The sequence below is a fragment of the Typha angustifolia genome, chromosome 13 (genome assembly GCF_048772165.1).
Source record: "Typha angustifolia cultivar Huaian chromosome 13, ASM4877216v1, whole genome shotgun sequence".
In the NCBI taxonomy this organism is placed as follows: domain Eukaryota; kingdom Viridiplantae; phylum Streptophyta; class Magnoliopsida; order Poales; family Typhaceae; genus Typha; species Typha angustifolia.
Genome location: NC_133251.1, coordinates 6,606,381 through 6,678,469, shown reverse-complemented (window position 1 = coordinate 6,678,469; position 72,089 = coordinate 6,606,381). Strand labels below are relative to the sequence as shown.

Sequence of the window (72,089 nt, the reverse complement as noted above, 5' to 3'; positions counted from 1 at the left end):
AGAGAGCTCAGGTTGTTTAGATAAGCTGCAATTTCTTTAAATCGGCCAAGTTTTCAGATTCGACCCTTAAAATTGGAACGGTTCTACAATGGCTTTGTGCCCAAGAAGGAAATCTCTGCTTAGTCCTAGTCTGAGTCGTAATCCGCATCAAATTAGGAATCCGTATTGTATTTGGAGTCGGATTAATTAGTCATTTACTATTTCTTGCGTCCGAAGGGTATATATATATGTAGCTTTGCAACTGACACTAGTCCCGTTTTGATCCTAGCTAATTTCTTCTCATTCTCTTCCTAACTCTCACACTCTCGAGCAAAGAAGAACGAAGAAGGTTGAGAGCAATGGAGCAAGACATCTCTCCTCTAGCTGAGCGCATCGAACTCTCTCTCAACTGTTCCTCGGAAACCTCTTCGCGTTTCTCGGAGCTACGAATAATCGCCTCAATCGTTTGGACTGCAAACCCCCCAATCGATTACCTCGCCGGGGCCTTCCTCGTCCTCACACACGTTGAGTGTCTTTATAACCTTCAAAACGTCAGCGATATCATCTTTCAAATGCTCTCTAACATCAGTGATTCAGCCCGCATCAATCTGGTGCCTTACTGTGAATATATCAGCAATTCGACCTGGCAATTTATTCGGCGTTCAACTGGCGGCCAGGTCAAGATGGTCGCCAAAATAAAGATCTACATGAACGCCCAGCCCTGGTGGGTCATGGATTCCCCGTTCATCCGGATCCAATTACCACACCGACTGTCGCAGGAATCAGAGGAGGTCGATCGGGCGTTGGCGGTTTCGTTCACAGAATCCGGTTTCCGAGGAATGCCGGCGACGAGTTCGCTCTCCCATGCCTTCCATCAGATTTGCCTGTCCAAGTGGTTGGAGCAGAGCCATCAGTGCCCGCTTTGCCGGTTCGCTCTCCCGGCGCTGATGGAAGAATAGACGTACTACATCGGCTGCAATGTCACCTACCAAATTTTATATTTTGTTGTTGTTCGACGTGAGAACGTATATGTATGGCTAGCAATTGCACCAATAGAACAATTCAATGCTTTAACTCAAATGTGTATATATTCATAGCTACAGGATGTTCAGAAATACAAGTTGCATTAATTTTGGGATGTGTTTTGTCAGATACATGGTGAATTCTAGAGAAACCCAGTATATATATTCATAGTTATAGCATGTTCAGATATATGACTCGCACAAAATTTTAGGAGATTATTTCAACTATATATCATTTGACTAGTAATTTTATTGATTTTTGGGTCTGTATACTCTGCATGTCTAATGGCTCCTTAGGCCCACCTGCCATCTTCCTACCTCTCTATGCTAAAATACGATTTTATTAGTGTTTTATATGCAGCAACAAACTGTTTAAATATTATGTAATAATTCTACTTAGTGTATACGCAAACGCCATAACCATAGTCTGCAAAGGTTTTGGCTTGCATTTAATTATAAACGCTAGCCAAAAACTCAGTTCCAGCGTTTATACACGCTGACGATAAATCATTTTCTAGCGGTTTAAATGGCATAAATAATTAGCAGCACAAATACTTCAGCCAACGATTATAAATGTCAGTTACTGTCGATTAGTTAAATTAGTTTAAGTTGGATGGATAATATTTATAGATGCTAGAAAACATAAATATGTCGGCGTTGAGATACATGCCAGGTAAAATATATATACCAGTATTTACTAAACGTCGAAAGCATTACTTCAATCAATAAATTTATATGCTGCAAAAGGTTAATATTTTGACATTTAGATATGCATAAATTTATATGCTGCAAAAGGTTAATATTTTGACATTTAGATATGCTGGCAAATTTTATCATCCGATGTATTAAACATCGGTGAATGAACTTTTCACGTCATGTTTATATGCTGTAGAAGGTCTATGTGACGACACATAGAAATGTACCCATATCATTATTTGGCTAGCATATAGATAAACTAGAAAATTATTTTGAGGCCTCTTTAAACAATAAAAATAAAAATATGAGTAGGATAAACAACTAATACTTCAAATAACTTACTAGATCAACAATATATCAAAAATAATGCAAAATAACTAGTCAATTATTACGAATAAGATCTAGACTAATGTAGACATAAGAAAATTATGAAAATTTAGATGGTGGTAACCTCATGAGTATTCTAATAGCTCTAGTTTCACTTAAATCGGAGGTCTAGATGAAAAAAATATAATTAAAATAGTGGAGTAAGGCCAGAACGGGGCAGAACGGTAAATGTCCGACGTTGCAGCGGTTGTCGGAGGGTGGCAGATGACCAAGGGTGGTGGTGGACAGCCGAAAGATAGGTTGGCTGTTGGAAGTGATGGTAGTTATGGGTTGGAGATAGAATTATGATTTCTAACTTAGATATACTTGTAGAAAAATAAATAGTTGTGATTAAACGGCTAGAATGCCACTCCCGCAACCACATGCCGTAGTTTTGCTACAGCGAGAAAGGTCGTCGACGGTGCTCTTCCAGCCTTCTACTGTGGTTGCCGCTGGCCTAGCGTCGGTGCAGTGTCCCGCGGAAGGGATCGAATGCGGACGTAGGGTCCAATAGTGGCCCTACCTCCCAACGTGGATGGGGAAGACACCTCAAGGACCGTCTTTCTCGGCTGCTTTGCCATTGCTATGACAGCAGGCTCAGCCTGTTGGGATGGAAGGCGTTCCTCCTCGACTGAAGAAGGGGTTTTGCCCGACGGTTGGATCTCCTCTCCACCTCCCTTATAGATTGAAGTTGATGGCCGTAGTTGAGCTATTTCCACCATGGCTAGTGGCGCTAGCTATGCGAGGTTGTCGTAACGGGCTAGGATAGTTGCCATCAAGGCTTGGATCGCCTTCTCGATCCTTTTGGAGCTCTCTTTCGACTATATTGAAAATTCATTAAAAAATATTTTTGCCCACACTAGTGACTCGTCGTTGACAATTGCTAGTGGTGGACGGACACCAGATAAACTCCCATAGGAAAGAAGATGTGTTCCTAGTCCTCCATAGTTGCTCCTTCCTCGTTCGTCTTGGATAGCATAATAACCATTATCCGAGAAACGTCGACTCTAATACCAATTTAATGCGAACCGGATTGACCTAATTTAAATCAGTTCTAGATAGAAATTTATACGGAATTCTGAAAGAGTTTTTGATAGATTTGGTCGTTGGATTGATATGAAATTTTGACGGATTGTATCTTTAGAAAAAAAACTTTCTAATGAATCTAATTTCGTATAGATTAGATGGCTACATTAGAAGATATCTTTAAAGAAGTGGATGAAGGTTGGAGGGTCAGCTCTAATATCAATGTTACGAACCAGATTTGGGGAATGATTCCGACATAAGAAAATTAGAAAAATTAAGTGGTGGTAGCCTCGCGAGTAAGGGTTCTAATGACTCTAGTTTCAACTAAATGGGATATCTAGATGAAAAGATATAATCAAAATAGTGGAGCAAAGCCATAAACGGGCAAAACAATAAATATCCGACATTGCGACAATCGTCGAATGGTGGTGGTGGACGGCCGTAAGGTAGGGTGGCTATTGGAGATGATGATGGCTATGAGTTGGAGTTATAATTACGGTTTCTAACTTAGATATATTCGTAGGAAAATAAACGACTATGATTAACTTCTACTCTTAAATTATCTTACTCTTATTCCTAAAATAAACTCAAGACTAAAATAATTTCTCAATGCTTGAATACTTGGATGCTTAGATGAATAAAGTCTAGCTCCTCTATATATAGAGGTAGGGTACAATGAGTCATATTTGGACTTAGCCCTAAAGACTTATACGACTCCAATTAGTACTTGTCTTAGAATCTTACATGACTTAATTGCCTTAGTGGCTTACATGACTTAAGTAAACTTGATTATTAGCTTACATAATTTAACTAAATTTTTTTTAAGGGCTTACATAAGTATGAATTAAGTAAAAGATAAATAGAATTTATCCATCGAGCACAATATTCTCATAATGTGATCTAATCTGACCCGATTCGCATCATCAATCTCTTGAATATAATTTTGATAATTCAATATAGAATAACAAAGTTTGTATTATATAGTATTATATAGAGTGAGTAGAGTGTATTATATAGTATTGTTATATTAGCTATCAACACCTCCAATTGTTAGCCTATGTAGTATTCAGGTGATCACACTATCTTATTTAAAAAATAGACTATGATGATAGTTGAAAGATGATTGTAATATAAGATTTAGCTCTAGCAATACCTAATAATGTAGGGTCTGAGTGTTCACTAAGGTATATGCTCTTTTACTGTTGTATAAGATGATTCTACAGTATGTGATAATTTACTAAAGCAGTGATGATGATGGAGATAAGTTATGGGCTTATAATTATGGTCTTTAATTTGATGACCACAGACAACAGTTCATATGCAGCATCATCAAGTCTGTATAAATGATATTACCGCTAAATGACTATTCCTCCTCGTTTATATATTTGCTATGTAAATTATGGCTTTATATGAGTATGTTGAGATATAATCATTTATGACTCTATATGAGCTTATCTTAGTAAAATGAAAAGTTGATTTAAGTGATGATACTATTATGCATTTTATGATTATATTAAAGTTCATTGCAAATTATCTTTGGACATGTTTATCTTAATATGTTGATAGTTATTATAAGTATGCATTAGTATATTTATCATCAATTTATATTGTTCCTAAACTACTATTGGATTATACTTATTGAGCTACGTGCTCACCATCTCTTGATGATAATATTTCTGAGTTAGAAGAAAATACCGAATTTGTTCTATTTTTTTTAGTTGAACTTATCCCGTACGAAAAATTCTATGCTTTGAGTTTTGTATATAGATATATATCTCTGGAGATTTGTTAGGGCCTATAATATTAATGACTAATTGGGCACAGTAAATATTAATGACATTTAGGTATAATTTTGAATTATTATGAACTTAATACAAGCAACAACAACAAATTAAAACACTTAATTAGGTAATTATTTAATTTTCTTTACAGTGTTAATGTTTCTATTTAATTACTGTTATTGTCGTCAAAAAAACTTGAGGCTCCTAACTTATGTTACGAATAATAGAACAATAAAAAATTAGAAAATCATATTATCATACCATTATATGAGATAAAAAAAATAAAACAAAATAGAAGAATTCGTTAATCATAATTTTCTTCGAAAAGAAATACTCTACATTATATATAATATGATTAATATATTTATTTAGGTAACCTGTAATACCTATTTTGCTTAGAGTTATTATGTGATTTCTTGATCCCACAAGAAGATATAAAGAGAAGCGATGAGAGAGAACACAGGCTGTTTAGATAAGCTGCAATTTCTTTCAATCGGCCAAGTTTTCAGATTCGACCCTTAAAATCGGAACGGTTCTACAATGGCTTTGTGCCCAAGAAGGAAATCTCTGCTTAGTCCTAGCCAGAATCGTAATCCGCATCAAATTAGGAACCCGTATTGTATTAGGAGTCAGATTAATTAGTCATTTACTATTTCTTGCGTCTGAAGGGTATATGTGTGTAGCTTTGCAACTGACAATAGTATCGTTTGATCCTAGCTAATTTCTTCCCCTTCTCTTCCTAACTCTCATACTCTCGAGCAAAGAAGAACGAAGGTTGAGAGCAATGGAGCAAGACATCTCTCCTCCAGGTGAGCGCATCGAACTCTCTCTCAACTCTTCCTCGGAAACCTGGCCGCGTTTCTCGGAGCTACGACTAATCGTCTCAATGGTTTGGACTGCAAACCCCTCAATCGATTACCTCGTCGGGGGCTTCCTCGTCCTCACACACGTTGAGTGTCTTTACAACCGTCAAAACGTCAGCGAAATCATCTTTCAAATGCTCTCTAACATCAGTGATTCAACCCGCATCAATCTGGAGCCTTACTGTGAATATATCAGCAATTCGATCTGGCAATATATTCGGCGTTCTCCTGGCGGCCAGGTCAAGGTGGTTGCCAACATAAAGATCTACATGAACAACCAGCCCTGGTGGGTCTTGGATTCCCAGCTCCTCGGGATCCAATTACCACAACGACTGTCGCAGGAATCAGAGGAGGCCAATCGGGCGTTGGCTGTTTCGTTCACAGAATCCGGTTTCCGAGGAATGCCGGCGACGAGTTCGGCAATCAGTAAGCTGGAGAAAGTGATATATGGGAGTACCGGAGAGGGGTGTCGCGAGACAGAGTGCATTATCTGCTTGGAGGATTTTGAGACCGGAGTGGAGCTCAGCAAGATGCCCTGTTCCCATGCCTTCCATCAGATTTGCCTGTCCAAGTGGTTGGAGCAGAGCCATCAGTGCCCGCTTTGCCGGTTCGCTCTCCCGGCGCAGATGGAAGAATAGACGTACTACATCGGCTGCAATGTCACCTACCAAATTTTATATTTTATTGTTGTTCGACGTGAGAACGTATATGCGTGGCAAGCAATTGCATTAATAGAACAATTCAATGCTTTAACTCAAATGTGTATATATTCATTGCTACAGGATGTTCAGAAATACAAGTTGCATTAATTTTGGGATGTGTTTTGTCAGATACATGGTGAATTCTAGAGAAACCCAGTATATATATTCATAGTTATAGCATGTTCAGATATATGACATGCACAAAATTTTAGGAGATTATTTCAACTATATATCATTTGACTAGTAAGGTTTGGATATTTCTGCCTCTGCGGTTTGCTTCTCCTTCCTTCTCAGGTTTGAGTTTGTCACATGCGGCGCCGCTCCCAATTTCCTCGCCAAAGAGACTAAAATGTTATAGTGATTTCATGAAGTTAAATAATTTAATGATAGGCATGAGCTTATTGGCAAGCTAATTAGATCGATTCGCATTATAAATATATTAGATTTGATAGATCGGGTCTATTCATTTTTTAATTAATTTATATTTATCTCTTATGTAAACTCTTAATAGTTATGTCATATAAACCCACAAGAAAAGTCTACTTAAGCCATGTAAGCTATTAATATAAGTACAATTAAGTCACATAAGTAAGTATAATTAACTTTTGTAAGCCTCTAAGGCAGGCAAGTCCTAATTTAAGTCGTATAAGCCTTTAGTACCCAATCTCTATATATAGAGCGGGATAGCTTCTTTATTTATTCATCCAAGCATCTAATGAATAATTAAAAATTATATTTTAGTCTTATACTATCTTTGGAGTAAGATAATCTAAGAGTAGTAAATTAATCATAGTCGTTTAATTTTCTAAGAGTAGATTTAAGTTTGAAGTTCTAATTCTACCTCTAATTCATAATCATCATCACCTCTATGAGCCACCCTACCTTATATGAATCAGAGGTTGAGATGAAAACATATAAATAAAATAGTAGAAAAAGGTCAGAATCGGATACATTGATAAATATCTGACATTGCAATGATTGCTGGAGAGTGGTGGACAACAGTATAGTAGGGAGGCTACTAGAGGTTATGGTGGTTATGAGTCGGAGATAGAATTAAGATTTCTAACCTAGATCTACTCCTAGGAAAATAAATAGTATAATTAACTTACTTCTTCTCCTAGATTATCTTACTCTTACTCCTAAGATAGTCAAGATAACCTCTAAAGTAAATTCTAGTTCGAGTTATATAAGCCTATAAAGTTAGTCTAAAGCAAGTCCTAATTTGAGTCGTATAAGTATTTAGACGTTCGAGTATGACTCATTGTACTCGACTTCTATATATAGAGGGATTGGATTTCTTAATTAAGCATCCAAACATCGAAGCATTGAGAATTAATTTAGTTTAGTTATTTTTTTATTATTGCATTTACCGTTTTTATTATAGCCGTTAGATCTTTTTATCTTCATAAAATTAGATTAGATCATAACCGTAGAATCCTTCCATGCACCTAAACCTAAGCTACCACCATCTTCTAGTAGCCACCTTACTATACGGCCATCCAACACTACCCCTAGCCGTCTACCACCATCCGACGATTGCCACGACATTAGATAATTACCATTTTGCCCTATTTCTACCACCCTCTACTATTTTATTTATATCTTTTTATCTAAACCTCGGATTTAGGTAAAACTAGAGCTATTAGAATTTCAACTCACAAGGCTACCACCACCTAAATTTTCATAACTTTTTTACATTCAGATCAATCCAGATCTCATTCTTAACACCGATCCAACCCCGTTCGTATAAAAACCATAGCCGTTAGAACCCTAATTGACAAGACTACCACTACCTAAATTTTCAAAATTTTCTTACTTCTCCAGATCTGGTCCGTAACAATCCTTCTTCTTTTAATCCCTTTATTACTTCCTACTCGATTGATCTGAATTGTTAATCTATAAGCAATGCTAGATAATTAGGCAAAATATATTAAACCATAGTTGGGGACATATTGCCATAGGAGGATGAGAAGAAACAAGAGAGATTCTTATTTTCCTTGTATAAGAAGTTTGTATAACATTATTTTTACGAAATTCCCAGTTAATTTACAAAATTTGTTACTCTAATTACTTCTTTTATCACTCATTCCACCATTTTCTTTTCCTACTAAAAATAATTCCACATAATCCTTTTATACAATGAAAATAAGGTGGTAGAGGAGTGAGATATAAAAAGAGTAGAAAAAAAAAAAGCATAGCAACAAATTTTTGTAAATTAACTATAAATTTCGTAAAGAACTACAAATTATAGTAAAAAGGAGGTGCACATATTTGGTGCTAGCTGATTCAATTCACCTGTTTCCTCTATCAATAATGAAAAAAAGTAAAAGAGATATTATTATATTCAAATTTTTAGAGGTATTTCATAAACGCTAATACATTGTTAATATACCAAGTAGTAGAGTACAATTTTTTATAATTTAATTATAGATTTTCTAAATAAACTATGAATTAAAATCATAAAAAGGAGGACCAGAGGAGCAAGAGAAATACTACCCTATTTAAATTTTTGGAGACATTTCATAACTAATACCTTTCTAATGTACATGGGTACTTTCATTTATCTAACGCAATTTTTAGGGCCTTGTTCACATCTGGAATAGGGTTAATATAAGAATAGCAATTCCTATTTTTTATTACCAAAATGAGGGATTTATTCTATGAATAATTCTATTTTTACCCAATAAACTATCATTCATTTTCACAATTACCTCCTGAATATTTTTTTTACATAATGACCCCTTGAATTATCATTAATATCTAATGCGCTTGCTCTACTCTAAGCTGATGCTGACTTCTTCTTCGCTATCTTCCTAGTTATCAAGGTCGAGAAATAGAAAGGCTGTCGCAGTGACTCCTCTCACTCGGCATTACTTAACATTCTCTCTCTAGCCCTAGAGAGGCCAGACCAGATGAGGTTGCTATCGATGTCAATGATGAGGTGGAGGAGTTGAGAAAGGTTGCCAAGGTTAACGAAGACGATGCAGTGGCCGGCACTGGATGAGGCGATGGAGATAATAGGTGTTGGGGGAGGAGGAGGAGGAAGGCTTCAATGGCAGAGAGGAAATGAGTGTTGGCAATTTGGGGTAGTTTAAAGTAGAGTTAGGAGTAGAAGGGAAAGGAGGAAAGCGAAGAGATTAGGAGCCATCGATAGGAGAGTGAAAGTGAGAACTAAGTGTTACGAACTAGATATGGAAAGATATGGACATTATAATATCTTTATAATTTGTAACCTCATGAGTTAGTGTAACACCCAAACTCTAAACACGTGCATGGCATGAGCCCACACGGCACGTGCATATCATCTGACTATTCGGTTAGATACTGACAATCAAATAAACCTATAGCAATATCATGATTTTATCTACAACATCTAAACTAAGAATAACTCAAGTCTAACTATCAACCACATACAAATAACCCTACATGGGCCCCACACAGGCCACAACACCTCATCAAGAGCTTTTCACAACTACATATACACAACGGTGGTATATACATAATTATACAAGTATAATGTCACCTGCTAAAATATAAGACAATTATACAGATACACTTTGGAGGATGATAAGCTGTACTAAACTGTAGTTTTGTTCCAAAAGACTGATGAAACTGCTTCCAAAATCTAGACACAAAACGAGGATCTCTATCTGAAGTGATACTAACAGGAATCCCATGGTGAGCAAAAATTTCATCTCTAAACAAGATAGCTAACTTTTCCATTGAATCAGTAGTACTAACTGGTAAAAAGTGTGCTGATTTGGTTAGTCTATCAATAATCACCCAAATTGCATTCTTCCCTTTCTGTGTCTTTAGTAATCCTATCACAAAATCCATATTAATGTGTTCCCATTTCCACTCAGGAATCTGCAAAGGTTGTAGAGCGCCTGCAGGCCTTTGGTGCTCAATCTTGACTTGCTGACAAGTCAAACACTTAGCCACAAATTCCCCAATATTTCTTTTCATTCCTTCCCACTAGAATTTCTTCTTCAACTCATGATACATTTTTCTTCCCCTCGGGTGCATAGCATAAGCAGAAGTATGAGCTTCATTTAAAATTTCATTTCTAAGTCTTTCACAATTAGGAACATATAATCTGCCTCTAAAACGCAGTATCCCGATAGAGTCTATAGAGAAATCTAGTTTATAGGAATTCTGTACTTGTTTCACAATTTGCATAGCCTTAATATCAGTTTTCTGAGATGCACTAATTCTATCTATCAATGTAGGTTTGACAGTAAATTGTGCAAGTAAACCAACTCCACCACCCTTGGCCACAATTGGAACTTCTAGCCTTTGTAGATCCTTAAGTATCATAGTTTGTTGGGTAATTAAAAATGCTAGACTCCTAGCTGACTTCCTACTTAAGGCATCTGCAACAACAGATCATATGCATATATCCAATACGATAGCAAGTCAATACATAACAGGAATTTAGGTAGAATAGGAATTAAAAGAAAAATGCTGTAATGCAAACTCCAACCATATATCTAACACATGTATACTTCTGCTAGTCTATCACATGCACACTCATGCTAGAGATCATCTTGGTATAAAATCAGAACAGTATAATCATCTCCAATCATCTCTAGATATCACAAATATATTCATATCCCAGATCAGCCTAATCATATGCATGATAAATATATGCTCGACTGAAATCATCCCTATATAAAGTCATATAATCATGCTGGAGGCCAAAACATGTATTTACATAATATATAATATAACCTAATTTGAGAAAGAAATCTAGACGATAAGACTACTCACTCCACTGCAAATACCAAACCACCACTCGTTCACGCTGCTACGATAACGATCACGCCTCGATAGCTAAGTCCACGGGATCTTGAACAGGGGGTCGAGATCTGAAATTATTTATAACAAATATGTCAGTCTTTCTATTAATTAAAATTAACTTGACAAAAGGATCGTTTCTTGTTGTAATTATGTACTCTTCATTTCTATATTTGTTTTTGTTATTTATTAATCATAATTATATTATTTAATAGTGTATTTAAAATAAATTTTATCTATCTATTATTCTCTTTGATAATATTAAGAAAATAAGAATTAAGTTACTTTAATTAATTACGTAAGAATATACGTACATTACCTATTTAGGATTAAAATAGTAATTTATATTGCAGGTATTTTACTAAACATGATATAATTAGAACTATATACTAACTATGATATAATTATATTTAATTTGTATAACCTAAATACATTAAATTAACTAAGCTAAACTAATTGTGCATATATATATATATAATTATATATAGTGCTGGGCCGAGCCCAGCGCTTGGCGCTGGACCGAGCCCAGCACCCCTTGCAGGGTGCAGTCAGAGAAGAGAAGGGAAGAAGGAGGAGAGGAAGAAGAAGAAGAAGAAGAAGAAGAAGAAGAAGAAGAACGAAGAAGAGGGTTTGGCCATGGGGGACGGGTGCGGCCGCTGGTGGCCACTCAGCGGCTGGCCTCTCACTGACGGCTCAATCCTCTAGCGGTCCCGAGAGGAAGCCGACAAAGAGAGAAAGAGAGATAAAGAGAGAGGTAGAAAGAGAGAGAGAGAGATAGAGAGAGATAGAGAGAGAGAGGGAAAGAGAAGGAGGGAAGCTCACCGGCGCTAGTGGAGGTGGCGGCGGTAGTGGGTAGAGAGAGAGTGTGTTTGAGAGAAAGAGAGAGAAAGAGAGAAAGGTGAGAAAGAACCCGAAAGAAAAGAGAGAGAGAGAGAGGAAGAAAAGGGAGATAGGCGGTAGGGAGGGAGGCGACGAAATTGCATACCATTAGCTGATATACGTATGGCAAAAGCTGTGGTATCTTATGGACCTAACATAGGTCACATCCCTCACGACATAAGATTGAAAGATCCAAACCTTCCTCTTCTCTGCGGAAACGGCGGGGGTCCACCGCGCTAGCTGGCTCGGCCAGGTTGGACGAGCCAGCGCTTGGGGCGCATGGCGCCCATCTCCGCTGCCACTACATGGCACGAGCTGTCGTGCCATGCAGTGCAGGAATTTTTTTTTTTTAACCTTGGATTATTACAGTTAGGGTTTTAATAGCTTTAGTTCACGTTAATTGGAGATCGGTGTGAAAAGTTAAAATTAAACAATGAGTCCTACAAGGACTAGTCTTAAAGGCTAATATAACTCAAATTAGAGTTTATCTTATAGACTTACATGACTTAATTAGACATACCTTAATAGCTTACATAACTTAATAGACTTGTCCTAAGGTCTTATATGATATAACTAGACTTGCCTCAATGGCTTATGTTATTAATTAATTAAAAAATAAATAGACTCGATTTGTCAAACCTAATATGCTTATGATGTGATTTTACCTGACCCAATTCATATCAACCTATCACAGTTTCGAACACCTTGTCAGCAAGGTATCCATGGTGGTTTCCATACCTTTCATTGCTCTTGAACTGCATGTCCTCGATCTTCATGTGGGTCTCATCTGCCATGTGGAGGATGGCCCCATAGTGGGTTTTGCTTGAGGGTCTACTAGTTTGAGTCATAGTTTTCCCTAGTCGCAAGTGACTCGGGCCAAATCCTAGCCTTGGGTGGTTGGAGCAAGGGTTTTAGTGCATGCGGTTTAGGCCATGGTTTGTGTGTAGGTGGTCTATATTACAGACCATATATGGAAAGATCCGTACATAAGATGATTATAAAAATTTAGATGGCAGTAGCCTCATGAGATAGAGTTCTAATGGCTTTGATTTCATGTTAGTCGGATGTCTAGATGGAAAGATATAAATAAAATAGTGAAGCAAGGTCAGAACGGGCCAGGTTAGTAAATATCCGACGTTGCGGCGATCGTTGGAGAGTGGCGAACGGCCAAGGGTGGTGGTAGATGGCCGTAGGGTAGGGTGGGTGCTGGAGGTGATGGTGCCTATAGGTTGGAGGTAGAATTAGGGTTTCTAACTTAGATCTACTCATAGAAAGATAACGACGATCTAATAGTTACGTTAAAAAATAAGAGCAATAAGTAATGCAAGGTAGATAAACTTAACTTAACTTAACTCAATATTCCATCCAATCAATTCTATGCCTAAACAAAGAAGCTCAGCCCCTTTATATATAAAGGTTGGGTACAATAAGTCTTACTCAGACTAGCCCTAAAGGCTGACATGACTCGAATTAAAACTTACCTTAAAGGCTTACATAACTTAATTAGACTTACCTTAAAAGTTTACTTGACGTAATTAGACTTGCCATAAGGGCTGTCGTGACTTATTTGGACTTGCCTTAACTAGACTTGCCTTAAAAGACTTACATCATGAAATAACTAAAAGATAAATAGACTCAACTCAATTTGACTCGACTTAATTCACATGGTTGGATCGTAATAGTCTAAGTAAAATGTTGACAATGGTGGCTTAGACTAATTGATCGCAGTTGATGGAAAGCTAGGTTATAGCAGGATAGGTCTGTAGGGGTGGAGAGAGATCCATCGTAGCCAGAGGAGTAGTTGTCGCGGTTTCAATGGTCTCCATGGTTTCACCATTGTTGGTGCTTGAAGGTGGAGAAGGTGGCTATGCCGCGGTGGTGGCAACATAGGTGGGTGGTTGTGGGTCAGGAGGGCTACCGCCAAGGCTTAAATAGCCTTTTCCATCCTCTTGATGCTCTCCACGACGGATCTGGCAACCTTCTCAGAAAATTCTTTAAAAAAAACATCTTTACCCTCACAAGCGGATCATTGTTGACGGTTGCTAATGGTGGAGGTGGCACCAAAAAAACTTCCACAAGAACGGAGATGAGTTCCTAATCCTCCATGGTCGCTCTTTCCATGTTCGTTTTAGATCACATGAAGACCATTATCTGAGGAACCTCACTTGGATACCATTGTTACAAACCAAATCTATAATGATGTGGAAATAAGAAAATTATAATATTTTAATAGGAGCAAGCCTCGAAAGTCATAGATCTAATGGCCTTCGTTTGACATGATTCTGAGATCAAAATGAAAAGATAAAACTAAAATATTAGAGAAAGACCAAACTTAGATAGATTGGTAATTATCTGATACGATTCGAACTTCACTAAGGACGTCTCGAGCATGGATACACTTTAGGGGTGTCTTTTATTCTTGTTTTAGTATTTATTTTATAGAAAAATAAGTTTTTTGTATGTCACGTTCGAACACAGATGGAGTGCGTTCGAATGCGCTTGTGAACGCCTGCATCAGGTTCGCAAAAACAGAGAACGTCAAATGTACGTTCGAACACGATAGGGCGCATTCAAATGCAAATGGAGTGCGTTCGAACGTGCTTGTGAACGCCTGTATCGGGTTCACAAATACAAAGAACGTATAATGTGCGTTTGAATGCGATCGGGATCAGCGAAAATCTACTATTTTAGAGTTAATAATTATCATTTTTGAATTATTTGGTTAGCCTCTGAAGGTGTGGATGGCAACTATGGAGTCATTATTGAATGAATTGAGTTTTGCCCTGTCTCCTTCGTCTTCTTCTCTCCCATTCTCTTGTTCTCCGGCGTCGCCGTTTCTAGCCTCCCTCGACCAGCCAATCACCCTAGTCCCTTAGGGCAGCCCACTCCTCCCCCTTCTTCCAATCTATCTTTCACTTTGCCCTAACCTTTCCACCACCACTTATTCACCGGGGCCACCCATTAACGCCGGTGCACCAACCTCTACTATCACCAAGGATTTCTGCCTCAATCTACGAATCCTAAGACAGACTCTCCGACATTTGTCCACTAATCGGACGATATCTCAAGATCCCAACATCGAATTCTCCTGAAACTTAATTTGTTGGAAAGCTTTTTTCCGAAGCTACAACATATAAAAATATAATGTCAATTTGATGGCAGCATCATTTGGGATCTATTTCTAAAGTTCCGTGTCAAATCCTGCCCAGATTAGAAAATAAGAATAGGTCGAGCTTTGGCCAAAAGGGAAGATCGTATCATTATCTGATGTTGCAGTTGTCCTCGGAGGATAAACAACGGCCAATGATGGTAGTGGTCGGCCGTAAGATAGCGTGGCTTATGAGATGATAGTGGCTATCGGTTAGAGGTAGAATTAGAGTTCTAATTTAGATCTACTACTAGAAAAATAAATGGCTATAATTAATTTACTTATATTTCTAGATTATCTTACCCTTACTCCTAAGATAAAATGATATAATAATTTCTCAATGGTTGGATGATTAAACAAAGTAGCCCAACCCCTCTACTTATAGAGGTCGGGTATAATGAGTTACTAGGACTAGCAATAAAGGCTTACATGACTCGAACTAAGGTTTGCCTTATATGCTTATATGACTTAATTAGATCTGTCTTAATAGCTTACATGATTTAACTAGACTTGTCTTAAGAGCTTTAATGACATAACTTGACTTACCTTATGGGCTTACATTAAGAATTAATTAAAAGATAAACGACTTGATTCATCGAGCCCAATATTCTCATGATATGATCCAACCTGACCCGGTTCGCACACTAAGACTGTATGTAAGGATGGGAACTAAAGCTTAAAAGAAAAAATGTTGGGAATAAGGGTATTTTGGTCATCATAAAAGCTTATTTTAAGTTGTCACATGCATATAAGGATATTCTGACTATATTGTTGTTAGGTGACCCTCACATAACAACTTTTTAAAGGAAATAGGTAATAGAAGCCTAAAGAAAGGGTCAAATGAGGTATTTCTAATAATTTAGAAGGTTAATGTATACCAAAAAAGTTCAGGGGGTCATTGTGAAAATGGATAATAGTTTAAGCGATCAAGATAGAATTTTTCTTTTATTCTAGGAATAATTATTTCTTATATTAACTAGTATTCTGGAATAAAAATGTAATAATTATTTTTGATGTAATATAATATTCTTTGATTTGATACGGATTAGATTGACGAGATAAATATTAATGGTTAATTGGATTACTGTGTAGTATAAAATATAATTTTAATGAATGATATTTGTATTATTGAATATGATTATAATGATATTTAGCTATTATTCTAGAATAAGAGATTGTATTTCAGAATTAAAAGTGAACGAGTTAAGTACATATGAGATTTTTTTTCCTATTAAAAGAATTAAACAATTAAATGCTATAATCAATTTCAAAAGGAGATAATATTGGAGGTATGAGTAGGGAAAAATGAAATGACAAATATTTATCTTACTATATGATTTCATAGAGGTACAACGTTAATTTAAAATTTTTGCGGTAATATTACAAAATTTGTAGTTATATTAACTTACTTTTTTGTCATCTTCTTCTTTTCCACTAGAAATAATTTAATAAAGCCTCTCATAAAAGAAATAGGATGATGGAGAATAGATTTTTTTTTTCTCAATTAAAAGAACCAAATGTTATAATAAACTTTTTAAAAAGAGAGAATATTGGTGTTAAAAGAAATAAACAAACATTTTTTTTACTATATAGTTAATTTATAAATTTGATAGTTATATTGTGAATTTCATAGTTATTTGATATAAACCTCTCATGCAAGAGAAATAAGATGGTAGAGGAGTGAGATATAAAAAAAATAAGTATAAAAAGAGTAGAGTCACATTTTGTAAATAGAATACGAATTACAGTTATAAAAGTAATGATGTTGAATAAGAAGAAGTAAAAGAGATACTTACCATATTTAAATATTTAGAGATATTTCATAATTATTAATATCTTGTTAAGAAAAATACATCATATGCTGATAAAACCGAAAATGAAATTCAGTGACAATTAATCAAAAATCTACTGTGTTTTGGTGTAAATTTCCCTTTTACAAAATATGCATGCAATTAGTTGGAATTTCTAATCCAATCAAGCACTATGTAGTGATGTTATATTCAGAAGAATATCCACATTAAATTTGTAATGTAGCTCAATTTGATTATTTTTCAACCCTCATATATAATTTTACAATATATGTAAGCAATTAGGAGGCATGCGTTCCGGCAGGGTCGTGGTACGGAATTATATTGGTGATGACATGGGGCAGTGTCCTAACGAAAGTTTTTTCTGACGTTGAGGAAATATTAATCAATTGTATTTTCATAACTATCAGTAAAGGAAAGCACGCTGAATTCCAATCATTAATTAGGAACTACGACGAATGACAACCCTTTCTCTAGCTGCTTAGTCCTAGTCAGAGTCGTAAATCCGGATCAAATTAGGAACCCGTATTGTATTAGGAGTCAGATTAATTAGTCATTGCTGCGTCCGAAGTGTGTATTTATTCTCGATCGTTCTCTTCCTAGCTTTGTCTCACCCTAGAGCGAAGAGAAGGAAGAAGGTTGCGAGCAATGGAGCAAGATAACTCCGAGTACATCCATCTCTCTCTCTCCTGTTACCCGGAGAACTCTTTGCAATTCTCGGAGCTACAACTCTTCGTTTCAACGGTTTGGACTGTGAACCCCCGAATCTGTGAAGTCCTCGGGAACGTCAACGCCCTAACAGTACCTCACCATCTTTGCCACATTCAAAACGTCAGGGAAGTCATCGATGAAATGCTCACTGGCGCCGTTCCTTTAGTCCGAATCCTTTTGGAGCCTTGCATTGAAGAGATCGTTGCTTTTACCTATGGAAATTCCTGGCTTTCTCCTAGCGGCCTGATCTACGTCGTTGCCGAAATAATGGTGTACACCGACGAACAGCCCCGGTGGGTCTTCGATCCCGAATTGCCCTGGATCGAAGCAGCTGCACGGTTGTCGGAGGAAGTAGATGAGGTCGAGCAGGCGTTGATGATGTCATTCACCGAAGCCGATTTCAATGGCGTGCCGGCGACGATGTCGGCAATCAAGGATCTGGATGCATTGATATACGAGGGTAATGGAGAGGGGTGTCGCGAGACAGAATGCGCTATCTGCTTGGAGGATTTCGAGACCGGAGCGGAGCTTAACAAGATGCCGTGCTCCCATGCCTTCCATCAGATATGCCTGTCCAATTGGCTGGAGCAGAATCATAAATGCCCGCTTTGCCGGTTCGCTCTCTCATCGGAGCAGACCGAAGAAACATAGATTCTCAACCCATTCCTTAGGGCTTCGAGTTTTAGGGTTTTTACTCCATACTCCATGTATACACCTTTAAAGTTTCTTATTTGTGTGTGCTTTTCTAATTGTCATATGAATATATATCTATATATCTATCTATATATATTGAAAAATTAAATATCTCTAGCGTCCAACTCTATTGTAATTCTTCCTCGACCCTCTCGCTTCCGCTTCCCGCAAGAACTGTAGGATAGCTCTTAGTTCTGCTTCAAAAACCGAACAGATAGATGATCATAGTTTATGTACCTATTCCTGTAGCTTCGTCGTCAACTCGTTATGAGAGAAAAGGTTGCATCTACTTGAACAAACACCTGATCATCAGGCTTTCCCACCTGTTTAGATAAGCTGCAATTTCTTTAAATCGACCAAGTTTTCAGATTCGACCCTTAAAATCGTAACGGTTCTACAATGGCTTTGTGCCGAAGAAGGAAATCTCTGCTTAGTCCTAGTCTGAGTCGTAATCCGCATTAAATTAGGAACCCGTATTGTATTTGGAGTCGGATTAATTAGTCATTTACTATTTCTTGCGTCCGAAGGGTATATATATGTAGCGTTGCAACTGACACTAGTCCCGTTTTGATCCTAGCTAATTTCTTCTCCTTCTCTTCCTAACTCTCACACTCTCGAGCAAAGAAGAACGAAGAAGGTTGAGAGCAATGGAGCAAGACATCTCTCCTCTAGCTGAGCGCATCGAACTCTCTCTCAACTGTTCCTCGGAAACCTCTTCACGTTTCTCGGAGCTACGAATAATCGCCTCAATCGTTTGGACTGCAAACCCCCCAATCGATTACCTCGCCGGGGCCTTCCTCGTCCTCACACACGTTGAATGTCTTTACAACCTTCAAAACGTCAGCGATATCATCTTTCAAATGCTCTCTAACATCAGTGATTCAGCCCGCATCAATCTGGTGCCTTACTGTGAATATATCAGCAATTCGACCTGGCAATTTATTCGGCGTTCAACTGGCGGCCAGGTCAAGATGGTCGCCAAAATAAAGATCTACATGAACGCCCAGCCCTGGTGGGTCTTGGATTCCCCGTTCATCCGGATCCAATTACCACACCGACTGTCGCAGGAATCAGAGGAGGTCGATCGGGCGTTGGCGGTTTCGTTCACAGAATCCGGTTTCCGAGGAATGCCGGCGACGAGTTCGGCAATCAGTAAGCTGGAGAAAGTGATATATGGGAGTACCGGAGAGGGGTGTCGCGAGACAGAGTGCATTATCTGCTTGGAGGATTTCGAGACCGGAGTGGAGCTCAGCAAGATGCCCTGTTCCCATGCCTTCCATCAGATTTGCCTGTCCAAGTGGTTGGAGCAGAGCCATCAGTGCCCGCTTTGCCGGTTCGCTCTCCCGGCGCAGATGGAAGAATAGGCGTACTACATCGGCTGCAATGTCACCTACCAAATTTTATATTTTGTTGTTGTTCGACGTGAGAACGTATATGTATGGCTAGCAATTGCACCAATAGAACAATTCAATGCTTTAACTCAAATGTGTATATATTCATAGCTACAGGATGTTCAGAAATACAAGTTGCATTAATTTTGGGATGTGTTTTGTCAGATACATGGTGAATTCTAGAGAAACCCAGTATATATATTCATAGTTATAGCATGTTCAGATATATGACACGCACAAAATTTTTGGAGATTATTTCAACTATATATCATTTGACTAGTAATTTTATTGATTTTTGGGTCTGTATACTCTACATGACCATACATTATAATGCCATCAATTCCGTGTAGAGGACATGGCCGGAGCCCAGCTTATCCAAATCGAATTTCCGATGCCGGAGATCGACACTGGCTTTTGTGCCGTCAAGTCTCCCGAGCTCAACTGTGTATCGTGGACCGCTGGTCTGCATCAACCGTAAGTATGTCAATGACGAATCCAAAGGTTATAAAGTGTCTTTAACGTTCTTCAAATCTTGAAGAATGTGAACAACTTAATGTTTCACTCTTTAGCTTATACTGACTTAGTTAACAACATCTTTAGTGGCAATGGCCAGTATATCGTCGCAAACACCTTGTCAGTGCACTGCGGATCAATATCAACGACGATCATCGCCCTCATGATGGTATTGAGACCCTCACAATTGTGAGCGACCTGTCGTCAGGGTGGTGCCATCCGTCATCTTAATTTGGCGATTTGATCATAATCGATGTATCGCACCCCTGCATGCATAAAACGATCGAATAAGAAGAAGAAGAAAAAGGTCAAAAAGTAGGTAGCTGTAAGGACTGCACTATAGTATATGTTAAAGTTTAATTTTAACAGTATATATATATATTAATCACAAGACTCAGATTAACGAAGCAACCACGGAAGAAGACGCCTGAGGCGACGATGACACTGTCGTTGGCCATTTGGGTGACGACGGTCTGCACGATTTTCTCGAGATTGGGACAGATATTGGCATAGTAATCCGGACTCGGTTGCGCACTCGCTGTGGGTGATAAAATGAGGAAAGAAAGAAGGAAAGAGAGAAGAAAAGATTTGGAAACCCTCCCTGGCAGCCTAATCTTTTGATTCGCTACAAAGTTTGCTTCAATTTGTTTCTTGTTGCCTGATGACCAAAGCTGTTTCTATATATAAAGCTGGAAAAAGATTGAGGTGTGTGGTTTCAAGGTATTTTTCATTTTTATTTTTTGATTGAAAGGGCTGAAAAATCAGCTAGATATTACACTATGCCTAACTAAGTGCTTGTATATCAGATGCAAGAATGTCTAATGGCTCCTTAGGCCCTCCCGCCATCTTCCTACCTCTCTAAGCTAAAATACGATTTTATTAGTGTTTTATATGCTGCAACAAACTGTTTAAATACTAGGTAATAATTCTACTTAGTGTATACGCAAACGCCATAACCATAGTCGGCAAAGGTTTTGGCTTGCATTTAATTATAAACGCTAGCGAAAAACTCAGTTCCAGCGTTTATACACGCCGACGATAAATCATTTTCCAGCGGTTTAAATGGAATAAATAATTAGCGGCACAAATACTTTAGCCAACGATTATAAATGTGAGTTACTGTCGATTAGTTAAATTAGTTTAAGTTTGATGGATAATATTTATAGATGCTAGAAAACATAAATATGTCGGCGTTGAGATACACGCCAGGTAAAATATATATACCAGTGTTTACTAAACGTCGAAAGCATTACTTCAATCGATAAATTTTTATGCTGCAAAAGGTTAATATTTTGACATTTAGATATGCTGGCAAATTTTATCATCCGATATATTAAACATCGGTGAACGAGCTTTTCACGTCATGTTTATATGCTGTAGAAGGTTTATATGACGACACATAGAAATGTACCCATATCATTATTTGGCTAGCATATAGATAAACTAGAAAATTATTTTGAGGCCTCCTTAAACAGTAAAAATAAAAATATGAGTAGGATAAACAACTAATACTTCAAATAACTTACTAGATCAACAATATATCAAAAATAATGCAAAATAACTAGTCAATTATTACGAATGAGATCTAGACTAATATAGACATTAAAAAATTATGAAAATTTAGATGGTGGTATCCTCATGAGTATTCTACTCTAGTTTCACTTAAATCGGATGTATAGATGAAAAAATATAATTAAAATAGTGGAGTAAGGCCAGAACGGGGCAAAACGGTAAATGTCCAACGTTGCAGCGGTTGTCGGAGGGTGGTGGATGACCAAATGTGGTGGTGGACAGTTGAAAGATAGGATGGCTGCTGGAAGTGATGGTGGTTATGGGTTGGAGATAGAATTAGGGTTTCTAACTTAGATATACTCGTAGAAAAATAAATAGTTGTGATTAAATGGCTGGAATGCCACTCCCGCAACCACATGCCGTAGTTTTGCTACAGCGAGAAGGGCCGTCGACGGTGCTCTTCCAGCCTTCTACTATGGTTGCCGTTGGCCTAGCTTAGGTGTAGGGTCTCGCGGAAGGGATCGAATGCGGACGTAGGGTCTGAGAGTGGTTGGATGGCCATCAGTGGGAAGCTAAGGATTTTGGCCCTAGCTCCCAACGTGGATGGGGAAGACACCTCAAGGTCCGTCTTTCTCAGCTGCTTTGCCATTGCTATGACAGTAGGCTCAGCCTGCTGGGATGGAAGGCGCTCCTCCTCGACTGAAGAAGGGGTTTTGCCCGACGGTTGGATCTCCTCTCCACCTCCTTATAGATTGAAGGATGGCCGTGGTTGAGCATTTCCACCATGGCTGGTGGCGCTAGCTATGCGAGGTGGTTGTAACGAGCTAGGATAGCTGCCATCGAGGTTTGGATCGCCTTCTCGATCCTTTTGGAGCTCTCTTTCGACTATACTGAAAATTCATTAAAAAATATTTTTGCCCACACTAGTGACTCGTCGTTGACAGTTGCTAGTGGTGGAGGGGCACCGGAGAAACTCCCATAGGAAAGGAGATGTGTTCCTAGTCCTCCATGGTTGCTCCTTCCTCGTTCGTCTTGGATAGCATGATAACCATTATCCGAGGAACATCGACTCTAATACCAATTTAATGCGAACCGGCTTGACCTAATTTAAATCAGTTCTAAATAGAACTTTATACGGAATTCTAAAAGAGTTTTTGATAGATTTGGTCGTTGGATTGATATGAAATTTTGACGGATTATATCTTTAGAAAAAAACTTTCTAATGAATCCAATTTCGTATAGATTAGAAGGCTACATTAGAAGATATCTTTAAAGAAGTGGATGAAGGTTGGAGGGTTAGCTCTAATATCAATGTTACGAACTATTCCGACAAAAGAAAATTAGAAAAATTAAGTGGTGGTAGCCTCGTGAGTAAGGGTTCTAATGGCTCTAGTTTCAACTAAATGAGATATCTAGATGAAAAGATATAATCAAGATAGTGGAGCAAAGCCATAACGAGGCAAAACGATAAATATCCGACATTGCGACAATTGTCGAAGGGTGGTGGTAGACAGCTGTAGGGTAGGGTGGCTATTGGAGATAATGGTGGCTATGAGTTGGAGTTATAATTAGGGTTTCTAACTTAGATATATTCATAGAAAAATAAATGACTATGATTAACTTCTACTCTTAAATTATCTTATTCTTATTTCTAAGATAAACTCAAGACTAAAATAATTTCTCAATGCTTGAATACTTAGATGCTTAGATGAATAAAGTCCAGCTCCTCTATATATAGAGGTAGGGTACAATGAGTCATATTTGAACTTAGCCCTAAAGGCTTATACGACTCAAATTAGTACTTGTCTTAGAATCTTATATGACTTAATTGCCTTAGTGGCTTACATGACTTAATTAAACTTGATTATTAGCTTACATAATTTAACTAAATTTTTTTAAGGGCTTACATAAGTATGAATTAAGTAAAAGATAAATAAAATTTATCCATCAAGCACAATATTCTCATAATGCGATCTAATCTAACCCGATTCGCAACATCAATCTCTTGAATAAAATTTTGATAATTCAATATAGAATAACAAAGTTTGTATTATATAGTATTATATAGAGTGAGTAGAGTGTATTATATAGTGTTGTTATATTAGCAATCAACACCTCGAATTGTTAGCCTATGTAGTATTCAGGTGATCACACTGTCTTATTTAAAAAAATAGACTATGATGATAGTTGAAAGATGATTGTAATATAAAATATAGCTCTAGCGGTACCTAATGATGTAGGGTCTGAGTGTTCACTAAGGTATATGCTCTTTTATTGTTGTATAAGATGATTCTACAGTATGTGATAATTTACTAAAGCAGTGATGATGATGGAGATAAGTTATGGGCTTATAATTATGATCTTAAATTTGATGACCATAAACAACAGTTCATATGCAGATATAATCATTTATGACTCTATGTGAGCTTATCTTAGTAAAATGAAAAGTTGATTTAAGTGATGATACTATTATGCATTTTATGATTATATGAAAGTTCATTGCAAATTATCTTTGGATATATTTATCTTAATATGTTGATAGTTATTATAAGTATGCATTAGTATATTTATCATCAATTTATATTGTTCCTAAAATATAATTGGATTATAATTATTAGGCTATGTGCCCACCACCTTTTGGTGAAAATATTTCAGAGTTAGAAGAAAATAATATAGATATCAATGAGACTTAGCCCATACGAAAAATTTTATGCTTTAAATTTTGTATATAGACATGTATCTCTAGAGACTTGTTAGGGCCTTTAATATTAATGACTAATTGGGCATACCAGATATTAATGACATTTAGGTATAATTTGAATTCTTATTTACTTAATACAAGCAACAACAACAACAAATTAAAACACTTAATCAGGTAATTATTTAATTCTCTTCACAGAGATAATGTTTCTATTTAATTATTGTTATTGTTGTTAAAAAACCTTTAGGCTACAAATTATAATTAGGAATAATAGAGTGATAAAAAATTAGAGAACCGTATTATTATCCCATTATATGAGATAAAAAAAATCAAATCAAATCAAAGAATTCGTTAATCATAATTTTCTTCCAAAAAAATACTCTACACTTTATTTAATATGATTAATATATTTCTATAGGTAACCTGTAATACCTATTTTGCTTAGAGTTATTATGTGATTTTTTGATCCCGCAAGAAAGAATGAGAAGCGATGAGAGAGAGCACAGGCTGTTTAGATAAGCTGCAATTTCTTTCAATCGGCCAAGTTTTCAGATTCAACCCTTAAAATCGTAACGGTTCTACAATGGCTTTGTGCCCAAGAAGGAAATCTCTGCTTAGTCCTAGTCTGAGTCGTAATCCGCATCAAATTAGGAACCCGTATTGTATTTGGAGTCGGATTAATTAGTCATTTACTATTTTTTGCGTCCGAAGGGTATATATATGTAGCTTTGCAACTGAGACTAGTCCCGTTTTGATCCTAGCTAATTTCTTCTCATTCTCTTCCTAACTCTCACACTCTCGAGCAAAGAAGAACGAACAAGGTTGAGAGCAATGGAACAAGACATCTCTACTCTAGCTGAGCGCATCGAACTCTCTCTCAACTGTTCCTCCGAAACCTCTTCGCGTTTCTCGGAGCTACGAATAATCGCCTCAATCGTTTGGACTGCAAACCCCCCAATCGATTACCTCGCCGGGGCCTTCCTCGTCCTCACACACGTTGAGTGTCTTTACAACCTTCAAAACGTCAGCGATATCATCTTTCAAATGCTCTCTAACATCAGTGATTCAGCCCGCATCAATCTGGTGCCTTACTGTGAATATATCAGCAATTCGACCTGGCAATTTATTCGGCGTTCAACTGGCGCCCAGGTCAAGATGGTCGCCAAAATAAAGATCTACATGAACGCCCAGCCCTGGTGGGTCTTGGATTCCCCGTTCATCCGGATCCAATTACCACACCGACTGTCGCAGGAATCAGAGGAGGTCGATCGGGCGTTGGCGGTTTCGTTCACAGAATCCGGTTTCCGAGGAATGCCGGCGACGAGTTCGGCAATCAGTAAGCTGGAGAAAGTGATATATGGGAGTACCGGAGAGGGGTGTCGCGAGACAGAGTGCATTATTTGCTTGGAGGATTTCGAGACCGGAGTGGAGCTCAGCAAGATGCCCTGTTCCCATGCCTTCCATCAGATTTGCCTGTCCAAGTGGTTGGAGCAGAGCCATCAGTGCCCGCTTTGCCGGTTCGCTCTCCCGGCGCAGATGGAAGAATAGACGTACTACATCGGCTGCAATGTCACCTACCAAATTTTATATTTTATTGTTGTTCGACGTGAGAACGTATATGCATGGCAAGCAATTGCATTAATAGAACAATTCAATGCTTTAACTCAAATGTGTATATATTCATTGCTACAGGATGTTCAGAAATACAAGTTGCATTAATTTTGGGATGTGTTTTGTCAGATACATGGTGAATTCTAGAGAAACCCAGTATATATATTCATAGTTATAGCATGTTCAGATATATGACATGCACAAAATTTTAGGAGATTATTTCAACTATATATCATTTGACTAGTAAGGTTTCGATATTTCTGCCTCTGCGGTTTGCTTCTCCTTCCTTCTCAGGTTTGAGTTTGTCAGATGCGGCGCCGCTCCCAATTTCCTGGCCAAAGAGACTAAAATGTTATAGTGATTTCATGAAGTTAAATAATTTAATGATAGGCATGAGCTTATTGGCAAGCTAATTAGATCGATTCGCATCATAAAAGTTAGGTTTTTATTTGTTGGCAATTGTGTACAAAATATTCTAAGTGTATTTTTTCATGTATATGAGCTTTACACAAGTCTAGAATATCTCTGATCTGAAGAATTGCAAGGTTATTGGAGAAAAGCTGTTGAGTTCACACCGCGTTCACAAACGCGTTCGAACGCGGTGCGTTCACAAACGAGTTCGAACGCGGTGCGTTCACAAACGAGTTCGAACGCGAAATCTGCATTCACACAGACAGAGAGCCGCGTTCACAAACGCGTTCGAATGCGGGCACTGCGTTCACACAGACAGGGAGCCGCGTTCACAAACGCGTTCGAACGCAATCTGAAGAATTCAAGCTGTCGCGTTCGAACGCACTCGAGCCCGTTCGAACGCACCAACAAAGTTGAAAAATATTGGACTTTCATAAGTACGGATAAGATTCGGATTTGGCTCTATCTTGAAGATCATGAATACGGATAAGACTTGGATTTGTCTCTATCTTGAAGATCATATATAAGGATTGTGAAACCCTATCTCAAGGGAGTTGAAGAAATATTATTGAAGGAGACTTCTTGAGGCTACATCAATTCTTCAACTAACAATGTTCCACTCATCTACAAGAATTTAATCTTTCGTCTTAAGGGTGATCTAGACGAAAGATCAATCTCGAGGGCTATTGAGATTGGACTTCAATCACAAGAAGCAGTGAATCGTGGGTTCTAGCGATCAAGACTGAGAGAAACAAAGTCGTTTGGATCGACGGGGTGTTTTGTGAGTCAGTCTTGTAACTGCGACTATTATAGTGATTGGTTTTGATCCGAGTTTGGATCCGTGGTTTTTTTTTCCCGTTTTGGGTTTTTCCACGTTAAAATCTTGGCGTTCATCTCTACTTTCGTTTTTAATATTTCTTCCGACTTTTACTTAAGCGAACGAGAAATATCATTGCCTAGAGGTTAGATACATACGTGTGTCTAGGGATTTATTTTTTTCAATAAATATATTAGATTCGATAGATCGGGTCTATTCATTTTTTAATTAATTCATATTTATCTCTTATGTAAGCCCTTAATAGTTATGTCATATAAACCCATAAGAAAAGTCTACTTAAGCCATGTAAGCTATTAATATAAGTTCAATTAAGTCACATAAGTAAGTTTAATTAACTTATGTAAGCCTCTAAGGCAGGCACGTCCTTATTTAAGTCGTATAAGCCTTTAGTACCCAACCTCTATATATAGAGCGGGATTGCTTCTTTATTTATTCATCCAAGCATCTAATGAATAATTAAAAATTATATTTTAGCCTTATACTATCTTTGGAGTAAGATAATCTAAGAGTAGTAAATTAATCATAGTTGTTTAATTTTCTAAGAGTAGATTTAAGTTAGAAGTTCTAATTCTACCTCCAATCCATAACTATCATCACCTCTATGAGCCACCCTACCTTATATGAATCGAAGGTTGAAATGAAAACATATAAATAAAATAGTAGAAAAATGTCAAAATCGGATACATTGATAAATATCTGACATTGCAATGATTGCTGAAGAGTGGTGGACAACCAAGGGTGGTGGTGGACAGTCGTATAGTAGGGAGGCTGCTAGAGGTTATGGTGGTTATGAGTTGGAGATAGAATTAAGATTTCTAACCTATATCTACTCCTAGGAAAATAAATAGTATAATTAACTTATTTCTTCTCCTAGATTATCTTACTTTTACTCCTAAGATAGTCAAGATAACCTCTAAAGTAAATTCTAGTTCGAGTCATATAAGCCTATAAAGTTAGTCTAAAGCAAGTCCTAATTTGAGTCGTATAAGTATTTAGACGTTCGAGTATGACTCATTGTACTCGACTTCTATATATAGAGGGATTGGATTTCTTAATTAAGCATCCAAACATCGAAGCATTGAGAATTAATTTAGTTTAATTATTTTTTTATTATTGCATTTACCGTTTTTATTATAGTCGTTAGATCTTCTTTATCTTCATAAAATTAGATTAGATCGTAACCGTAAAATCCTTCCATGCACCTAAACCTAAGCTACCACCTTCCTCCAATAGCCACCTTACTATACGGCTATCCAACACTACCCGTAGCCGTCTGCCACCATCCAACGATTGCCATGACATTAGATAATTACCATTTTGCCCTATTTCTACCATGCTCCACTATTTTATTTATATCTTTTTATTTAAACCTCGGATTTAGGTAAAACTAGAGCCATTAGAATACCAACTCACAAGGCTACCACCACCTAAAATTTCATAACTTTTTTACATTCAGATCAATCCAGATCTCATATTTAACACCAATCCAACCCCGTTCGTATAAAAACCATAGCCATTACAACCCTGATTGACAAGGCTACCACTACCTAAATTTTCATAATTTTCTTACTTCTCCAGATCTGGTCCATAACAATCCTTCTTCTTTTAATCCCTTTATTACTTCCTACTCGATTGATTTGAATTGTTAATCTATAAGCAATGCTAGATAATTAGGCAAAATATATTAAACCATAGTTGGGGACATATTGCCATAGGAGGATGAGAAGAAACAAGAGAGATTCTTATTTTCCTTCTATAAGAAGTTTACTCTAATTACTTCTTTTATCACTCATTCCACCATTTTCTTTTCCTACTGAAAATAATTCTATATAATCCTTTTATACAATGAAAATAAGGTGGTAGAGGAGTGAGATATAAAACAAGTAGAAAAAAAAGCATAGCAACAAATTTTTGTAAATTAACTATAAATTTCGTAAAGAACTACAAATTATAGTAAAAAGGAGGTGCACATCTTTGGTGCTAGCTGATTCAATTCGCCTGTTTCCTCTATCAATAATGAAAAAAAGTAAAAGAGATATTATTATATTCAAAGTTTTAGAGGTATTTCATATACGCTAATACATTGTTAATATACCAAGTAGTAGAGTACAATTTTTTATAATTTAATTATAGATTTTCTAAATAAACTATGAATTAAAATCATAAAAAGGAGGACAAGAGGAGCAAGAGAAATACTACCCTATTTAAATTTTTGGAGACATTTCATAACTAATACCTTTCTAATGTACATGGGTACTTTCATTTATCTAACGCAATTTTTAGGGCCTTGTTCACATCTGGAATAGGGTTAATATAAGAATAGCAATTCCTATTTTTTATTACCAAAATGAGGGATTTATTCTATGAATAATTCCATTTTTACCCAATAAACTATCATTCATTTTCACAATTACCTCCTGAATATTTTTTTTTACATAATGACCCCTTGAATTATCATTAATATCTAATGCGCTTGCTCTACTCTAAGCTGATGCTGACTTCTTCTTCGTTATCTTCCTAGTTATCAAGGTCGAGAAATAGAAAGGCTATCGCAGTGACTCCTCTCACTCGGCATTACTTAACATTCTCTCTCTAGCCCTAGAGAGGCCAGACCAGATGAGGTTGCTATCGACGTCAATGATGAGGTGGAGGAGTTGAGAAAGGTTGCCAAGGTTAACAGAGACGATTCAGTGGCCGGCGCTGGATGAGGCGATGGAGATGATAGGTGTTGGGGGAGGAGGAGGAGGAGGAAGGCTTCAATGGCAGAGAGGATATGAGTGTTGGCAATTTGGGGTAGTTTAAAGTAGAGTTAGGAAGAAGGGAAAGGAGGAAAATGAAGAGATTAGGAGCCATCGATAGGAGAGTGAAAGTGAGAACTAAGTGTTACGAACTAAATATGGAAAGATATGGACATTATAACATCTTTATAAGTTGTAACCTCATGAGTTAGTGTAACACCCAAACTCTAAACATGTGCATGGCACGAGCCCATACGGCACGTGCATAGCACCTGACTATTCGGTTAGATACTGACAATCAAATAAACCTGTAGCAATATCATGATTTTATCTACAATATCTAAACTAAGAATAACTCAAGTCTAACTGTCAACCACATACAAATAACCCTACATAGGCCCCACACAGGCCACAACACATCATCAAGTCTAACTGTCAACCACATACAAATAACCCTACATAGGCCCTACATAGGTTTGATAGTAAATTGTGCAAGTAAACCAACTCCAGCACCCTTGGCCACAATTGGAACTTCTAGCCTTTGTAGATCCTTAAGTATCATAGTTTGTTGGGTAATTAAAAATGCTAGACTCCCAGCTGACTTCCGACTTAAGGCATCTACAACAACAGATCATATGCATATATCTAGTACGATAGCAAGTCAATGCATAACAGGAATTTAGGTGGAATAGGAATTAAGAGAAAAATGATGTAATGCAAACTCCAACCATATATCTAACACATGCATACTCATGCTAGTCTAGCACATGCACACTCATGCTAGAGATCATCTTGGTATAAAATCAGAATAGTATAATCATCTCCAATCATCTCTAGATATCACCAATGTATTCATATCCCAGATCAGCCTAATCATATGCATGATAAATATATGCTCGACTAAAATCATCTCTATATAAAGTCATATAATCATGCTGGAGGCCAAAACATGCATGTACATAATATATAATATAACCTAATTTGAGAAGACTACTTACTCCACTACAAATACCAAACCACCACTCGTTCACGCTGCTACGATAACGATCACATCTCGATAGCTAAGTCCATGGGATCTTGAACGGGGGGGTCGGGATCTAAAATTATTTATAACAAATATGTTAGTCTTTCTATTAATTAAAATTAACCCGACAAACGGATAGTTTCTTGTTGTAATTATATACTCTTCATTTCTATATTTGTTTTTGTTATTTATTAATCATAATTATATTATTTAATAGTGTATTTAAAATATATTTTATCTGTTTATTATTCTCTTTGATAATATTAAGAAAATAAGAATTAAGTTACTTTAATTAATTACGTAAGAATATATGTACATTACCTATTTAGGATTAAAATAGTAATTTATATTGCAGGTATTTTACTAAACATGATATAATTAGAACTATATACTAACTATGATATAATTATATTTAATTTGTATAACCTAAATACATTAAATTAACTAAGCTAAACTAATTGTGCATATATATATATAATTATATATAGTGCTGGACTCAGCCCAACACCATGCACAGCAAGGCGCTGGACCGAGCCCAGCACCCCTTGTAGGGTGAAGTCAGAGAAGAGAAGGGAAGAAGGAGGAGGAGGAGGAGAGGAAGAAGAAAGAGAAGAAGAAGAAGAAGAAGAAGAAGAAGAAGAAGAAGAAGAAGAAGAAGAAGAAGAAGAAGAAGAAGAAAGAAGAAGAGGGTTTGGCCATGGGGGAGGGGTGCGGCCGCTGGTGGCCACTCAGCGGCCGGCCTCTCGCCGACGGCTCAATCCTCCGGCGGTCCCGAGAGGAAGCCGACAATTTTTTGTAAATTAACTATAAATTTCGTAAAGAACTACAAATTATAGTAAAATGGAGGTGCACATCTTTGGTGCTAGCTGATTCAATTCACCTGTTTCCTCTATCAATAATGAAAAAAAGTAAAAGAGATATTATTATATTCAAATTTTTAGAGGTATTTCATAAACGCTAATACATTGTTAATATACCTAGTAGAGTACAATTTTTTATAATTTAATTATAGATTTTCTAAATAAACTATGAATTAAAATCATAAAAAGGAGGACAAGAGGAGCAAGAGAAATACTACCCTATTTAAATATTTGGAGACATTTCATAACTAATACCTTTCTAGTGTACATGGGTACTTTCATTTATCTAACGCAATTTATAGGGCCTTGTTCACGTCTGGAATAGGGTTAATATAAGAATAGCAATTCCTATTTTTTATTACCAAAATGAGGGATTTATTCTATGAATAATTCCATTTTCACCCAATAAACTATCATTCATTTTCACAATTACCTCCTGAATATTTTTTTGTACATAATGACCCCTTGAATTATCATAAATATCTAGTGTGCTTGCTCTACTCTAAGCTGATGCTGACTTCTTCTTCGCTATCTTCCTAGTTATCAAGGTCGAGAAATAGAAAGGCTGTCGCGGTGACTCCTCTCACTCGACATTACTTGACATTCTCTCTCTAGCCCTAGAGAGGTTAGACTAGATGAGGTTGCTATCGTTGTCAATGATGAGGTGGAGGAGTTGAGAAAGGTTTCCAAGGTTAACGGAGATGATGCAGTGGCCGGCGCTGGATGAGGCGACAGAGAAGATAGGTGTTGGAGGAGGGGGAGGAGGAGGAGGAGGAAGGCTTCAATGGCAGAGAGGAAATGAGTGTTGGCAATTTGGGGTAGTTTAAAGTAGAGTTAGGGGTAGAAGGGAAAGGAGGAAAACGAAGAGATTAGGAGCCATCGATAGGAGAGTGAAAGTGATAACTAAGTGTTACGAACTAGATATGGAAAGATATGGACATTATAATATCTTTATAAGTTGTAACCTCATGAGTTAGGGTTCTAATAGCTTTAGTTCACGTTAATTGGAAGTCGGTGTGAAAAGTTAAAATTAAACAATGAGTCCTACAAGAATTAGTCTTAAAGGCTAATACAACTCAAATTAGAATTTATCTTATAGACTTACATGACTTAATTAGATATACCTTAATAGCTAGCATAACTTAATAGACTTGTCCTAAGGTCTTATATGATGTAACTAGACTTGCCTTAATGGCTTATGTTATTAATTAATTAAAAAATAAATAGACTCGATTTGTCGAACCTAATATGCTTATGATGTGATTTGACCTGACCCAATTCATATCAACCTATCACAGTTTCGAACACCTTGTCAGCAAGGTATCCATGGTGGTTTCCATACCTTCCATTGCTCTTGAACTGCATGTCCTCGATCTTCATGTGGGTCTCATCTACCATGTGGAGGATGGCCCCATAGTGGGTTTTGCTTGAGGGTCTACTAGTTTGAGTCATAGTTTTCCCTAGTCGCAAGTGACTCAGGCCAAATCCTAGCCTTGAGTGGTTGGAGCAAGGGTTTTAGTGCATGCGGTTTAGGCCATAGTTTGTGTGTAGGTGGTCTATGTTACAGACCATATATGAAAAGATCCGTCCATAAGATGATTATGAAAATTTAGATGGCAGTAGCCTCACGAGATAGAGTTCTAATGGTTTTGATTTCACGTTAGTCGGATGTCTAGATGGAAAGATATAAATAAAATAGTGAAGCAAGGTCAGAACGGGGCAGAATAGTAAATATCCGACGTTGCAGCGATCGTTGGAGGGTGGCGAACGACCAAGGGTGGTGGTAGATGGCCGTAGGGTAGGGTGGCTGCTGGAGGTAATGGTGCCTATAGGTTGGAGGTAGAATTAGGGTTTCTAACTTAGATCTACTCATAGAAAGATAACGACGATCTAACAGCTACATTAAAAAATAAGAGCAATAAGTAATGCAAGGTAGATAAACTTAACTTAACTTAACTCAATATTCCATCCATTCAATTCTATGCCTAAACAAAGAAGCCCAGCCCCTTTATATATAAAGGCTGGATACAATAAGTCTTACTCAAACTAGCCCTAAAAGCTGACATGACTCGAATTAAGACTTACCTTAAAGGTTTACATGACTTAATTGGACTTATCTTAAAAGTTTACTTGACTTAATTAAACTTGCCATAAGGGATGTCGTGACTTATTTGGACTTGCCTTAACTAGACTTGCCTTAAAAGACTTACATCATGAAATAACTAAAAAATAAATAGACTCAACTCAATTTGACTTGACTTAATTCACATGGTTAGATCGTAATAGTCTAAGTAAGATGTTGACAATGGTGGCTTATACTAATTGATCGCAGTTGATGGAAAGTTAGGTTATAGCAGGATAGGTCTGTAGGGGTGGAGAGAGATCCATCGTAGCCAGAGTAGTTGTCGCGGTTTCAATGGTCTCCATGGTTTCACCATTGTTCGTGCTTGAAAGTGGAGGAGATGGCTATGCCGTGGTGGTGGCAACATAGGTGGGTGGTGGTGGGTCAGGAGGGCTGCCGCCAAGGCTTAAATAGCCTTTTCCATCCTCTTGATGCTCTCCACGGCGGATCTGGCAACCTTCTCAGAAAATTCTTTAAAAAAAACATCTTTACCCACACAAGCGGATCATTGTTGACAGTTGCTAACGGTGGAGGAGGCACCAAAGAAACTCCCATAAGAACGGAGATGAGTTCCTAATCCTCCATGGTCGCTCTTTCCATATTCGTTTTAGATCGCATGATAACCATTATCTGAGGAACCTCACTCGGATACTATTGTTACAAACCAGATCTATAATGATGTAGAAATAAGAAAATTATAATATTTTAATAGGAGCAAGCCTCGGAAGTCATAGATCTAATGGCCTTCGTTTGACATGATTCTGAGATCAAAGTGAAAAGAGAAAACTAAAATATTAGAGAAAGACCAAACTTAGATAGATTGGTAATTATCTGAGACGATTCGGACTTCACTGAGGACGTCTCGAGCATGGATACATTTTACGGGTGTCTTTTGTTCTTGTTTTAATATTTATTTCATAGAAAAATAAGTTTCTGTATGTCGCGTTCGAACGCGGATGGAGTGTGTTTGAATGCGCTTGTAAACGCCTGCATCAGGTTCGCAAAAACAGAGAACGCCAAATGTGCATTCGAACATGATAGGGCGCATTCAAACGTGAATGGAGTGCGTTCGAACACGTTTGTGAACGCCTGCATCGGATTCACAAATACAGAGAACGCATAATGTGCGTTCGAATGCGATCGGGATCAGCGAAAATCTACTATTTTAGGGTTAATAATTATCATTTTGAATTATTTGGTTAGCCTCTAAAGGTGTGGATGGCAACTATGGAGTCATTATTGAATGAATTGAGTTTTGCCTTGTCTCCTTCGTCTTCTTCTCTCCCATTAGCCTCCCTCGACCAGCCAATCACCCTAGTCCCTCGGCCTACTCATCCCCCTTCTTCCAATCTATCTTTTACTTTGCCCTAACCCTTCCACCACCTATAACCCTTCCACCACCACTTATTCACCGGGGCCACCCATTAACGCCGGTGCACCAACCTCTACCATCACCAAGGATTTCTGCCTCAATCTACGAATCCTAAGACAGACTCCCCGACATTTGTCTACTAATCGGACGATATCTCAAGATCACAACATCCAATTCGCTTGAAACTTAATTTGTTGGAAAGCTCTTTTCCGGAGCTATAATATATAAAAATATCACGTCAATCTAATGACGGCATCTTTTGGGATCTATTTCTAAAGTTTCGTCTCAGATCTTGCCCAGATCTAAAAATCAGAATAGATCGAGCCTTGGCCAAAAGGGAAGATCGTATCATTATCTGATGTTGTAGTTGTCATCGGAGGATAACCAACGGCTAATGATGGTAGTGGTCGGCCGTAAGATAGGGTAGGTCGTGGAGATGATAGTGGCTATAGGTTAGAGGTAGAATTAGAGTTCTAATTTAGATCTACTACTAGGAAAATAAATGGCTATAATTAATTTACTTATATTTCTAGATTATCTTACCCTACTCCTAAGATAAAATAATAAAATAATTTCTCAATGGTTCAATGATTAAACAAAGTGGCCCAACCCCTATACATATAGAGGTCGGGTATAATAAGTCTTACTAGGACTAGCATTAAAGGCTTACATGACTCGAACTAGGGTTTGCCTTATATGCTTATATGACTTAATTAGATCTGTCTTAATGGCTTACATGATTTAATTAGACTTGTCTTAAGAGCTTTAATGATATGACTTACCTTATGGGTTTACATTATGAATTAATTAAAAGATAAACGACTTGATTCATGGAGCCCAATATTCTCATGATGTAATCCGACCTGACCCGATTCGCACATTGAGGCTGTAAGAATGTGAGGATGGGAACTAAAGCTTAAAAGAAAAAAAGTTGGGAAATAAGGTATTTTGGTCATCATAAAAGCCTATTTTAAATTGTCATATGCATATAAGGATATTCTGGCTATATTGTTGTTAGGTGACCCTCACATAACAACTTATTGAAAGAAATAGGTAATAGAAGTCTAAAGAAAGGGTCAAATGAGGTATTTCTAATAATTTAGAAGATTAATGTATACCAAAAAAATTCAGGGGGTCATTGTGAAAATAGATGATAGTTTAGACGATCAAGATAGAATTTTTCTTTTATTCTAGGAATAATTATTCCTATATTCACTAGTATTCTGGAATAAAGGTGTAATAATTATTTTTGATGTAATATAATATCCTTTGATTTGATACGGATTAGATTGACGAGATAAATATTAATGGTAAATTGGATTAGTGTGTAGTATAAAATATAATTTTAATGAATGATATTTGTATTATTGAATATGATTATAATGATATTTAGCTATTATTCTAGAATAAGAGATTGTATTCCAAAATTAAAAAAAAAAAAGTTATTTCAAAAGTGAACGAGGGCTAAGTATATATGAGATTTTTTTCCTATTAAAAGAATTAAAAAATTAAATGCTATAATCAATTTCAAAAAGAGATAATATTGGAGGTATGAGTAGGGAAAAATGAAATGACAAATATTTATATTACTATATGATTTCATATAGGTACAACGTTAATTTAAAATTTTTGCAGTAATATTACAAAATTTGTAGTTATATTAACTTACTTTTTTGTCATCTTCTTCTTTTCCACTAGAATTAATTTATATTTCCAGTGGAACGTCGTAACATCGATACTTCTATTTCTGTCTTATTTTGACATTTGGAAATCAAGCAAAGTTTCTTACGCAATTCGTCATCATATGAGATGAAGCCAACGGACTCGCAATGAAACACATGTTAATGATGAAAGTTTTATATTTTAAGTAAAGACATAATAGAATTTAGATTCTCTTTAAGCTTTACAAAACCATAACTTTTATATATTATATTCTAAGAAAAATATCCCTATAAGAAAAATATCCCACAATCTTAAAAAAAAGGAAGAAGAAGAAGAAGAAGAAGACTTGGTTGAGAACCTGCTGACTACGCCGAGTGGTGTAATATCTACATATGTTAGAAGAAATTCTACATAACAATCAACAAACGGATCTTGAATCTAGGATCATGTAGTGGACCCAATGGGTTTCAATCGAGTAAGTTAGTGCATTTTCATAACTTTGTACATATAATTAATTGAACACCCCTTAATTTTTTATTTTTTTTTGTACGGATAACACTCAAAATAACCAACTGTTAAAATTCCATTTAGTTAATATAAAAAGACAATAATACCCTTATTATTACTTACATTTCTTTCAGTTAAGTTTATATATATCTTTCTATGTGCTAAATTATTAAGGTTTTCATTTGGAGGTGTAAAAAGTAATCTCAAATGTGTCAACACAAAAATCATAGTTTTTGAAAAGCATACAAGTAAATATAAAATTTTAGAAGGTACTTATACACAAATACTAAACTTTAGAGGAGTATACATGCATGAATTTTTTATTTTTTTTTTTCAAAATATGGTTTACCAAAGGCCCCATTTATATTCCTGTTAAGGAAGAAAATCTAGATTATATATTATTATTTCTTTCTCTTAAAACTGCATCTCTAATTTAGAGTAGGGAAATATGGTCTTTATTTATAAACTATATAATAGTATAATAATTATTTTTGATGTGATATAAAGTTAAGATAAAAGTATAAATAAGAAGCAAAAATTGACTCAAAAATATTTAATAAATATATAAATATAAATTAAAGTGTTTTAATGTCTTGTAGGTATGTAAGGCATAGTTATAGATATGTAATGCATACTTGAGTTAAAAATGAGATAAGTAAAAAAATTGAGCATAAACCCTTAATTTGTGAAATGAGATAACCTGAGTGATACGAGAGAAAAAAAAAAGATTTTTAAATTATTTTAGTGAAATCAGACATAAAATTATAATTTGGCTTATGTGTAGAATAATTTGAATAATTTTTTTGGATTTTTTTTGCAGACATACCCCTTTAAATTTAATATTTGCATATAGATGCTTCAAAACACTTAGTTTTTGCATGTATGCCCTTTTAAAAAATTATTTAATAGATACACTACCATTAAAATTTTAACAATTTAGATACGAAAAGATGAAATTATAATTATTTAGCGGTATACATAGAATATTAACTTTAGAAGAGTATATAAGTAAATAAGAGATTTTTAAAGGATATACATGCAAAAATATCATATAATTTAATATTTAGTTATATATCTCGAATAGTGTTCCTTAGTATAGAATAGGAAAGAAGATAATCTAAAACCAAGAAGATAATCAACAATGAAGAGTCCATGGTTCGGAATGTGTTCCGTCGAATAAAATATCTAGATCTACTGTGTCCTTTTATGTTGCATCCATGAAACATATAATTTTCTATCAAAATTTTTCTTACTCATAGTATGTCTTGCATTACAATCAAAGATATGTCTCCCAAATAAAGAAATAGAATACACGTTAAATCGCTCTTTTGCTGTAAATGTTGTATATGTGGATGTATGTCTTGCATTACAAATCATATCTGGAACGATTCGTCCGTAGGATGATCTTGAGATTTTGAGGGATCGTAATCTTAGAAGATCAGATCTAATGGCTTTGGAATGAAATCAATCGGAGATTCGGATGGAAAGTTATGATTAAAATAGTGGAGCAAGGTCAAAGTAGGGCAGAATAGTAATTAATTGACATTGCGGCGATCGTTGGAGGGTGGTGGACGGTCATATAGTAGGGTGGCTGCTAGTGGTGGAAGGTGGCTAGAGTTTGGAAGATCGAGATGTTTCTACAGCTATGATCTACTTCTAGATAAAGGCGATCTAACAACTAGGGTAAAAGATAAGGACGAAAATAATAACTTGGCTAAACTCATATTTCTTCAATGATAATTATCAACACATGTCTATCTCTATTTATATGAGTAAATCTTTAGCGAAATGGATTCATATACGGATTACTCGATTTACTTGAAATTCAAAATAATAAAATAAAGCTAAGTAACTAACTTGACTCGACTTAATCTATGTAGTCAGATCGTAATAATCCACCACGCTTCCAACACCTTGTCCTCAAGGTGACTAGCCACTAATGAAGGTACTCTTCAGCGTTGAGTCTAACCAGTTAGTGACTCAATTGCATATCCTCTCGACCTTCTCCCGATAAGCTCGAACTGTTATTGACTGAGTCAGCTTAGTCAACATGGCCTAAAAGTCCTCGTACTAGGTCGGACTGAACCGAGCACAAATCGTATCTATAAAGTCCTACCAAGACTCGACTAGTCGAGTCCGCTTAGCCAACTAATACCACATAATCGCCACACCCTCCAAGTGTAATGAGGTTAGCTAGACCTTTTGGTGGTCAAGCATGCCATGGTACGTTAAAAACTGCCACGCTAGATAGGTCCAATCTAGCGGGTCTCCTCTAGAGAATTTTGGGAAATCAAGTTTGACCGTCTGAGCTTGAATCCCAAAATATGGTCTATTATCGCCAGCGAAGTGACCTCATGGTCGAGGCTAGTCACGTGGGTCATAGGCCCACGGGTTCGGCTTATGATGCACCCAAGCTGCACACGAGTTTAGCTCAGTCTGATAACCTAACCTTAACTCTGTTCATGGTTATAAACTGATCTGCACGAGGTGGTCGAGCCTGTTCGCAAAAATTTGGCTTACCTCAAAATTGTGCACTTCATCACCTTCATTCAAATAACCTAACCTTAACTCTAAGGCTGAATTTGGAATTCGGCATAGGAGCGCTGCCATAGGTTGCATGGGGGACAGCGGCGGTTGGGTTCGGTTGTGGGTCGCCGGTACTCGACCCCTAGCTGGTCCTCATGACGGTGGAACAACGACGAGCGGTAGTGGAAGGCCGAACTCAAGCTCATGCTCGAGCTGGTGCAGCGGCGGCCATGGTGCATCACCAGCAAGTCCACCAGCCCCCGACGGCTGCGGAAGGGACCATTGGCCCCATTGTAGGGGAGCGACAGTGGTGGGAAACCATAGCCACCCCGACATAGATATAGCTTCCCACGGTGGTGGCTGTCGGGTTTAGCTACCCGACGATTGTGGCGGCCACCACTGGCTGGCAGTTGGTCTGAGGAAACCAGTCGTGGTAGCCGGTGGTCATGGGAGCACCGGACTTGTGGCCACCAGCCGTGGGTTTGCTGCAGCAATAATCACTATCGTCGACAGTCTACCAGTAGTTGTTGGCATGAACATAGGCCATGTTCCATGTGTGAGTGGATGTGGCGGTTGGGGCCAGTGGGGTCTAGATCTCCGCTGGTGGGAAGCTAAGGTTTTCGGCCCTAGCTTCCACTACATGCGAGGAATATGACTGCAACCCTTGCACTAGAGGCATCTCCAACACAACAGCAGCGGCAGTGGGTACCTGCAATGGTGGAGGGGCCTCCACCGCGGTCGGAGGAGTCGTGGTTGCCTTGGTTTGAGGCTCCTATCCACCACCCTCATAGGTGGAGATTTCAAGCTGCGGTTGGTTGGATTCCGTCATGGCTAGCGGCGTTGGCGGCACAGAGTGGCTACGTTGGGCTAGAAGAACGGCCATCAAGGTTCGGATCGCCTTCTTGACTTCTCAGAACTCTCCGTCAATTCGGCCAAATATTCTTTAAAAAATCTTTTGCCCATGCCGATAGCTCATCGTCAACAGTTGCTCATGGTGGAGGGGACGTCGGAGATATTCCTACAGGAACGAAGATGAGCTCTTGACCCTCCATGGTCGCTCCTTCCTTGTTCATCTTGGATAGCATGCTAACCATCATCCGAGAAACATCGGCTTTGATACCAATATTACAAATTAGATTTAGAACGATTCGTCCGTAGGATGATCTTGATATTTTGAGGGGTAATAACTTTGGAAGTTCTAGATCTAATGGCTTGGAATGAAGTCAATCGGAGATTCGGATAGAAAATTATGATTAAAATAGTATAGTAAGGTCAAAGTAGGGTAGAATAGTAATTAACCAACGTTGCAATGATCGTCAGAGGGTGGTGGACGGCCAAGGGTTGGGGTGGACACCGACGACCACCGCAACATCGGATATTTACCATTCTGACCTATCTCCACTTTTTTATTTTTAGCTTTTTATTCCGACCTCCGATTTAGGTGAAACTAGAGTCATTAGAACCTTAACTCATGAGACTATTACCACCTAAATTTTTATAATTTTCTTATGTTCGGATTAGTCCAAATCTGATTCATAATAATGTATTTTCTTCTAGTCCATTCTTTGTGTTGCATTCTTTTTTAGCTTTACAAAATTTTATTTGTCACTTGGAATATATTTTTCTTGTTGAAGAAAGGAAAGTGGATGTCTCACTTTGATATTTTGATATTTTCTCCTTCTTTGCATTCACAATGAATATTTCAAGAGCTTCATTAGCCTTCAATTAATAAATTCTAATTTCCTTATTCTCATATCTAGGCTTTTCTTAGATTCTACTTGCTCATGCACATGAACTTCGAAAAATTAAATTTTATCAAGGTTTCAGAAATTAAATCATGACAGATGAGAACTTTGGAATCTCGTAGAATTTTCTTTTTTCTTCATAAGTTGCTCTTCCTCATTAATCAACTTGGCTTCTAGTTCATTTATCTTCAAGCTCTTCACCTTTCCTACGAGTTTTAGGTTTGACTTTGCAATTTATAACTCTCTAACAAAGCATGATTGTTGACTCCATTTCGACATCCTCATTATCCTCACTTTCAGCTTGAATATTAAAAAGGGCATCTCGTATGAATAGTTAGTAGATAACAAAAAAGTAGTAAAATTAAGTAATATAATTGCCCGATTCGGAGTAGGATTTATTTTTTGACCAAATTATTAAAATAATCTAATTATCCAAGTCATCCATTAACATAAATTGAATTCATAAATCTCGTGTTATGCGTTAGTACAAATTGAAATTTTGAGTGTTTGAGAGATTCACACCTATTGGGTCTTAATAGATATAGAAAATAGAAAACTAAGACCAAATAGATAAACACACAAAAACACAACCACAAGAGTTTTTTAACGTGGAAAAGTCTCTCCCATCAAAAAGAGGATGAAAACATTCAAATTGGATCAATCTATTTCACTAAGAATTAAAAATAAGATTTAGTTATGAACCCTCTAGACACTCGAATTCATAAGTATTCAGATATATTCTAGCCTACGTCTCTTGCGTACTCCTGCGACAATAAAAATCCTTAGCGTCTAGTTCGAACCGACATAGCATATGCAGACTTTAATGTAGCAGATGCTGAATTTTATTTTATTCTCACTTCAATCTTTGATTTCTTCGCGTGTACTACTTTTTCATTAATAATATCTCTTGTCCATACGTAAAAGTAATTGCACACCATAAATAAATATTTAGTACTCTACTCCATGAATTTATCATTATCGTCAGCTCAGTTGCATCGTTCATTCTGGATTTGGAGAGGTTAGTGATAATATATGCAACCTTTCATTTATTACTAGAGATGGACTTTGAATGGGAAGGTATAGGTTACAAGGCAAGCAGACCTTCAAACCAAACTTAATGACCAGTATTGCAAAAGACGAAGCACAAAGTTTTCTTTCTGTCTATGAGAACCTTTTTCTATCATAATAGCAGAAGTTTATTTGCAATCCACAAGAATCATGACAAATAAGAACCAAGAAAATCCCAAGGATGCCAACTTATTCATTGGTTGCGACAAATTAATCATCTTTAGCTCATCCAGATCTAGTTCACCTTGCTGCAATCTAGTCGAATTTCTCCGTCCGTGGTATTCTTTATCCCGATCCTGCCGAGCTTCGTTATGGCAGTGACAAATGCGTCGTAGAAGGTCGCCTGATTGGAAGCGAACAAGTCGACTGTACCTTTCGACCTTGAGTCGGTGTAGAGGACTTCGTCGGAACCCAGAAGTCCCCTTCCTTGTTGTAGAGCCACGTAGTAACCATTGTCGAAGTTTAGCGGATTTACCGCGTCCAAGAAGACGAAGGAGATCGGGTTGTACTGCTGTGGGCATTGCTGCATCAAGAATGCAGCGAATCCTGGGTCCAGTGAGGGGTCTGTCTTTACAGTTGATGAATAGTTGTAGAGACGGTACCAGAACTTCTCACAATGGGCAACACCAAAGGTATGAGCACCTAAACCAAATATCTCACAAAATAAGTATTCCTTTTTAATTAGATCGATATATATATATATGTTTAGTCATGGATTACTCTATAAGTTTCATATTTTGAATGTATTATGTATGCCTTGTAAAAACCCATGCATGGTTTTTGCGTGCATGGATACCTTCGAAGTTATTTATTTATTGAAGTTAAAACCTTAGTAATTTAATAGGCAAAGAGACATAGATTATTACCTTAATTAAAATAGAATATATGCATATATGCACACACACAAAAAAGAAACTGTATTTCCATCATTTTATAATTAACATGATGGAATATTTATATACAACTGTAAACTAATCATGTTAATTTGAAGGTTATCTATGTACGATCAAATAAAGTTAAAAATTGATGGTGGGTGTACGTACGTGTTTGTCATAGTTGACATAGCATAAATTAATAATTAATAACTAATAACCGACCTGATAGAGCAACCATGTCAGTCTGGGTGAGGTTAAATTTCGCAAACATTGCGTTAAGCTGATCCAAATCGAAGTTGGGATGGGGGAGAACGACACTATCCTTCGTCGAAATCTTGCCGTCAAGTCTCCCGAGCTCGACGGTGTACAGTGGTCCTCCTTTCTGCAGAAACCCATACATATATTATAAGATCATTTGTCTATATTATGATGGATGACGGCGGAGATGAAGTAGTTGGTTCATTAAATTAATGTTTCATTTCGTCGACCTCCTGATGCTATATATATATATATATATATATATATATATACTTACCAAGCTTACAACATCTCTCGCAGCAATGGCCAAAATATCGGCGCAAGAAACCTTGCTATTGCACTGAGGATCACTATCCACAGCGACCTTGGCACTCACGATGGCATTGAAACCCTCCGCTGTAAGCGACATATCGTCGGGGCTGTGCCATTCGTCATCTTGGGTTGGCGATATGAGCATTATGGACGCATCGCAGCCCTGCATATAATTGCACAGAACGATCCATGTAAATAATCATGATAAAAAGAAGCCTACCAAGATACAAAGGATTGCACCATACATATGTATTTATAATGTATGGTGATTAAGAGAGATCACATTAAGCCTCACATTAACGAAGCAATCATGGAAGTAAAGCCGGAGGACGCCAGGGGCGACGATGACACTTTCGCCTGACTTTTGCTTGATGACGTCGTGCACGATTGTCTCGAGATTGGGGCAGATGTTGGCATAGTAACTCGGACTCAGCTGAGCAGTAGCCATAGGTGATATGAAGAGGAAAGTCAGAAGGCAGGAGAGTAGAATGACTTGGAGACCTTCCATGGCTAGCTTCTTCTTCTTCTTCTTCTTCTTCTTATTGTTGATGTGGTTCTGGTGACGAAATTTAATTGCGTTTATATAGAGCTTGGAGAAACAGCTTGCGATTATTTAGTTCAAATGGTTTTACATATTAATTAAAGTTTATCTTACCGTTAGATATGGTCTCAAACATGGAGCTGAGACATTGGTTTTCGGTAATAATTAATACGTTATAGAGAGGCAAAGAATGCGAGGAGTGATCTAAAGAATTAATTATAGGGAAGAACCAGGGTATTTCTGATATGTTAGTATAAACAACCAAAAGTTTGACTTCTTTAAAGAAAGTACATAAATATCATCAATCGATCTAGTCAATGTTTCGCCGTCCTTATGAGATTTACGCTAATATTAGATAATTCCAAAAAATATAAAATATAAAATATAAAAATTAGTATTTTTTAATAGTTAAAAATTTTAGAGCAAGTTAATATTTTTATTAAAATAAGGGTCCTGCTTTTGTATCCTACCAAACTTATCTATCGATCATCTAATAATACAATATTTATCCCTTTAAGTCAGCTTTTTGGACTCATTATGATATTGCAAGCTCAAAATTATACCGTAAGTGATCTGATTAAATAAATAAGTTTAGAACTAAATAGACCTACTTAGGTATATTTTCCAGTGTTTAAACCTATCTAGCTCAAAAACACATATATATTTTGCATCCTTTGCTTTCGCCCACTGAATACGGCAGATGAAAATGAAATAAATATAGAATTTTGACCACTAGCAAATAAATTTTCGGGCATATATTTTACCAGTTTAATTTTATTTCACCTCATATAATTTATTTGTGTTCATTTACCTTTTTATAATTTAGATTAAAATATAACTATTACTCTTTTCATTGTATTTGATTAAATCATAGATCGAATTTAAAAATTCTTATTAGATTCAAAGTTGTAAAGAGTTGAATAAATTTTCTAACACGTTTAAACTAATACTAAGCATATTTCATATAACAAACATATGATAATATTATATATCTTTTATCATCTAAATTTGATTTGTATTGTTCTAGATGTATTCGAAAAATTTAATCTAATTCTCTACAACTTGATTTTTAATAATTATTTTCAAAGTTGATCTATAATTTAATTAAATATGATAAAATAATAACTACTGCACGGTAAAATATAATTCTCCTAATTCGTTTTATAGGGTCGTCCTCTATACAAAATTGGATAAATAAACCATGAACTGCCAACTTAAGCCATTAAGTCAACTCATGCACGGAGAGTTGCGTACTATGGTGTTCTACAGGCTTAGTTGATATGAGATTAAATTAATAAAGAAAGCTTGTGCTCCTCCATATATATATAGTCCATATATTGCAGTAGCTTACAAGGGAAGCTTTGGAGCACATTTTAAAAGGGAGGCACCTTGAGAAGATTGATATGCCTTAGTTAAATGCTTTCTTTCCTGTTGCTTGATCATAACCATTTGAAACGTAAGAGAGCTTTTATTACTAGTTAAATATATGGGGACAATTTTATCTGAACTATCTGAATTATTACTATTTTTTATATATACTCTCTGAATTTTTTTTTCTAAATATCATCATTTTTTTATATACCCTCTGACTTTTTTTTTGAATTACATATACTCTTTGAATTTAAATTTTGGGGGATATCCTGGGAAGGGGAAGGAGAGTAGAAAGACCCGGAGACATTCCATGACATATTCTTATGGTTGAATTGCTTCATGTGTTTATTTGATGTGGTTTCCGTGACGAAACATAGTTTCTTTTATATAGAGCTTGGAGAATCTGACGACAACTTAGCATTAGTTTTAGTATTATTCAAATGGTTTAGAGAGAGAGAGAGAGAGAGAGAGAGGATCCATGGTTTTAGATATTATTGTTTGTCTTACAGTTGGATATGGTCTCAAACATGGAGCTGAGACATTGATTTTCCGTAGTAATTAATATGTTATAGAGAGGCAGAGAATTGTTAGTGTGGTTTCAACACTCCTAAGAATTGATTATAGGGAATAATTAACCAGGGTAATGAACTAATGATATATTACTACTAACAACACTCCTTCGTGTGTCATGGTCGTACCTTTGTATAAATATATTAACGTGTTACGATTTTTTTTTTGGTACTGTTTTTTGAAGTAGTCGATCACTATTCGTAGCTATTATCTTGTCACAAAACACATAGAATATTTGACTCAATGCTTAATCTCTGTATTATAAGTATATTAATTGTTCCCAATAATCAAATATTATATCTGTTTTATATCCAGGGATACTTATGGGTTTGTCGAGGCATCGTTCATATATAAAATTGGGTTGAAACAAAGGAGCAATCTATTACGAAGTGAGAGATTTATTTTATACATAATTATTTTATGTTCACTGGTATTCTAAACTAAGTATGTAATAATTATATTTGATATAATATAAAGTGAAAAAAAAAGATAGGAAAAAATAATTTATCTTTTATGAAATTATGATAAATACACTTTGATTTGATATTAAGCAAATTGATGGGATAGATATTGAGAGTAAATTATTATTTGGGTTAGTGTGTTATATAAAATATAATTTTGGTTTCCATTCACTTCAAGAATAACTTCTTTCTATTCTAAAATCGAACTATTTATTCTAACAACTAATATCATAAAAGCTCTATTTTATAATATAAATATTATTCATCAAAATTATATTTTATGCCAAAAACTAATGTAATTATCGATTTATCCTTAGTATCTATGTTATCAATAGGTATTATATCAAATCACTAATGACTAGCTTCAAAGAGGAGAGAGAATTAATTGTGAAAGAATGACATGTGATTGCGTGTTGTCCAATTAAGGGATAAAATAGTAATCTATTATTATTATTAAATTAAACTAATTTGGTGTAGTGGAGAGAGAGAAATAGGAATTACAGTATCAATATAAGCTTCAGTGGTTATTTAGTTGCTATACTAGTATAATGAGACTTAATCCAAAAAAAGATAATTCTTATTCTGCAAGTGAATAGATATCAGAAAGACAACCATTAAAGTAAAGAGGGCCCCCTTCCCTACCAAGTGAGTGTCCAGCCTTGCAGATTCAGTCCGTGGCCATGCAAAGATCGTCATAGAGAGCTAATAAATCTTTAAGCAAGAATGCAAAACCAAGAGGCTAAGCAAAGTACTAGGGTTAGCCCTCACACTTTGTTCCAAAAGTGGGCGATCCCCATCACTTTGAAGATTAAACAGGAGATAAAGTGATTGAGGCCTGATGAATACTATTTGTATTCAGAATATGACTATTATTTACTATTTGAGAACAATAAAAAAGTTATTCTTGAAATGAATAAGGGTTAAAAATTCTTTTTATTATTGTCACATACATGATCTACTGCGCTATAGAATTAGTCAATTCATCCATTTTAATAAGCGAGAAGTACCAACTAAATTCATATCGTTTGACCCATCTATAATGCTTTAATAGAATTACTATTTCTCACATCTTCCGAGAAGCAAATAAAGTGGGGTTTAGTCTCACTGAGTCCATCTTTGAGATGCCTCAAAGAGTTTTATACCCTTTTGCTTTTCAATAATACTTGCCTTTCGCACAAGGGGAATGTAATCAACTAGTTTAATTTATGTTAATAAAAAAGGGATAATTTCACTTGGACCCTCTTAATTATCACCATTTATACATAAACTTTTTGATTTTACTGCATACACCCCTTAATCCAAAAAGTTATTTGGTTTAGAGGTCCATATAATTACTTTTTTTCTTAGTTCAAGGAGGTATATAGATATTTTTCTTAATTTAGGGGGGTGTGTATGGGTAATAAGAAAGTTTAGAAAATATATGTGTAAAACAGTGAAAGTTTAAGTGGGAGTCTAAGTGGAATTATCTCTAAAAAATTCATGTTGTTTAAGACGTTTTAAGGATTGAATAGAATTTTGTAACCACAAGTTGTGAGGGAATTTTGCGAGGGAATTTTATGTCAATGCTACCTTCTTCTCTTTTTTAGAGAGAAAGACCGTAGTCATCAGTTTTATTCATTTAATCATCAGTACATCCGACACCTGAAGGCGAAGTTAGCTCAACTATAGATCTCTACGAAGTAAGAGCTACATAGGCAAGATTATGAGCTACAAAATTGTTCGCCAAGCTAGTATACAAGACAGTAATAGAAGGAAGTGCTATATGAAGACTATGGCACTCTCTAATCCAAGGCCAAATAATTTATGGTATATCATCCAGTGGAGTAGAGTTGAAAGCATCCACTACTGTTTTGCAATCCTAGAATAATAGAACGCACCCGTTTTGTACATGTTCATGGATGAGGCGGAGACCAGCTAGGAGGGCCTGAGCCTCCCCCTCTAAGGCAAATGCATAAGCTGACAAATAAGTAGTCGTGCCAAGGTAAGCGAGGTTCTAAATTGAAGGTAAATACCTGTTGGCGGTAACAATCTGATTCCAAAGAGTCACAATAAATTCGATCAAAATAATATAAATAACTTACAGATTACAGAATATAAAATTCTGAATAGTCGAGTCTAGTGTTGGACACTATCTCCTTAAGACCAATTCGCCCTCCACCGATTGCTTCTGGAACAGTGGACGTCGGTCTCCCAGGATACAACGACTGTCTTGCACAAGAAAGGAAGCAGCTTTCTAATGCCTTGATTGAACCTGAACTGTGCTGTACTCTCTTTCGGATGCAGACTCGACTCTAGAAGGAATGAACCAAGTTTTCTTCTCTAATGTTATATTTAATTTTGCAGACTAACAGCCTATTTATAGAGGTAAACAGGCTTGACGAAAAGATGCAAAATCACCGAATGGATGCACCAATTCGGGTCAGAAACTAATTTATAGTTACACTGTGAAGGGATGCACCATTTGGGTCGAGTTCAACTAACTAACTGAATTGATTAACTGTTTATCGAAGGGACACACCACTTCGACCCCGAACCAAACCAGATTTGAACCCGTATCAGACAAAAAATTAAAATTGGACTTGACCCGTACGTGCGAACCGAACCCGGCTCAGCCGGGCCGGGCGACGCGCGTGTGTGTGAGTTAAGTTGCATAGTAACCTTTACCCACAAAATAGGTACCCCTTTTAGAGCCCAAAGCCCATAAGAAGTTTGTTACTTATATACCATACTAACATTTCTCAAATATCCAATATGGTACTAAACTTCATTTTCTTTATTTTCTATTGCCATGATACCCACTTTAGAGCCAATTTTCATTCACTTCTCTTCATGGATTTGACTAAGTGAATATTTGACAATAAAGTACACTTTGAGCTAAATTAATTCCACCATTAAACCATCATTAATAATGTGTGGGCCCAACTTAAAACTTAGCTCAAAGTTAATAAAAATTCATGTCAAAAACATGAAATTACTAACAATACCAAGGCTAGTATTTACCCTTTGTTGCCAACTTGTATCCACCCAGCCAAGAGAAGAGAAGTTAACCTTATCGTGCCAGTCATTTTCAAGAACTGTGAGAAGTGTCAGATCCAAACAAAGAGATAGATCTAACAGGAAGAAAATACTGCACAAAATGGATCTGATTAGAAGCTCCACAGGTGTAGCAGATTTGTTAAATAACTCTTCATTTCATTCTTTCCAAAGAGACCACATGATAATGAAAATGGAAGAAAGGACTTTGGGTTCACAATCGAAAGAAAGAGCTATCAACCAATCCGAAAGTGATGAGATGCTTTACCAATGATTTGGCCAAAATTTAAAATATCTTCCTGAATTCTAGTTTTATATTATTTAACCGCTTTATATATCTAACATATATGAAATTACCGGACAAACTATAATTTCGATATAAAAAGACCAACACACCCTTTTTATTCTACTACTAATCAGAAAATTACTTTTAAAATATTTTTTTCTTATACTTGTCTTCTATCTCAATCTTTCTCACTACTACATTTAGAACATTTATAAAATGAGGTAATATAAAGTGCAAAGTGGTTGAAAGTTTTTACGGTTTTGATAGAAAAATATCTTTAGTTTTGGACGGAAAAACCTAATGATCATGCATATAGGTTAGAAATATAAATAGCCTGAGTGGCATAAATGGAAGAGTTTAGGAAGATACTTCTTGAATTTAGCCTAACTATAAAGATTATAGGGGTAAAATATGTTCGCAAACATCTTTGCACACACACATATAAAAACGAGAAATATCCTATTTTAAGGTACTGATTAATACAAGTGAGTGGCTCAGCTCTGCTCATCCCTATTCACTGGTCAAGTTCCAACTCTTTTAAGACTGAGCACAGGTTTGTACAAAATTATCAACTTTGAACCTGTTTGCCCTTTAATTTCTCTCTTTGAAATAGATAATCGTAAAGTGCTCCGATTGTTAGAAATGTATTGTACACGTTCACTTTTATCCGTGCCAGACATTTATTCTCACAGAATCAAAAAGAAATAAATATCTAAGGTTGATTAGTGTATAGATTGAAAAGGTATACTATGCGAGAAACTATTCATCTTAGCAGTAAGTTTTATGGTTCCTTGAATAAAAAGATATAGTTTGTAAAATTATGAATTAAATCCTAAAAGCAATACAAGAATTTTCGAGGTATAAACTATAAGACTTACATAGCATTGCGGTTACTCTCATAAAAACTGGAAATTGTTCATGGGAAAAGCCCAAAGAACCAATTCAGGCTCTGTCAACAAGTTACCAAGTGTCCCACTAAGCTAAAAGTTTGAATTAGCAACCAAGGGTAAGATATTAATCGGTAAAACAGCAATTAGACTTGTCCTTGAGTACCATGGGGGTGGACTGATCAACACCCGTATATTTTGACAAGTCATTTCAAAAATAAGTTCCCTATCGAATCAAAAAAGTCTTACATAGAACACACATAACACTAGTAACAATTAGCCAGTAAAAAGAACACCTCCATCTTATAGGAGAGATGATGCATATAGTTGGAATATTTGTTGCAATAAAATTAGGATGATGTTCTCGAAGCACTTCCCAGACGAGGGAACACTTGTTGCAGCACATGGGGCAGGTTCAACACAATCTCCGCATATGCTGAAAAGATTTAAAAATAAAAAATTTAAAAAAAAAATAAAAAGAGAAAAGCAGAGAAATTGAGAAGGTCAATAACACAAGGCAATCTACTTTCTTGCATAAAAGAAATTAATCTTGAAATCAAACCTTCTGGCAAACTCATTGTTCTCAGTGCATCCTCTGCATATGGAAGACGAGATGGAATAGACTGAGCTACTGCTGTTTCGCTTCCTTTGGCCTCCACTAAAATTTTCTTCGAGGGGTGAATGGGCCATGCCAAAACCCTGATTCGACTTGGAAGAGTTGAAACAAGATCAGCATATCTGAGACTGACAGTCACCTTGCTGCAGCAGAAGGAAAGAGAAAAATCAAATTCAATAAAGCCTAGAAAATCATTTTACTGAGTATAAAACTGTTCATAGTAAAACAGAGCAAGACGATGAAAAGTAAGCACAATATAATTCAGCATGGAATGCTTTCATCTCACATTCAAGATATCTAACAAAACTGAAGTACGAGAAAATGACAAGTTGTCTTCTAAAATAGCAAAGCCATTTCTACAGAACATAGGTGGCTGCTTAAGAATGGCGGCACACCCTTATGGTATATGGGACAAAGGACTGACGGATATACTCTGTCATGGAACCTGAAACAGTAACATAGGAGTATCGCTGATAGTAAAAAATGTGTATTTGGGAAGTAATAATGAATAAGCATCGCCACAAAAATTCATATCCTCATAACTTGATCATGATTCATATAATATGTATTATACGCCATAAAGGTCCCTATTTTTCAAGAAAAAAGTTTCTTTAATACTCTTTTTTGTTCTTTGATGTACTTGATCGCATCCAATCAAGGAACAGTGTCTTCTTGATAAGGAGGAACTTAGCAGCTTTTTTCATTTTTTTTCATTTTTTTCATTTTTTATTTTTGTTAGTAGTGCATATGCAGTATGAGGTTGCATATACAGAAGTACATGCAAGCTACAAATAAGTATATTGAAGTACATTTGAAATATATATCCAAACTATAACTACAAGAAAACAAAAAATAAGTCAGATATCAGCGAAATATAGATTGATTTCCAAGTGCTTAAAATAGCTGGTCTGAGATTTGCTCAAGTAGCCCATATCAACCTAACATCTGCGGCAATAACTGTCAAGATTATGTCCACATTATATGGCTTAACTCTGCCTAGGCCCAATATGGATGTGGTTTATGCCAGGCCGCCAAAAACATCATATGCAATTATGACCTTTAAAGAAAATTAAAAGAAAGATGCCTACTATCAAGCAACTGTCTTAGAGTATATGCATTGCACATAAGAAACCAGAGCTCTGTAGTCATGGGAAAAGTTTAAGATGCAGAATAATCAAAGTATGTCACTCCAAAACAATCCCCATTTGAATATGCAAATAATAATGATATGTAAGATTAAGGTAAATGTTAACATCAAAGACAGTAAATGTAGACTTGTAGAATAGCAGTAATTACATAGCATGCCTCTTTTCAGTCAAATACTAGTTATAAAAGCACTGAAAGCTGCACCTACCAGTCAAAATCTTCCAATACAAATTCAATCAAATTGTATGGAAGACTATGAAATAGCTCTCCAATTTGATTACCATAGAGCTCCTTGATAAGGCGGACCTAATACCCAGAAACAAAAGAAAAAGATATAAATGAGTGAATTGTTTACAAGATGGTACAGAAAATTTTCCATGCAAACTAATAGGACTGCTTTTCATAATTATCCAAACAACAGAAAAAGGAAACCATCATAGGAGAACATCATTAATTGGGATACCTCATAACAAGAACCGAATGAGAAATAATCAGATATGAAATTCATTATGTCCTCATAAGCTTTCAGAATGGTATTAGAATTACCTTTCCCTAAGTATTTGATAGTGGAATGCTGTGGAATGACTGAAAGCAAGCTCGCAAGAGAATGCCATCCAGACAAAGCTATGTTATTAGGATCTCCAGAAAAGATCTAAGATGATGCAAAAAGATGCAACAACACTGTGATCCAGGAGCTAAAAACCTCTGTACAATCACGTTTGAGTCAAGCCTAGTAAGGAACTAAAGATTGTGTTTATTTTTGTCTTTTTATAGTCCCTTTGAGTTATTTCAATGTATTTTCGTAACTTTTGTTTGTGAGCCTGATATATGCGTGATTAAGATGTCCAAGGTCAATTAATTACTAGATGAATAGGTTTTCATGGTACATCTATGTTGACCTATTCAAACTAAAACTGCAAGTTTCTTGAGTTCACTTTCCCTGAAAATAATAAAAAGGAAGTGGATGTCACCTCCTAACAATGGTATGTTGTCTATTTTTAACAAGAAAAGGCTGAGGCTGCTTCTTCCTTTCCCATGTTCTTCCCTGAATAGTAAGGCCCATTGTTCTAAAAAGTGGTAGGCTACCTATAACTCCCCCCCGCAACGCTATTTTGTGGCATTGGAAACTGGTAAATTAGCTCGTGGCGGCCACCATGGATCATCGCGGCCACCATGATGGATTATGCGCTATTATAACCTGTTCAAATTTCCTATTCTCTTTGTAAGTTTTCGTTGCTGGGAGATGAAGTGAAGTGGTTAATTGTAGGAACCAACTCATTTTTTTATTATTTAATTGTAAGAAATAAATTGGAAAGTTACTTCCTCTAAATTATCAAAATTTTCTATTTTTGGCCTAATCCATTTCTCTCCAAAGAAGAGTGGCACTTCCCAACTCTAGTTTGATAGTATACATGTGTTAGGCCTAATCCATTTATCTCCGAAGAAGAGTGGCAATTCTCAACTCTAGTTTGATAGTATACTTTGTTAAAGGATTTTTTGATTATGAATTCATTGAAAACAGAAATTCTTTCAATCCAAAGGTATGGGATTCTCATGGTGCCTGTGTACCTATCCTTTAAAGTTTAGCACTTCAATTATTTGGACAACCTTTCTTATCTTTGTGCTATGAGAGAAATTGAAGCACGTATTCATTCATTCAATTAATGAAAAGAAATAAGATAACTCCAAAATGAGTTGAAGATTTAGTATACATATTAATCTTCGGATTTTATCAAGAAAGTCTCCATAATATTTGGAAGGGGAAAAAATCAAGATGTGGGACATAAGAGAGATGCCTTTGATAATTTCGATCAATGTATCATATTTAATACGTAATATACAATATTTAATATATAAAAAATTAAAAATAATCAAATGTAATATACAATGTTTTAAAAAACTCATGAGACAGGGTGCCTAGGTGAATGGGCAATTCGTGTTGGAGAGAAACACATGTTTAAAACGAGATTGAATAAGACAGCAATTAGCATTTAATCGGTCAAAACGCATCACTGTAGTTTGGGTTTTGGTTATAAGTCATAAGTCATATGACTTATGGATCTGGTTTTAAAAGATCCAAATTCTTTAAAGTAATATACTAGTCCAAGTTCAACACGTGTTTCCCTTTTACCCACCTAACCACAGCAATATGATTTCAATCACCACCAAGAGAGAGCTCTCTCCCAACTTGAGCAAGGCGGCAATAGAACCATAACGACACAACTAGAAAGGTATGCTATTAAGTCACTACCACCCCCCCCCCCCCCCCCCCCCCCCCCCCAAAACACCCTCTTCTCCCTCTCATCTTTTTATTCCGGCATCATTGCGGCGGGTAGCGGCGTTCGTGCTGTGGTATGCCGCCGCCAATCAATGCCAAAGCGAGAACACAATGCCAATTCAACGCCAAAACAAGAATTTGGAAGGTTCGAAGAAAGATCCTATAGCATTAAAGAATACAGAGAAAATTGCTGCATCGCTATCTGATTTAAAAATAAATGAAGAGGAACTATTCCTCTGCTCTAGGTTAACATGGAGAATCATTGAAGATGCCTCCGGTGCAATAGAAGTAATAGCTTCAAGAAGTTCTTAGATTTGCAACATCAAGTGCCTTCTAGTTATAGAAGGTTGGATGATATTGATGAAGCACATTTAAACTCTGAGGATGACACAGATGAGAAAGTTGAAGTGAATCTAGAATTAAATGATAATGGTTCTTATGACAAGATAAGATCAAATGAAGAGCTTCATATTGATCAAGCTGAAGCTTCAGGCTTAGAGTGATAATTATTCTGTCTTTTACTTTTTTATATTTTTATAAATATGGATGTTATGATTTTGTGGTGTTTGATTCTTTATCTTAGTTTATATGGGTGTTATAGACATTATCATTAGATTTTTGAAATAATCTGTTTGATACATTACTAGCACTAAATAAATTTTTATTCTAGGATACATAAATATAGTTTTCTATGGATAAATAGAATACTTTGTATATGTATGGCTGCCTTAACTCTGGGAGCCCGCCTAGACTCCTGCTTTAGTCTTTTAAAACATTGGTAATATACAAAAATTTAATAGTACATTGCACCAATATACTAATTACTAACATGATCACAATTCACAAGTCACAACGATAATAACAAGTTCACACCAAAACAAATAACATGATCAATATTATCATAATCATAATAACAAATTCAAAACTATAACAAATAACATGATTAAAAATTCAAAATTATCACAACCATAACAAATAACATGATCAAAATCATTAAGTTCACAACCATAACAAATAACAAGATCAATATTTTATGTTCACAACCATAAAATAAATGCCCTCTTCTAAGTTCTAATCTTCTTCACAATCTAATTAGCAATTAATTCCTCTGACTTCTAGCATAAGTGCATAATAAATTAGCATTAATTAGCAAACTAATTAACAAAATTTTAAGGACAGTGAAAGAAATTTAGCATTAATAAATAACAAACTAACATTAATAAACAATTAACGAACTAATTAGCATTAATAAACTAATTTTCAGGACAGTCACAACAGTGATCTTTTTCTTCTCTAGCTCTTATTGGATAAAAGATTAACATTAATAAAATAATAAATAATTAGCAAACTAATTACCTATATTACTGTAGTAGAAAACACACAAAATTGAAAATACTACTATAGAGACTAGAGAGAGCAGCTGAGCAGGGAAGAAAGAGAAAGGGAAGAAGAGAAGAAGAAATGGAAGAAGAGGTTGTCGTCACTTGCTAGCGCCAAGAGTGGAAGGGAAGAGAAGAAGATAAAGAAAATAGAGAAGAAAAGCTTACCTATTGGTCGTTGTCGTCGCTAGCTACCACGGCTCGAGAGAGGAGGATCAAGAGAGAGGAAGAGCAATGACTGGTCCGGAAAGGGATTAGGGCAGATCAAGTGAGAGGAGATGGAGTGAGAGAAAAGCTTGGGATTTTTTTTAAAAGTTTCATACCCGCATCCGCATCCATTAGCCCAACCCCACCCGTTTTAAAGCCATAACGGGCCGCTTGAGCCGCCAAGCGCCAAAGCGGCCCACCCCAAGCACCAATGTGGCCTGCCCGCCTTTAGTAGATTACAAAGCTATTTCGCAGGTGACCAGTACGCTGCTCCGCCATAACAGCTGCCTTGCCAAGGATGTTTTTTTAAACATCAATTTTGATGGTGTAGGAATATTAGAAATGACCAATCTCTCTCTTCATGAGCCAGATTTAGAGACTATAGTGTTTACATATGATGAAAATCAGAACGAGGAGACACCGGCTGAAAAATAAAAGATGATTTTTATTTTGTGATGGTTATGTATTGTTACCTATTAATCTCTTTTATCACTTTATAATGGAACTGTGGAACTCTTTATTAGTTGTTATATACTTTTATATATTTTGTGATGTTATGATATTTTTACAGTTTTGTGCACCTATTAGTTTTCATATGAATAGAGTATGCATTTTCATATTTCTATTATAGGTTGGCAATTTATAATTTTTACATATATATAATTTATTTATTGTCGTACATTAGATGCATTTGTATCCTAGTTTTTCAAGATTCGTCATCGTGTCTGTATCGTGTTGTTTCTGTGCTTCATAGATATCAACCCATATTATTTTATTTTGAGTTCTTTGTCTACATGCATACCCATCTAAAATCTCTTATTTATATGTATACTCCTTAAAAATTAATATTTACATGTATCTCCTTTAAAACCCTTGGTTTTTGCATGGATATCTTTCAAGTAAAAAGACAAAAATACCTTTATTCTTATTTTTCATATTCCTTGTAGTTAATGGTATTTATGTCTTTTTTACTTTAAGTACTAAAGATTTTAACTTATAATTGTCAAAAAGTAACTTGAAGGGTATCCGTGCAAAAGCTATGGCTTTAAAGAATGTGCACACAAATATAAAATTTAAAATGGTATACATAAGATGATAAGAATAAGGAACTTTGGAGGGGAATAGATGTGAAAATTTCATTTATTGTCTTTGAAGTTTGAACTTCTACTTTTCAATTCCTTTAACCGAATAATAAAAAGTAAAACTCAAAGTGCCCATCTCACTCTTTCTTGAGTCCCTTGACAAAATATTAGAAAGTGATAATTTTTTATTAGGATGTTACCTAGAAACTTTCAGTTCTCATGATCACTACATTATCCTCACTTCTCGAAAACAAAACATGCGCTTTAGGTAAATATAACAAATACTCCAGTTACGGACTAATTTAAAGAGTATATAATCTACGGTTAATGATACCTTAACAACAACACAATCAAAGCAAGGCTCTTAAATATTCAAAAGTTGAGTTTAATTTAGACTCAAACCTACATATCATATCCACCCTGGATAATATTTGGACTCACTGAACCTATATAAACATGTGTTGTTTGGTCAATCTTAAGTTGTTGAGATCTGTTATACTCAAGGAATTCCAGGACAGCAGTGAAAATGTGAAATAAGCCTGGAATTGGCCTTTTACTCTGGTTTTATCCAGCCCAAAATATTCCCTAACTACTGTAAATAATTTTTGTACTTCATCCTAACAAGCTTTCAGGCGCTTTAATAAAAGATTAATGAGCTGGTTTTTGCAGTACTTATTCCAAAAAATTATTATTATTACCATTTATCAAATAGACTGATTCAAAAGCTATTTCTCACAGTTTACAAAGCCAACAGAACAACCTCATGAAACTTGTTATCAAGCATCAGAAGAACCTTACAACATATTCACATTCCTTAGTGTTCAAATCGCTACACTTAAGAACCATGATTATCAGATATATATATATATATATATATATATTAGGTACAGCTGGAAAACTTTGATATTTGGTACCATTCTTTACAATCCTGACAGCAAATCTTTTTACTAGTCATATAGACATTATGCCAAAATGTCATGTGCAAATATTAGGCAAAAGATTATTTTCATATTGAAGACATGAATAATTGTATCACACATAGTAACAATGGCTGACAACCTCTTAAAAAGGGGGTAAAAGGCACAAGATGCAATAACCTCAATTAGTATTCAAATCTTGCATATGTGTCAAGTGCCATATTTGTCAATATCTAATCTAAATACAGCAGGATAACTTTAATAATCAAGAATTGTTCTTCACAGACCTGACAGCAGACTAGCTATGATCATACTTACAAGTTAATTATGCAATGTAAGAAATCGAAAGCAGTTTCCAACCTACATTGTCCTAAAAGAAGCGGGAGAGGCCAGAAGAAAACAGCAATGCAGAAAGCTGACATGTTCCAGCAAAATATAACAAGAGTCGACCAATAACTTACCTGCTCTCTCCTGTCCACATAAGACTGCAGTATTTCTCCAACATAATCAATGAACTTCTGAAGATTAAAGAACCTACGTTAGCAGGAAGAGATTATTATGAAGAAAGGAAATACAGATATATGTTAGAACCAAACTTACAATTGCATTAGATGATAGGAGGTCACTTTCTGCTTCCCGTATTGGGAGAAAGAAAGGAACAGTATGTTCAATTACAGTCATCTTTTCAAGAAATGATTTGCTTTCAAGTACACAATGGTAAATTTCACAAGGTTCACCTGCAAAATAGTACATATTAATAATTGTAGGTCAGAAATAGGACAACAGCATAGTCACCAGATAATCATGCAGGATATAAGAATTAGTTTTTGACATTTGAGATTTGAAAGATGCATTTGCTATATACTTCTAAATGTATAACTCTAAAATTATAAAGGCCACTTATCAAAAGGTCAATGAGCTTTTTTCTAAGGTATTGAGAACTATCTGGTCACCTGTAATTCCCTCAAACGTTTTATCCTTAGTATAATTTAGCTCGTAAGGGTGGCAGGCATCACATATTAACTATAGTATCATGCCATCCAACGATTGCACCAACCAAACGAAGATAAGTAGATAATCAATGAGAAGATTTCCCTCAACCAAGCCAAGACATACATCCGCCCAAAGATGGTCATGCCTATGGCATGGCCAGCACGAGAAAAGAGGCTCGACGACTGGCCCAGAGGGAGATAAAAAAAGGAGAGAGGAGAGGCAGACTTGTCATGCCACCCTCGTCGTCTCCGCCACCCTCGATGCCTCACCTTCGCACTCCACTGTCTTCACCATGCCCTAGCCACAAGGAAGAAGTCGAGAGGAAGAAGATGACCTAGAACGGGTGGAAAAATATTAAGTTAGCGGATCTAACTTAAGTTATCGATTAACAGATCAAATAAAAACTTGTTAACAGTTTAAACGGTTAACTTAAGTTTTTATTCGACCTGTTTTGGTCATCTTATTCCTCTTGACTTCTTCCTCACGGCTAGGGGCGAGGCATGGGGGATGGCAAGAGTGACAGCGACGGCTTCGCAGTGAAGGTCTCCACTGTTAATTGCCTCTAGGAGCCGCTTCGCAGCAATTCATAGGGGGTGAGAAGAGAGGTCATGCGGCACCCCTCATCCACGTGCCGGTACTATATCGGCATGGCCATTGTTGCATCTGCCTACTTTTATTTCGTAATCATATTGGAAATCCTATACATAGAAGTCCACAACTGTGCACATTTTCTAATAATTTATGGGTGGAAATTTATGAAGAACCTACAAAACCGAAAATTGGCACAATATTAAATTATGTTCTGCTCACTTAAAATGATGCGGTAAAACATCCTACTAGACTGGATGCTAGAAGATAGTACTCTACTTGTTTACCAGTTTATCTTGTTCACCTAGTAACACAATTTGGTTGATCCTGGGCATATTCTTCTCCTACATCAAAGTTCTAAGAACAGTTTCATAGGTGCATCTGTATGAGGGTCTTTATGCAGTCCGTGATTAAAAAATATGTACAGAAAAGATAATTAAGTTTAACCATTGAGTACCTAATTAAAATTGCAGGACTACTACAAAATATTATACATGTCATAGTCAACTTTCAGTAAGATTAGCAGGTAAATAAATTTTCCAACAATAAACTGACAAAATCCAAGAAGATATCAAGCAATTATCTTTAGGACGATGAGAATTTCAGGTACAGCACATTGTCCCTAGTAAAGGTGCATTAGTTTGCCCATCACGTTGTACCTTCCTATTGCATTGCCAAAGATACCCAACAGAAGGGGAATTAATAGCTAGTAACTTAAAAAAGTAAGTTGCACAGGTGATACCTCCATATTTACATAAGTCATTTGAGCCATAGCCACGATAACTATTTCCTTAAATTGGATACTTGGTCTCAAATAGGTATATGTGGACTGGCTAGTTTATGTTTCTTGATCCCTATACTGCAAAGGGTAAATTCAACAAATTTACTCAGCCATCAGAATGGACATTCTTAGTTAAAAAGGTTTTCTTTCCATGATGCCTGAAATCAAATAGTAAAATTACTCCTCGAACCAGAAAAATTTTGCAGCAAGTCCACCGCAAGAATCAGATGCATAAAGCAGATATTTACCCTTCATTAAATTTGTATTCATAAATACTAAATAGCAGCAGCAACAACAACAATAATACAGCAACAATACCAATGATTTACAAATGGTAGATAGGAATATTGTCCTACAATAACATGTTCATAGAAAAGTCAAATTGCAAAATGCAAACTACCAGCATGGAAGCATGATAATTTCAGCTTTCAAAGTGCATTTGACAGAAATTGTTTCTTTTCCTGATGCAATGATTTTCCATGTTTACCCCAATTTGCATGATGTATTGCATCATCAAGCAAACCAAGTGAGACAAAACTCCTGGGAGTGAATAGGACTTTCTAAAATAAATAACTAAGAATAATGATAGCATAATTACCAGCAAATGATGTCTCATACTGAATGCCAATCCTTGCACCTTCTAGACAACATATGACCTGTTAAAGAGGTAAACAAGGTCCAGGGTCAACTAAGAACAATGGTACATATTCCTCTAAACAAAAATCTGCATTGCTATTGTCCACCTATCCATCTTCTCCTAATCATATGTAGAAGTATGCAACCACATGCCTTACTATCAGGAACTGATGGTTCTCAATCAAAACAAAATGCCTCAATGAAAATCCATATCACCTTGTTTTGAATCCTGTAAGTAACTTTTGCATGAAAGTGAGGATCCAATGGAATGTTTGTTTGGCTTGACATTGCCTTTCTATCAGCTTCCATGTGAACCTGGTCTATGAAATCAAACTGACTCATTAGCAACTCAAATAAACATTTGGAATATTATACTTGATGTTAGTTATGGTTTATGAAGAAATATAGTAGAACAAACAGAGTATTGAAAAGATTAGTACCTTCTCACGTATAGTGGCTAATAACCCATCATTCCACTGTTCGCCATCCAAAGATCTCTCTGAAAAATGAAAATAACACAACTTTATTATACATAGTTTATAAAGAAAATTCTTCTAAAAGACAATTATCCATGTTAACAATCAGTGAAAACTAGGAACGATTACACCTTAATTTGCACGAACAAATCAGGTGTATGTAAAGTGCATCTAGTAACGATAGGAACTCTTATGGCTATATTTGTAAAAGTTGGAAAATTGTAAAATACAAGACAACATGACAGTTAATACAGGTTATCTGACATTTAAAAATATCGGCGCAACTGACTTCAAAAGTTACATGTTTGACTGAGGTCTCAATGAAAGAACTAAAAAGATCAAAAGAAAAAAAAAGATAAATAGTAGCCATGATGACCATATGCATATTATTAACTATAATTTTGTCGTAGCTCCACAAATTCATAAGAATAAATGTTATAAGATACCATAGGAACAATAATAGAAAAAGTACCTTCAGTTTGAGCAGCTCGGGCAGCATCAAACTCTTTCTGCAAACGCTCAAAAACCAACTTGTCCGAATCCCTGTGATAGAAGGAAGGCTGAATAACTGATATAAAAGAAAAGACAAAAGAGAACAGAGACCATCATTCAAGAACCTAGTCCTTCCTAAACAACAGAGTATGCATCTCAAATTCAAGAAGATAATAAATATTTCAAAAAAATACACTTTACCCCTTTGTGGTTTGGCTCAATTGCACAAAATATTTATGCACTTTTAACATAAGTACTTTTAACTCCTATGTAATATGGATTAACATGCAATCATTATCTTTTTTTCATCATAATTGACTAAACCACAGGTCGAATTTGAATATCCTCATTAGAAGGTAAAGGTGTAAAAGATTAAATAAGTTTTCCATCACATCTAAAAATAATATCACTCGAATTTCAAATAACAGAGCTATAACAAATATATTGAAAAGATGTATGTTTTTGTTATATTTTTGTCATTTACAATATTATTTTAGATGCGATGAAAATACTTATTCAATCCTATATAACTGTCTTTAATAAGTATCTTCAAATTTAACTTATGATTTGATCAATTATGATGGAAAAAGTAATAATTGCACCTTAGTGCAAGCCATAAAGAGGCTAAGTGCTTATAGAGAGGTTTTGTACAATTGAGCTAAGTCTAAAATACAATTAACCTATATATTAATTCAAATTGAAATAAAACTGAGAACGAAAGGAGATCAAGAGGATGAGATGCTAACAAGTTCTGTGAAACTATATGTGTGTTGTATTCAAAAGAACCCATAGAGGCATTAAGCAAAGTAAATTCACCAAGGAAAAGGTCTCAAAATTTAGAAAGCAGATGTAGACATGTTAGAACATTAGGTACAATACATAGTTTCTCAGAGCTCCACTGAGAATTATCACTGATTAGCAACCAAAGATCCCTAGTTTTCAACATAATTATTGAATTATTACTGCACGGAAAAGTGGAAATCTAATACAACTAGGGCTGGGCCAAGTTGTATCGAAAGGAAAAAAATTTTGTTTTAAGAATAAAGCTTGTTGTTAGGGTGCCTTCGAACGCCAGGGACTCGCATTCAAACATCTACACGCGTTCACACATACAGAGAATGAGTTTTGCGCATTCAAACGGTCACGGGCCTATTCAAATGCACTGCTCGAACGTCTGCACGCGTTCATGAATACAGAGAACGTGTTTTGTGCGTTCGTACATACCGCGGCGAGGATGCTTTGTTTTTAGGAATTTTCTTTGGTTGTTTAGGTCAATCAGGTAGCTTCTAAGTACTATGGAGTGCACTCAAGTTAGATTAGTTTTGGAATGAATCTTCTTTTTCCCTAACTTCCTCTCTCGTGCCCTAACCTTCCCATCGACCCTAGCTGACACCGGCTAGACTCCTTTCCCTCGTTCGTCGCTGCCCTACTTCAACAACTCCTCCTCTCTCCTCATTCTATCTCTCCTCTAACTCGCACGCATCTCCATCTCTACGTTCACCCCACCTTCACCTCCTTCCACCATCATCAAGAGCTACTTTTAATCCAAATACCCAACCTAATCCCTCTTTAATCCAAGAACGTAACAAAATCTCATAGATGAAGTTTCAAGGTTGTTGAGATTGGAAAGTGAGTTGAAGTGCAACCATTTGGACTCTCATTGTAATCACTTGCATAAAATGTCCATTGTTTACTTTTGTCTTCCCCAGTTTTAGGCTAATAGTTAACGTTGTATATTAATATGGCCAGTCAGCCATGAAAGAAGTGAAAACCCGATGTCTGGTGCTTAAATTGGTAAGTGCATATGCTTCCCCAAACCCATAAAATACTGCACATTGTTAAACGTCGGAGCAGCTGTAAAAATTTGGGGCTTGAGCAAGTATTAGCACTGCAATAAGAATCCTGGTCAAAAGACAAGGTCCGAACAGAAGGTAACCCAGCCCAATCATGTTGAAGTGTTTCGAAACAATAGAATTTAAAGATTGCAATTCTATAGACTAGTATCCAACACCTACATGCTTCAGCAATACACGCTCTTAACTCAGTTCTCCAAATATGCTCTAGACATAGATGTGAAATAGAATGGATAACATGAATGTTAGGTACTTAGGCATTAGGAGAATAACTATTGAACTAACAACTACAAGTTGCATCACTCTTCATGATTTCTAATATATTGCAAGATATGTAGTTTATTATGGATTTAGACCACACTGTAGTGACATAGATATGCTAGAAGAAAGTGCCAAGAAACAGATATCAGGTTACATAGAAAAGAGTTTTAGCCAAAAGCCAAGAAAGAAACTTAAACAATACGGAAGGCTAAGAAGTAAGAACCAAATTGATGTGACTGAAGAATCCAAGCACTAAATGTAATGACAAATGGAAGTCAAGTATTTGAGCACAATATCACAAAAAGCATTATGCCAATACATGGCAATCAGTAGGGCTCATGTAATTCAGTGGCTCCCAGATGCATGGTTAGTGTCTTGATTCTACACAAGCTCTTAAAATATCACTGATCAACTTAATACGCCAATAAACCACGTGAACACAAGTAATCCTCATGGTTGAAAATGCATAGTACAAAAATATTCATTCTCTCAAATGTTTATAGTGGTGATGCCCTAATTTGCACAACTATACACCACAAGAAACCTACACTATTAAGCAATGTGTCTCATTGCTTCAACATCAGACGAGAGTTCAAAAGTTAAACCATGAATTTACATTCTGTTTCACTCACAAAACAATAAAAACCATGCCACAGGACTATAGAAGGCAGAGAGAACTAAATGGTGAAAAGGTATTTGACAAATGTTGAGATGTAATCCAGGATGAAAGATTCTCACTCATTGCCTGCTGCCATCTTCCAGTAACAAAAACAGCCAGAATATTTAAGTTACTATTAGGAAAAGTTACAAATCTCAAGTTGTGCTTCTTTTTAGTAAAAAAAAAATGCAAGAAAAAATTACCACCCAGAGAAAAACTAATCAAATATAAATTTGCAATGCAGAAGTTCCTCACGTAATGCAATCAACTTCCCACATCTCACAAACAGATTACCTTGAAAGCCGCTCCTTCAAATCTTCATGCCTTTTAAGAACATTTAATACTGCAATCAGAAAAAGAAATGATTTCCTGAGCTTCAAAACCATATAAAAATAATAAGTCGAGGTGCTTTTTCTTCATGAAGTTCTTTACGTATGATATGATATATAAGAGAAGAGAGAAGTCTTACATCGCGCACGTGTAGTCTCCAGCCTTATATCATCCTCTTGTACAAAATTCTACAGCAGTTAAACTAGCAACCCTTAATATCTGCTTCAGTGGTGAAATTTCTTTGAAACTTAAAAGGAGAAAGATCAAAAGATTCAAATCAGCACAGAGTTGCGTACCACTTCCCCCGTTAGTGCATTTTGACGCCTTCTCAAATGCTCAAGTTGCTGCAACATATGAAATAGTGTGTTCTTATGCAAGATTCTATAGGGATGAAGAACAATTACATTCAAAGCAACTCATGAGATAAGGGAGATTAATTAATTACAGTTTCCCACAAGATAAGGAAAAGCCTCCAAAAGAAAAGAAAAAAGAAAAGATGTGGAAACGAACCTCGGAAGGAGGATTTTTGAGGTCTCTATTGGCGACCTTATCGCCATTAGAGGCGCCCTTGTTGCTCTCCACGGGGATCTTCTCGGCCGACATGAACGAAAATCCAAGAAACACCACACAAAACCCTAAAATATATCTCTCCTTCCCTTCTCGCGAGATATCTTTTGTTTCTCCGACCGCGAGACCCAGGGATGACCGATGTGGTTTTTATTAGAGAGAGATCAGAGAGAAAGCTAAAGATGCTCTTACGACTCATGCATCAAGAAACAGGCCACAGAGAGGGTTTGGGAACTTGTACGAATACTTTGTACGTCGGGTCCGCAAAACCGACCTATCCCAATTTTCTGGCTCTTCCATCGGCCTAGTTGGATACTAAAAAATACCATAGTATTTAGATAATTTGATAGTATTTTAAACTACATCGTAAATATACTATAGAAGTATTTGGCAGGACATTTTGCAATAAAATAATACCACAGTATTAAGCTACGGTAATTCTAGAGCAAAAAAAAATCCATTCAAAAGTTCAGAAGTTTTCTAAACCTCTCCTTTTTTTCATCTATTTTGTTCCACATCTTCTCTACGTCTTTCCTCTTAATAGAAAACTAATTAGAGATGGAGAAGACCATGCCAGAGATCTCACCGAAGATGAAAATACTACCAGTGATAAAGGTCAGTCGTCCCTTCTCTTCTTCTCCGTCTCTTATATATATATATATATATATATCACATGATTATAATAATATGCCCATACCCATGCAATATGTCTATCATATCTATATCTACAACTCACATATATTAATAAAAGAACACATGATATGCATTATTTAAAATTATCAAATCATTTATCCCAATCTTAGAGAGACATAGCCATGAATTATCAATATATGCTCAAAGAGCTATTAATTAGATACGAAACATATGCTAGCACATCATCTCATACATTGAGGCAGGATAAATATTTAATAATAATGTTGCTCGTACGTGCTTAGCGATACTACATATGACTAGTTGTTTGTGGCTATTAAATTAAGGACCCCAACCGTAAGCTCATATTTCATCTCCATCATTATCGCTCTAGTATATCATCGCACAATATAAAATCATTACTTAAAACAGAATTATTACACACATATAAACAATCATATACAACGAGAATATGAGAACATATCTCAATAGACATTATGACCCTCCATCATCGGGTACTACTTTATCTATAACACTATTTTTTAACCATAATTTCATATCATCTAGTGTCTAGTCTACATAATCGTCAGTATTATACTTGCTCAAACCGACATACGTCGTGTCTAATATTCTCATCCTAATCTCATGACCTTAGGCATTATCAATACAAATAACGTACTATATACACTATACCCCCTTACCTCGGGCGTAGCAGGTAAATGAGTATTACTGAAATGACACTTAAATACATGATAATACGTGCAAGTGATACAGTGACTAAAACCAAATCATATAACATACACATCAAAGTTATTATACTTAGAGATGCACCGATAATCTACGAATAACTATGAAATAGTAAAATAAATATAATTATGTTGAACAGTAATAAATATCTATACATGTATGATATGAATGCAATGAACCCATAAAGTAAAACGATATTTTGATACTACACTATTCCTAACCTGTAGAGGATTCACTTGTCTAATATCATTTCAAAGTTAACCAACTCTAACTATGTCATAGGATTATTCTTGCACAATACTGAATCTATCTCGACAATAAAAATATTACACCTGCCACTAATTAATTAAATAATTATATTGACCACTATTATAGGTTTGGGTAGGTCCATCTAATAATTCTACTATTTATTAAATCAAGTAGAGCTGAAATATTAATTACAATGGTCTAATGAATTATTAAGAGTTATTACTGCAATTATAATTATATTTACCATTCCACGAGTTATTGTCGATTTAAAGTAAATAAAATAAATCCAATTTAATCAACTTACTTTATCGGATATTAAAGCACATTTAATATGATTATCAATCCCAATTAGAGATAAATTTCTCAATATAAGCAAATTAGTAGAAGTACTCTCATACTACTGCCTCTTTTATTAAAATTAATTTATAACAATTATTATAGCTAATTAAACTATCACCTGTAGATAATTAATAATAAAGGCTCATTGATACGATTCGGACTTCACCGACATCGTCTCAAGTTTGGATTTACCTTAGGATAAGATTGAGTTTTAGGATAAGATTGAGTTTTAGGATAAGATTGTGTTTTAGGATAAGATTGAGTTTTAGGATAAGATTGTGTTTTAGGATAAGATTGAGTTGTTGGTTAGCCTATAAAAGTATGTGTAGGGCAACCAAAATTAGGATTGAATATTGAGAATTGAGTTTGCCTTGCCTCCTTCATCTTCTTCGCTCTCGTTCCCTCAATCTCCCCGGCAACGCCGCTTCTAATCTCCCTCGACAGGCCAATCACCCTAGTCCCTTAGGAGTGGCCCTCTTCTCCCCCTTCTTCCAATTTTATCCATCGCTATCCCTAACCTTTCCATCATCCATAACCCTTCCACCATCACTTTTACACCGGTGCCACCCCATCAACACCGGCCCTCCACAATCCACCATTACCCAGGATTTCGTGCCTTCATCCACGGAATCCAAAAACAGAGTATCCTGACGTTCGTCCACTAAACGAACGATATTTCGAGATCCCCATCTCCGATTCGCCTGAAACTAGATCCGTTGGAAAGCTCTTTTCCGGGCCTACAACATATCAAAATTTCACAGCGATCCAACGGCGGGATATTTCGGGATCTGATCTCAAAGTTCCGTGCAAGATCGTATTAATCTTGAATCAGAGTCATAGCACCAAAAGAGGGTTCGTATCAATCTGGTATCAGAGCCTATAGCCGAGGAAGGATCGTAACAAGCTGGTATCAGAGCCACCGTTCCTCGGACAAGCGCTTCCAATGACGATCACTCGATCTAATAGGAATACGGAAGAACCTAGCGTTCTATCCATGTTGGGGTCTATTTCCAAACAGATTGCCATCAACAAGCAAATAATGATGGAGATGATGCAGGAAATACGGGCATGGACGAAACCTTTTTCAACAAGCAAGGCAATCACAAGACAGCATTGGGAACCCTCCACAACATACCCAACATCCTCCACGGCCTTCCCGCTCATCACAAAAATAGGGGAGAGTTCGGCTATCCGGCAAGATCGAGATTCTACACCTCGACCCATGGTCAGCCGCAACGAACTGCCACCGGCTACAATGAGATCCTCAACCATTGTAGCAGCCCTCGGAACCTCCACATCTTCCCATGCACCGGAGACCTCGTCGACAAACCGCGAAGTGCTGGCTACCCCACACCTGGTGGTGTGTCGCTGGATATCCCTCATCAGGAATCCTCATCAGTGGTGAAGGAGATGATCCGAAATCGCGAATTTCGACACTTGGGCCGCCTTTCACTAGCTCCCTTTGCAACCATAGTGAGTCGGCAACTAAGAAGAAATCGCATATGGCCTCCAGCGATCTTCTACCATTCTCCTCGGTCAATCGACAGTCGACCACGACAGCTTCATCACCAGCGATGACGTTGCAGCTCCCTGCCAAGCTACCACTCAAAGGAGAAGGCCACGATCTTCCACCCATGGCAGCTGAAAGTGCAGATGTGGCTGGACATCGAGGAGAAGAAGTTGAGGAGCAACATCACGCGGAGGACACGATGGCCAAAATCTCCCTCCACGCCTATTCGGGGACGGCGGCACCAAAGACATTGCGGGTGAACGGAGTAGTCAAGAAGACCACAGTAAGAATCTTGATTGACACTGGGTCCACCCACAACTTCATTGACAAGAGGCTCCCTAGGAAGATTGGGCTCGAGTCGGAACCCACGGAGGGGTTCGATGTGACTATTGGAGATGGCACCACTTTGCGAGCAGATTTTATTTGTGGAGGTGCAGAATTGAAGGTGCAAGGCCAAACTTTCACATTGGATCTTTATCCGTTGGCCTTGCAAGGTGCCGATATTGTTTTGGGGACCCAATGGCTTCGGAGCTTGGGGCCCGTGACCTTTGATTTTACAAGCCTCACATTGACTTTTTGGAGAGATGATCATAGAGTGTTGTTGGATGGAAGTAAACCGCTGCTTGAACTTCCAAAAGAAAGGGAGCTCGCTTCTTTCTCGACACCCACTTTTCCTTTCTTTTCAGATCTACGAAGAGCCAGTGCAGAGGATAGTGATCTGGTCCGACTCATGGAGGAGTTGAGAGAGAACCCCTCAAGCAACCCCGAGCACGAGGAGCGCAATGGGTTAGTACTAGAGCACGGGCGAATCAAGGTACCCCGAAACGAAGAGCTACGGAGGCTATTGATGGCACACTTCCATGATACTCCTATAGCAGGTCATGAAGGGGTATTACGTACTTACAAGCGGCTGGCCCAAAACTGTACTTGGACTGGGATGAAGACGGACGTGAAGAAGTATGTGCGTGAATGTCAAATCTGCCAACGAGCCAAATCGGAGGCACTCAAGCCTAGCGGGCTACTGCAACCACTACCGATACCAGAGCGTATTTGGGAGGATATCTCCATGGACTTCATCGAGGGGCTGCCGGAAGTTCGAGGACAATCGGTGGTGTTTGTTGTGGTGGATAGACTGAGCAAGTACGCACATTTCATAACATTGTCTCACCCGTTTTCAGCAAAAAGGGTTGCTGAAATTTTTGTTCGGGAAGTGGCACGCTTGCATGGGATGCCTAGGACTATCGTGTCAGACCGGGATCGCATCTTCATAAGTGAGTTTTGGTCCGAGTTCTTCAGATTGCAAGGGACTCAAATCAATCTTAGTTCAGCATATCACCCCGAGACGGATGGCCAAACCGAGGTGGTGAATCGTGGACTAGAGCAATACTTGCGATGCTTTGTGGCGGATCGACCAAAGGATTGGGTCAAATTTCTTCCCTGGGTTGAGTGGTCATACAATACCGCTCATCACTCAAGCATTGGCATGACCCCATTTGAGGCGGTTTATGGGCGCACTCCCCCTGTCTTGCGTGCCTACGATAGACTCGCGGCGACGGATAGGACTGAGCTTGACTTGGAGCTTGCTGATCGAGATGAAACATTAAGACGGCTCAAGACTCACCTAGCCACAGCACAAAACCGCATGAAGCAAACGCATGACAAAGGCCGACGTGAGCGAGAATTTGAGGT

The 72,089-nt window shown here is 36.5% G+C and overlaps 2 protein-coding genes across 2 annotated transcripts; both read right to left on the bottom strand.

The window, feature by feature from the left end:
* Positions 1-43,040: 43,040 nt before the first annotated feature.
* Positions 43,041-45,031, bottom strand: LOC140774579 (peroxidase 45-like). Its single transcript, XM_073117620.1, has 4 exons — positions 44,812-45,031; positions 44,482-44,679; positions 44,169-44,328; positions 43,041-43,713 (listed from the first exon to the last, which is right to left on the bottom strand). Exons 1-4 carry the CDS (start codon positions 45,022-45,024, stop codon positions 43,307-43,309), a joined length of 978 nt encoding a protein of 325 aa, XP_072973721.1. The 5' UTR covers positions 45,025-45,031; the 3' UTR covers positions 43,041-43,306.
* A 6,609-nt stretch (positions 45,032-51,640) lies between these two features.
* Positions 51,641-67,130, bottom strand: LOC140773886 (uncharacterized). The gene is made up of 13 exons (XM_073116664.1): positions 66,869-67,130; positions 66,655-66,702; positions 66,498-66,546; positions 66,323-66,371; positions 63,237-63,307; positions 62,729-62,787; positions 62,505-62,603; positions 62,251-62,308; positions 59,891-60,027; positions 59,752-59,808; positions 53,636-53,733; positions 52,228-52,424; positions 51,641-52,101 (listed from the first exon to the last, which is right to left on the bottom strand). Exons 1-13 carry the CDS (start codon positions 66,959-66,961, stop codon positions 52,016-52,018), a joined length of 1,101 nt encoding a protein of 366 aa, XP_072972765.1. The 5' UTR covers positions 66,962-67,130; the 3' UTR covers positions 51,641-52,015.
* Positions 67,131-72,089: the final 4,959 nt, after the last annotated feature.

Excerpts from the sequence above, each read along its gene's own strand:
- LOC140774579 (XM_073117620.1), bottom strand. The coding sequence starts at position 45,024 with ATGGAAGGTCTCCAAGTCATTCTACTCTCCTGCCTTCTGACTTTCCTC. Across the intron at positions 44,680-44,811 it reads TCCATGATTGCTTCGTTAAT|GGCTGCGATGCGTCCATAAT; the intron begins GTGAGGCTTAAT and ends AATTATATGCAG. Across the intron at positions 43,714-44,168 it reads TGACATGGTTGCTCTATCAG|GTGCTCATACCTTTGGTGTT; the intron begins GTCGGTTATTAG and ends TATTTGGTTTAG.
- LOC140773886 (XM_073116664.1), bottom strand. The coding sequence starts at position 66,961 with ATGTCGGCCGAGAAGATCCCCGTGGAGAGCAACAAGGGCGCCTCTAAT. Across the intron at positions 63,308-66,322 it reads TTGAAGGAGCGGCTTTCAAG|GGATTCGGACAAGTTGGTTT; the intron begins GTAATCTGTTTG and ends CTTCTATCACAG. Across the intron at positions 52,102-52,227 it reads AACAATGAGTTTGCCAGAAG|CATATGCGGAGATTGTGTTG; the intron begins GTTTGATTTCAA and ends AAATCTTTTCAG.